The following is a 67,125-nucleotide window of genomic DNA, read 5'->3' as shown; positions in this document are numbered from 1 at the left end:
ATTGAATTCAAACTCTTATCTGAAAAAGCTGCTTGCATACCAAAGACAACCCCCGTTGTTACAGAGAGTGCCTAAACTCTGCCCATACACTTGGGACTCAAATGATTATCACAGGTCTTGTTCAATAGTAGATAGAGTAGTAGTAAATTCTTCTGATAGAACTCTATTTTAGAGGTCTAACCCTAGTCATTAAATACCAAAGGCCAGGGTTCTTCAGGGGATAGAAAGACAGGCTGACCTTTAATTCATTTTATATACTGTGGATATCAATAGTCAAATGTCAACCCATGTTCCTGGATTTATTATGATTTTACACATAACTTTTTATTGTTTTTATATTTATATAATTATAGATTTTGATACATCTTGGGAGGTAACATCCATTCCAGAACAAGTTTAATTCAAGGACCATGACCCTGAATACTGGTGCAATACAACACAATATAAAATGACCTCAAGCATTACTGTTGAAATGTTATTTATTTTAGAACCACAATTTGACAATCAGGACAACCCAAATACATCTCAATGCCTCATCACAATGCTTATTGTATCACAGCGGCCAGATTAGGATGGACTGTAACATAGCTGTTTGAGAGGTAAGTGGAATCTGGGGATCTCGGGATAGCTTCTCAGCCTCAATAGTATGTTTCTTTTTCCACCCAACCTGGAGAAACACAACATCAGAGAGGGTAAGAAAAATATATAATTTAGAAATAATCCAACATGGCCATCCATGTCTTATAATTGCATCAACAGGTTGTTATGTGGTCAAGCTATCAAGTGACTGTTTCGAGCCATCAGTTATCTGGGTAGAGTATTCATCCTGACAGAGCTTGCTGTGCTGGGATCAGTACCACAGCCCTCTCCATAAGTGAATAGTTATGCTCAGAGATCTGTGAAGATTAGTTCAGTCAACTGAAGTAAGATCAGCAGGCAGAACACGGAACAATCTTTCTTCTTTTCTTTTTTACAGAACTCTCTTACACCATCTTGCATTGCAGTCAATATATGGGTTTACATGAAATGTGACATACCTCCTGGGTTGCGTCGCATGACGTATCTCCGGCCTTCATCGTAGAGGAAGATGAGCAGAGAGTAGGGGAAAGCACAGAACCACCAGCAAGGCCTTTGAAGAGAAACCAAGGTAAAACATGTAATTATGTAAGTGTCAAGTTGTATAGGACAATAACAAAGACAGAAAGCTTAAAAGATAAGGAGCCAAATTGAAAAAAAAAGGGTCAGGTTGTCTAATCAGCTTTTGATTGCTGTTAAAGTTCAGGTGACAAATTATTTCTTGGCTCATCAGAACAATCCATAAAATCTACACTGTGATGAAAACCAACCGAAACCACTTTCTAATAAACTGAAGGACCCACATTGGTCCCTACTTACTTGAGTGGGTACATTCGGAGGGCAACATCCATTCCAGGGCAATAAGACAGGAAGGCAGCCAGGGCTGTCTCCTCGAACAGGCCAAAGATCAGGATCTTGTTCCTGAGGTTGGAAAGATGGACCAAATGATTAAATATGTGACAATTTCAAGGCCTATATGGATGGAGTTGAAAAAGAGTCCATGGATATCGGTTCAGCCATGTGCCCTGAGCTAAACAAATTCACCTCTAACTGTATGAAACCATGGTGTACATTTGTACTCACTTCATTCCCTGTTGAAGGATGGAATTCCTCCTGGTCTTGCAAATGATCAGATCGGCCCACTGTACGACCACGATGCTGGCAAAGAAGGCTGTGTGGCAGGTAAACTCCACAATCTTTCTGCCCTCATATGTCTGAATGATGGAAGGATGGTAAAGAAGTAGTTGGAAAATATGCATATCAAATCAGAATAACTGTAACAGATCATATAATATCATAACCCATTTGTATCTACAGTTACTGACATGGACATATTTGACATTAGTCATGTGAACTAATGTGAACGCGTACTAACCCACTGCTGTCCATAACTGTCCTGCATGTCGTTCATGTCTTTGTTATCCCAGTTAACTCTCAGGCCCAGCAGGTCCATGGGAAAGAATCCATTCTCAGCCAGGATGACAAAGTAGGAAAAGAACCCGGCCGTGGCCTGAATCATACCTGAGAGAAAAGAGAGGTCAGATAGCATTTCATGTGATGTCAGCATTAGATTCCATGAATGTAAACATGACAAGAAGATGCAATGGATATTGTAAACCAGTATCGAGAGCAACAACAAAATCTAAAGAACTATTAAGAGACCAGAAATAGTTCCACAACTTAATAACTTGAGCATTTACCAATTTGACCATAGGCTATGCTGATGAGTCTCTCATTGACCAGTTTGTCTGTTTTGGGGTTTCTGGGCTGTCTCTTCATAATGTCACTCTCAGCTTCTTCATAGGCCAGAGAGATAGCAGGAACCTAGAAGATATGGATCACAATCAGTCTTAAACTATGGTCACTTCTTGTATTTGCAATATCCCCTGTACTTCATAGGTGGGTTAGGGGTATAGTTCAAAGGAACCATGTGTTTCATACACAGGATAAACTATATATCAATAGATCTTCACCATGTCAGTTCCCAGGTCGATACAAAGGATGGTGACAGTTCCCAGTGGCAGTGGAATATCAGCAATGATGAAGAGGAGGAAAGGTGATATTTCTGGAATGTTACTGGTCAGGGTGTAGGCAATGGACTTCTTCAAGTTGTCAAAGATCAGACGACCTGAGGTAAGATGGAGATATGAGGGAAGGTATTAGTGGTTACAGATGATTGGATGACCTATCGGAAAAAAAAGATCTTCAGAGCTGCTATTACCTTCCTCAACACCAGTCACAATGGAGGCAAAGTTGTCATCCAGAAGGATCATGTCAGCAGCCTGTTTGGAGACGTCTGATCCAGCAATGCCCATGGCAACACCAATGTCAGCCTTCTTCAGGGCAGGAGAGTCGTTCACACCATCTCCTGTCACAGCTACAATCGCACCCTGTGTATTGGGGACAGTACTAATCTGAGCTCTCATACATTGTTTTTTCATATATTTCAGAAGGATAACTCAATTTGAGTTTGGATTGATGTGTTTGTTCGTTAATTATTGTTACCTGACGCTGGCACCCTTCTACAATGATCAGTTTCTGCTGAGGTGAAGTTCTGGCAAACACGATCTCAGTGTGGTGGGCCAGAATGTTGTCCAACTGCTCTGATGTTAGTTCCTTCAGCTCACCACCATGGACCACACAAGCCTTGGCATCTCTGAAATTTCAACCACCAAAACATATAGGGGGGGTACTGTCCATGTCTAACAAAACTGAAGGCCTTCTTATTCATGTCCAGGAACATACCTTGGGTTAACCTCTGTAACTGGAATGTTCAGTCGAGCGGCGATGTCCTCAACGGTTTCATTTCCCTCCGATATGATACCTACACTCTTGGCAATGGCCTTAGCTGTGATTGGATGATCACCAGTCACCATGATGACCTGAAGGAGGTGAATAATTTTGCAGATAGGATAACATTGATACGATGAAAAACAAATCAGTATCTGACAGATTCCATTTAATTGTAAGGCTGTCATGTGGATGTATTAAGTTTAAGAGAAGTTTCAGAATCAAACCTTAATTCCAGCACTCCTGCACTTGCCCACGGCATCAGGCACAGCAGCACGGGGAGGATCAATCATGGACATGAGGCCAATAAAGCACAGGTTCTCAGTGGGGAAGTTCATCTCCTCTGTATCGAAGTCAAAGCCTTCAGCAAACTGGTCATCAGGAAGAAGAAGTTGGCAGAAACCTGAAACACACATGAACACTTAGTCAATTCTTAAGTCTTCAGTTCAATCAATACAAAATATCGAAAGTCTTTGGCAGCTTTGATGTTTTAAAAGGAATGTGTCAGGCTCTTACCCAGAACTCTCTCTCCAAGTCCCCCAAGTTCAATGTAAGCATTCTGGAAGGCATCTTTCATCTCATCATCCAATGGCAGCTCTTTTCCGTGGAGCAAAATGGTTGAACAGCGGTCCAGGATTCTCTCTGGGGCTCCCTTCATCACTAGCAGGTGCTTGGCCTCTCCTGACTTGGAGTTCTTATGGATGGAAAGCTGAAGAATAGAGGAATAATTATATCTCTAGGGGCATTTAAATCCCAAAGACATATCTTTTTTTGTTGATTATAAAATTATATATATAATTGTTGTATCAATGAAATCATAGACTACATTTACATGTAAAATGTTTAGTCATTCAAAATCAATCCATTCGCAATGGACAATCCGAACCAACTGTTCACATGATTGCCAATTCATGAGCTTTGCTGTTGGGTATTTGTTTCCTGTAGATGTCAAGAAGTTATCATTTTGTTTATTTCGCAAAAGAAATTGTCAACTAGAGAGTGGCAACATGAAGCAATGACTACAAATACAGCAGATCAATGAATCCAGCAATGGCTCCATTTGGGTAAAACTGTTAATTATGAGATGTTTATCTGAGGGGATTTCATGTATAATCAACTTTATTTATTTCATTACCTGGTATTTGTTGGTGGAGTTGAATGGTATTTCAGCTATAGCGGGATTCTTTTCTCTCATTTGTTTGACAGAGCCACAGCACAGCTCAATACACTTCAGCAGGGCAGATTCAGAGGCATCACCAGCTACATCTCTCTGTGAAGTCACAAGGATTTAGAAGAGTTGTATTTAAATGATTGAAAAAGCTATGCATTGTTTGTACCATCAATAGTACATATAATGTCTAAGATTCAGATACAGGTAGAGGTGGATAAAGCTACTAGGAACATCAGTCTGTGAAATTACTTTCAAGATTGGGACATTTGTCTGCTCTGCCAGGAAGACTGCACGGTTGCAAAGGCCAGCAATTCCAGCCAGGGCAGCCCAGGTGGCAGAGCTCTTGTCGAAGGAGGTCCCACTCTGGTTCTCAGTAGTGTCAGCTTCATGAATCTGGTTGTCAAACCACATGTGGGCCACAGTCATCCTGTTCTGGGTCAAGGTGCCAGTCTTGTCGGAGCAGATGGTGGAGGTGGAACCAAGGGTCTCCACAGCTTCAAGGTTCTTCACCAAGCAGTTCTTCTTGGCCATACGCTTGGCAGTCAGAGTCAAACACACCTATAACAAAAAGCAGAGCAATAGAACATCTGATTAATATAAAATACTAGACCAGGATATTTGCAATGTTACTCAACTTTAGATTTTCATCAATACTCACAGTGACTGTAGCCAGAAGACCTTCTGGCACATTGGCAACAATGATTCCAATAAGGAAGATGACAGCCTCCAGCCAGCCATATCCCAGGATGAGGGAGAGGATAAAGAAGGACACACCCAGGAAGACAGCAACACCAGTGATGATGTGGATGAAGTGCTCAATCTCTTTGGCAATGGGTGTTTTACCGCCTTCCAGGCTTGAGGCAAGAGAAGCGATACGACCCATAACTGTGCGATCACCGGTGTTGATGACAATACCTTTGGCAGTGCCTTAAGAAAACCATGAACACAATGGTCTGAATAATGGAAATATCACAGAATACTCTGTCAAAGACTGTTAGATTTGAACAATTTTAAATCAGTATCAGGCTGATTTGGTTTGGCATTCTATAGCTTTTAAGCTGTTCAAGTCATTGAACTGTGTACCTTCAACACAGTTGGTGGAAAAGAAGGCAATGTTTCTGGTCTCCAGTGGGTTCTCATTTGAAAATTCAGGAGTACGTGTTTGGGGCTCCGATTCACCAGTGAGCGAGGAGTTGTCCACCTGAGTGGGATGAGATATTCCCCAGTTAAGTCTATGAATGATCTTAAGTTTGGTAGTATTGTACATTTGATCGAAAGACCCACCTTGCATCCTTGGGCAGAGGTGATACGTAGATCAGCTGGTATCCTGTCTCCTCCTTTTACCTCCACCAGATCTCCAATCACCACCTCCTCAGCATTGATGTTCTTCTTCTCACCATCACGGATAACTAGGGCTTGCTAAAATGCAGGAAAGACATGTTTCCCTTGTGAATTTAGAGGCTCATACAGTCGGTAGGTCATATGCATGTTATTTTCACTTAAAATTTCACATTTGATATGAAGCGGTACCTGTGGGACCAGGTTCTTGAAGGAATCCATGATCTTTGAGCTCTTCGCCTCTTGGTAGTAAGAGAAACATCCAGTGATGATGACCACACCCGTAAGCACCACACCCAGATACAACTGTGACAGAGATTAAGATGTTTAAAAAAACACTGCTCAACAGTAACTTGTAACAGTAACTATGTCTGAGATTTTGTTAAAAAATAAATAATAATAATTAAATCTAGTAAATATTTACATTGTCATTAACTGGCTCATCCTCAGAGGCCGCCTGGATACCGTAAGCCAGTAAACAGAGAATGGCACCAATCCATAGTAGCATGGAAAAACCTCCAAATAGCTGCCTGCAGAACTTGACCCACTCAGGGGTAGTGGGGGGAGGAGTCAAGGCATTGGGACCGTCACGGGCCAGGATCTCCTTTGCACGGGATGAAGAGAGACCCTGGATCCAGGTAAGGACAAGGGGGTGAAGGAGAGAACAGGAAAGGAGAGAGCAGGAAAGAGGAGTAAAAGGGAAGGATTGTACCGCCTGGGTTTTTAGAACTGGATGAACAGGAAAGGCAAGTCATTCCATACTCCTTCCCCTCTCCTCTTTTCTGCTTACTGCCAGTATATAAAGTTCCTTTGTGAATGTAGCCGTTGTTCTTGAAATTCAGCCTAATCGTCAGATCAAATTGCGGACCATTATCTGTCCACCATCTCTTCAGTGGTGTATTATAGTTTGTGATAGTCTACCTCCTTTGTGCCTTACTTATGTGGGAATATAATGTCAATAAATCTAATTTATGTAAAAACTGTTACATCATAAATATGAAAGTACATGTAATGCTTGACTACATGACTGAATTTCCTGCCGGGACATTCAAGGAGGTCGTTGGGAATAAACTCACAAAAATGTCCAAATTTCACTCTCATTAGTTAATAACCTGATCAGAGGACTCAATGAATACTCTTTTATTCAGTTATCTGCAAACGGTGCTAAAAGTCTGGATTATAGCCTCTTACTTACTTTCCTAAACCCCCAAACTCTAATTCCATGTTACCTTAGTTTCTGCTTAGTGTCAGACAGGAGCAGTAAAATGTGTAAAACTAAAACTTTTATTAGAGAAAACTGGCAGAGGCTATATCTGTTATTTCTCTGTTTTGACGTTTGTTATTAAATACATTGTTATGTTTAAGAAAATGTAAAAAAAAAATATATACATATTATGAAAATGCTACTTGTTCTGCACGCAGCCTATGCATTTCCCTTAGAAGCACATTCATAGCATGCTCGAAATATTTGTGGGCCATTGAAATTGTATTGTTTGACCTTGTGCACTAACCTCCATGAGCTTAAAGGATTGCGGTTTACCGGAAACTCTACATCTAGCACACTGACTAATTTTCCACAAAGAATGCATTACACACACACATATATATATATAGACTCACCCTGCTTATGTCTGTGCCATATTTCCTGTGAAGTTCATCCAAGGTCAGTTTATGGTCATCCTACAAATGGAAAGGTTAACAGTTAAATTGTAATGGCGGACATATAACTTTCTGTTTAGAAAGAAAGTCAACCTATAGTTGAAAATTCACAAATATGTTTTTTAATAGCAAATTTCTATTCAAATTATTTAATCCTGCAAATATACCAAATAAAGATCCTGCTCACCAGATCAACCTCCTTCTTCAGTTCATCCAGGTCCTTTTCACTTTTCTTTCCTTTCTTAACTTTTCCGTTGTCATCAGTCGCTGCCAATTTGTAGTCATCTTTCCCCTTCTTAATTAATGAAGAGGAAATAACAGAGGTGAGAGACTGCTCATTTTCGATCTTTTACTAATCTGTCTAGTAGATAGAACAATGCTGTATTGTAGTGAGGTGTCTTGTGTGTGTAAGAGAGCTCAAAGATTGAAAATACCAAACCAAACTTACTCCGTGCCCCATAGCTGCAACTTAGTCCCAAGTAATACGTTTTTTCTCCCGGTAGTGAGAACTCCACCTGCAAGCCGACCACACTTGTCCCTCTTTCCGTTCTTCTTCAGATTTCCCAGAGCTTCGTGGATGGTTGACTAAGCTTTGCCTACCTTTATACCCAACAGGATGCCATGCCCAAAGAGGAGGTGCTCCGGGAAAATGACGAAGGTGAGTGGAGGGGGCTGTTAATTTATTTATTTATGCAACCTTCACCTGTACAGGTAGGTCATTTTGACGACAAGCACTCTGAATGAAAGAATCCTTGTTTAACGTTTACAGTAGAAACAATGTGGTGTGGGTCGGAAAGAGAGAGAATGACAAAGATAGAGAGATTTACAGATTTGATACAGATATATGAAGGGTGAGTGAGGGTATCTTCATTAAGAATTGTAGATAATGATGATACATTACTAAATCTAAACTGCAATAAGTTTTGGGCATAAAAGTGTACGTTTTATTACACTTGGGGCTTTGTACTTATTGACACTTGCTACAAGTTTATGTTTGCTATTCAGACAAAAGCAGTTGGGTAGAAACTTCAAACTTGGAGTGGGCCTCAAGGGCATCTAGTTCCTGTTTTAGGTGTATTTTAATATAACATTTCAAATTGACAGAGACATGTTCACCCGTTGGGGGAAGACATTTTCATAACTCAATTTGGATTCTTCACTTTAATTGTATGCAAAACTACACCTGGATATTCAGTTACAAAGATTAGTAGAAAAGGTGGATGTGCACATTGACATGTTCACTCAGACAGTCTGACCTTTTGGCTTGACAGAACTGAAGGTTGCTGATATTTGGATGTCTGTAGTATTTATTGACCACAAGTCAATAAATGGCTCTTTATGTGTGATGCAGCAGCAGCTTTAATGTGATATATGAAATAAATAAATGTGAAAGTATTTGAACTATCTGCATGTCTGTATTTTCTGAGATAAGTTTTTATTTATGATCGTGAACAATTCATTCATTTTAAGGCCCATTTTCCTGAAGACAGATTCTAATACTTCAAGAGTTACTGTTGAAGTGTTCTTTATTTTAGAATCGCAAAGGCACAATCAGAACACCCCAAATGCATCTCAGTGCCATATTGCAATGCTCACTGTATAACAGCAGTCAGATTTGGATGTACTGTAATGCCTAGTTGTTTGAGGAGTGGAATCTGGGGATCTCGGGGCAGCCTCTCTGCCTCAATAGTATGTTTCTTTTTCCACCCAACCTAGAAAAAGACAATATCAGAGAGATACTATTTAGAATTGTATGATGTTGATCAAAAATCAACCTGAATATCAACAAACGTATAGGGGAGACCAGGGTAAGATGTCACAGTGTTCAGTTATGTCTTTTACTCTAAAACCATAAGGTTGGTTGTCAGAAGTCCAGTTAGATAATTGTTTGCCCTTGTGATAGAGTTGATCTAAGTTAGTGCCAAGTGAGAAAAAAAATACACTGAGAGGGCATTGCAGTCCAATATATGTGGTGGAAGAATGGGGCAGACATACCTCCTGGGTTGCGTCGCATGATGTACCTCCGAGTTTCATCGTAGACAAAGATAAGCAGTGTGTAGGGGAAAGACCAGAACCACCAGGAAGGCCTGAGAAGACAGAAGGGGACAACAAGTCCAAAGTGTTCAATCATAACACTTGTATATGGGCAAAATTCAAAAAGAAAACAGAAAGAGAGAGAGAAAAAATAGACAACATTTATTAGCTGTCTACTTACTTGAGTGGATACATTCTGAGGGCTACATCCATCCCAGGGCAGTAAGACAGGAAGGCAGCAAGGATTGTCTCTTCAAATATGCCAAAGATCAGAACCTTGTTCCTGAGATTTGAAAGATGGACCATAGATATCATCATACTATGGCAGATATTAATGCTATGTGTAAAAAGAGCATATGGACCTTTATCTAGCCAAGAAAGACTGACAGATATAGAAATGTTGCTCCTCGTGAAATAAATGTGTGTGCTTGATTCTTACTTCATTCCCTGTTGAATGAAAGAATTCCTCCTGGTCTTGCAAACAATGAGACAGGCCCACTGGACGAGCACAATGGTGACAAAGAACGATGTGTGGCATGTGAACTCCACAATCTTTCTGCTCTCGTGTGTCTGAGCAATGGAGTTGGAGATGACACATATCAGATGAAGAAATGACGGGTTTCAAATCAAATCAGCAACATCATGCTTTCTGCCATCTGTAAAGCACATACAGGTTCGGCATGACACATGTTAAGGCATACTAACCCACTGCTGTCCATAACTGTCCTCCAAGTCATTCAGGTCTTTGTTTTCCCAGTTAATTCTAATGCCCAGCAGGTCCCAGGGGTAGAATCCATTCTCAGCCAGGATGACAAAATAGACAAAGAACCCGGCTGTGGCCTGAATCACACCTGTGAGAAAACAGGAAGAGGTCCAAAAAAAAGAAGGTTGCATGAGAAGTTAGTTCTCAGACTCCACACAAGTAAACATGATAACAGGAAATCAGTTTGTCAATAAATCGGTGAAAACTGTGAAACAAAATGTATTTGTGAAATCTGAAGACAGTGGATAGAGATCCACAATTCAACAGATATTTACCAATTTGACCGTAAGCCATGCTAATGAGTCTCTCGTTCACCAGCTTGTCTGTCACAGGGTTTCTGGGCTGTCTCTTCATGATGTCACTCTCAGCTTTTTCATAGGCCAAGGAGATTGCAGGAATCTGAAAGGTAAGTATTAGATTGACAGTCAGATTTAAGTCGGATTTAAAATATATCCACTTATTTGAATATGTATCTGGAAATATATCAAGGGTTCTTCACCATGTCCGTTCCCAGGTCAATACAGAGGATGGTGACCGTTCCCAGAGCTAGTGGAATTTCGGCAATGATAAAGAGGAGGAAGGGGGTAATCTCTGGAATATTACTGGTCAGGGTGTAGGCAATGGACTTCTTTAAGTTGTCGAAGATCAGACGACCTGAGGTAAGATGGAGATATGATAGAAGGTATTAGTGGTTACACATGGTTGCCAGGATGATTAGATGACCTATTGAAGTAACAATTATCTTCAGAGCTGCTATTACCTTCTTCTACCCCAGTCACAATGGAGGCAAAGTTGTCATCCAGAAGGATCATGTCAGCAGCCTGCTTAGAGACGTCTGATCCAGCAATGCCCATGGCAACACCAATGTCAGCCTTCTTCAGGGCAGGAGAGTCGTTCACACCATCTCCTGTCACAGCTACAATCGCACCCTGTGTATTGGGGACAGTACTAATCTGAGCTCTCATTCATTGGTTTTTCCATTTATTTATTATGAAACAGATGACTCAGTTTGTGTAAGGATTTATGTGTTTGTGTCTGTGTTTGGTCGTTAATTATAGTTACCTGGCGTTGGAACCCCTCCACGATGATCAGTTTCTGCTGAGGGGAAGTTCTGGCAAACACGATCTCAGTGTGGTGGGCCAGAATGCTGTCCAACTGCTCTGATGTTAGATCCTTCAGATCACCACCATGGACCACACAAGCCTTGGCATCTCTGAAAATTTCAACAATTATACAACAAATTATAACTATACTGTTTACAATATAATAAGAACTATCATGAGTGGGGAATGTCCCTGTACTTACTGTAAGTCGCTCTGGATAAGAACGTCTGCTAAATGACTACATGTCATGAACACATAGTAAGGTGCTTATGTGTGATTAAATAAACATGACCATGAACTATGTCCAAGTACCTTGGGTTAACATCTTTAACTGGAATGTTCAGGCGAGCGGCGATGTCCTCAACGGTCTCATTTCCCTCCGATATGATACCTACACTCTTGGCTATGGCCTTAGCTGTGATTGGATGATCACCAGTCACCATGATGACCTGAAGCGTAATTTATGTTTGCAAATTAATCGGAGCAAGATCTGACTGTCTCTGTCTAATTATAATAGTACATGGGATAAAGAAGAAACAACATATGCGAAGTGAGAGTCAAGTTTCAGAGTCCAACCTTAATTCCAGCACTCTTGCACTTGCCCACAGCATCAGGCACAGCAGCACGGGGAGGATCAATCATGGACATGAGGCCAATAAAGCACAGGTTCTCAGTGGGGAAGTTCATCTCCTCTGTATCGAAGTCAAAGCCCTCAGCAAACTGATCATCAGGAAGAAGAAGATGGCAGAAACCTGAGAAAACAGACAGAGTAAATTCGAAAGTCTTCGGTTTAGTCTGAACAATGATCAACGGCATTGCTGCTTTTTCATGTGAGTGGTACCCAGCCTTTACCTAGAACTCTCTCTCCAAGTCCCCCAAGCGCAATGTAAGCATTCTGGAAGGCGTCTTTCATCTCATCGTCCAATGGCTGCTCTTTGCCCTGGATCAAGATGGTGGAGCAGCGGTCCAGGATCCTCTCAGGAGCTCCCTTCATCACTAGCAGGTGCTTGGTCTCACCTGGCGTTGAGGTTTCATGAACGGAGAGCTGAGAAAAGGAAAAAAAATTGTTTCAAACCATTTTACCTTAAAATAGGTAGCATTTAGTCCTTCCCTGACTCAACTGATTACCTGGTATTTGTTGGTGGAGTTGAATGGTATTTCAGCTATGGTGGGATGCTTTTCTCTCATTTGTTTGACAGAGCCACAGCACAGCTCAATACACTTCAGCAGGGCAGATTCAGAGGCATCACCAGCTACATCTCTCTGTGAAGTCACAAGGATTTAGAAGAGTTGTATTTAAATTATTCAAAGAGCTATACATTGTTTGTACCATCAATAGTACATACAATGCCTAAGATTATACAGGTAGATAGAACTACTAGTAACATCAGTCTGAGAAATTACTTTCAATATTGGGACATTTGTCTGCTCTGCCAGGAAGACAGCACGGTTGCAGAGGCCAGCAATTCTAGCCAGGGCAGCCCAGGTGGCAGAGCTCTTGTCGAAGGAGGTCCCACTCTGGTTCTCAGTAGTGTCAGCTTCATGGATCTGGTTGTCAAACCACATGTGGGCCACAGTCATCCTGTTCTGGGTCAAGGTGCCAGTCTTGTCGGAGCAGATGGTGGAGGTGGAACCAAGGGTCTCCACAGCTTCAAGGTTCTTCACCAAGCAGTTCTTCTTGGCCATACGCTTGGCGGTCAGAGTCAAACACACCTATAACAGAAAGCAGAGCAATAGAACATCCGATTAATATAAAAGTACTAGACCAGGATATTTGCAATGTTACTCAACTTTAGATTTTCATCGATACTCACAGTGACTGTAGCCAGAAGACCTTCTGGCACGTTGGCAACAATGATTCCAATAAGGAAGATGACAGCCTCCAGCCAGCCATATCCCAGGATGAGGGAGAGGATAAAGAAGGACACACCCAGGAAGACAGCAACACCAGTGATGATGTGGATGAAGTGCTCAATCTCTTTGGCAATGGGTGTTTGACCGCCTTCCAGGCTTGAGGCAAGAGAAGCGATACGACCCATAACTGTGCGATCACCGGTGTTGATGACAATACCTTGGGCAGTGCCTTAAGAAACACCAAAAGGAAATTATGGTCTTGACGTGTCTGAAATATCATAGATCAAAGTTTCTTATGTTGAATGTCAAAGATTCGAACCATGTTTTTTCTGCATTTCAATGAATAAACAATTTGCTCTCTGTTGTGGTAATAAGAATGCATTGTACAGTGTAAGAACAATTTTCTTATTCATGTGGCCAATCATTGAGTTGTGTACCTTCAACACAGTTGGTGGAGAAGAAAGCAATGTTCCTGGTCTCCAGGGGGTTGTCATTGGAGAATTCAGAGGTACGTGTTTGGGGCTCAGATTCACCAGTGAGGGAGGAGTTGTCCACCTGAGTGGAAAGAAACAATCCACAGTTAAGTTACTATGTATGATCTTAAAAGTTGGTGGTTTAGGAAATTTGATCGAAAGACCCACCTTGCATCCTTGGGCAGAGGTGACACGTAGATCAGCTGGTATCCTGTCTCCTCCTTTCACCTCCACCAAATCTCCAATCACCACCTCCTCAGCATTGATGTTCTTCTTCTCACCATCACGGATAACTAAGGCTTGCTAAAAGGCAGAAAGGAAGTGAATCTGTCCATCGTTAATCTGAACGTTTACACACTGCCTGTAGGTCACCTATCTTCTTTTTACAACGCACATGAAGCTGTACCTGTGGGACCAGTTTCTTGAAGGAATCCATGATCTTTGAGCTCTTAGCCTCTTGGTAGTAGGAGAAACAGCCAGTGATAATGACGACTGCAGTGAGTACAACACCCAGATACAACTGAAAGGACAGAGAATAAGAACTATATCTGAGATATTGTTTTAGAAGATATAATGTAATTGGTCAATATTGTACATCCATCCTTACATTGTCATGGACTGGTTCACTCTCATAGGCCGCCTGGATACCATAAGCCAGCAAACAGAGTATAGCACCAATCCATAGTAACATACAGAACCCTCCAAACAGCTGCCTGCAAAACTTGACCCATTCAGGCGTGGTGATAGGAGGAGTCAAGGCATTGGGACCATCACGGGCAAGGTACTCCTTGGCACGGGAAGTAGAGAGACCCTGGATCCAGGTTGAGGAGATGGAGATGAAGGAGAATGGGTTGAGTGATGTTGGTAAGGGGTTGGAAAGAGCAAAAATTACCATTTGCACCCCTTTGGTTTCCCCCCTTCAGAAATGGGGAAAACAGGTAAGATAAGCTACTCTTTACATTTAGTCATTTAGCAGACGTTCTTATCCAGAGCGACTTACAGTAAGTAGCGAGACATTCCCCCGAGACAAGTAGGGTGAAGTGCCTTTCCCAAGGACACAACGTCATTTGGCACGACCGGGAATCGAACTGGCAACCTTAAGATTACTAGCCCGATTCCCTAACCGCTCAGCCACCTGACTCCCAATGACTCTTTAACCAAGCCCCACTTCTCTGCATAATACATAATAATAATACAAGTAATTTACACAAGAGTTATGTCTAATAATACACACATACACTGACTCACCCTGTTTGTGTCAGTGCCGTATTTCCTTTGGAGTTCATCAATGGTCAATTTATGATCATCCTAAAAACAAGGAGGTTAGCTGAGAGTGAAATAAGAGTGGTAATGGTAGTAAAAAGTAGCATGGTAACTAAACGATCAACTGTGATCCAAAATTCGCAGTTTTCTGTCTGGGAAATCAACCTAAGCCCCCCCCTCATTTCAAAACCTAGTGTAGCAGTAAAGGTCTCATATTGGTGACCTACGCGGGATGTTCCGTTTAAACAGCCCATGGTCACATATTTATGACAATTATATTTTGTATTCAATCGTAAGGAATCTGTTAATCTATTAAAGTGCTATGGTAAGCTTTGTTAACTAAACTTAACTGAAGTCAACAATGGGTGCATGAGCGACTAACCTACTTTAAAAAAACATTTTGTTAGAGCCTGGCCAGTTTTACGCAGGCTCAGTGTTGTAAGTCGCCATACACTTTCTGCTATGTTTCTATGACAACAGATGGAGGCAGTCGTTCAACTGACCGGCATCTCCAGTTCAGCAAGCTCGGTTAGGATTCAGCCGTGTAGTTTGACATGTTGTCACAAACCATGACCTGGTTTATGCATCTGAGGAGTGAGGTTTGAAGTCCTCATAGAATTCACTCATAATTGAGTTTGATTTATATTAAGTTGCACATGTCTTTTCACAAAACAAAAATAGTGTTGTTGCTCACCAGATCAACCTCCTTCTTCAGTTCATCCAGGTCTTTTTCATTTTTCTTTCCCTTCTTATGCTTCCCATTCTCATGGGTCGCGGACAGTTTGTAGTTAACTTTCCCCTTCTAGATCAAGGCAAAAACACAGATGACATACTTCTCAATATCCATCTGCTACATCTAAAACATAATGAACCTAAACCAATTAACAAAAACATTACTTTCTTTCAATTTAACAATGTTTTTATATTTATTTTTTATCAATATTATGAAAACAAATAATTGTGAGATGATTTGAAGCAGAGGATTAGATCAGATGAAATCCTGATTTTGGAAATGCCAAATCAAATTTAGCCTACTCCATGCCCCATGGTTCTAGCCCAGTTGCCAACGCTACTTTTCGGTCCTTGTTGAGAGTACTCCACCAGAAAATCTTCCCCTGCTTGTCTTGCTCTCACTCTGTCCCCAGACTCTGGAGTTCCATGGATGGATGACTAAGGAGTGCCTACCTTTATACCTTTTAGATTCCCTGCTCAGTTTCCTTGGAGATGTAATCCAAGGAAATTAGGAAGGGGCGTGAATGGGGGCCGCCAATTAGTTTATTTATGCAAACTTTACCTGTGCAGGTAGGTCATTTTGACAACATGCACTCTGGATGAAAGCATATTTGTTTAACGTTTACAGTAAAAATGTGGGGTGGCAAGGTGAGAGGGAGCGATGGAGATAAAGTTATGAAGGGTAACGGACCTCTATTATCTTTTATAAGTGCTAGATAATAATGGTAAATTATGTATCATCTCGATATAAATAGTTATAGTATTTAGCATTATCAGAATCAGAATCAGAATTCGGTTTATTCGCCATGTATGTTATACAAACACGGAATTTACTGTGGCAGGGAGGTGCAAAACACTAAACATATACAGATCTTAAATTAAGTAAAAGTACAAAAGTTTAACTATTTCTAAGAACTAAACAAAGAATACAACAATTTAAATATAAAATAAAATATAAGAATAAGAATAATGAGCAGTGTGAATGGTCAACATAGTGCAATCGGATACTGAGATAAAGTGGCTTATGCACATGCATGTATCTTTTGGAAGGCATCTTTGCCACATGTTCATGTTCTCTTTCCAGACAATAATAGTTATCAAATGTACATCAATCATCTGAAGTTAAAAACTGCATCAAGGACAATCCCAGTTCCTGGTTTGGGTATATTTGAACATGACATTACAAAGGAATGTAGTGACAAATTAATTGATTGGTGGATCAATTGGTACTTCAAATGACTCTCATTAGTTCACTTTCATTGCTTAGCCGTTGCTGGTAGAGTAGACTATCATATTCAGATTAAAAGGTAGTGAGTGAGGGTGGATGTGCATAACCTTGATATACAGTACACAGGAACACAGATTGTTCTAATGATGGACTGGATGTTCCTTGTAGTGTGTTTAGTAAACGTCTACTTGTTGATGTCTACTTAATGACAGGCCATCACATCTCACCATTTTGCTCTGCATTGATTTACAATATCAGTTGTTATGTGTTAACAGATTCTGTCATGGCTCTCATCATTTGTAGGAAGAGTTCCTAAACACCAGTGATCCACATGATTATCACTGAGGTTATGGTTTAAGTGGTCAATAGTTGATGGTATATTCTTCTGATAGCACCTTTTTTAAATAGAAGTCTACCCGTGGGTCATCAAATACCAAAGTCCAAACAGACTCTTCAGGCTGACCTTTGCAGTGTTTTCTACATAACAGTAATGTTTTACTGAATGCTGTTGTAATAATACAAATACATTAATTATAAATCTTCTAACTACATATATTTCATTTGTATTTCCCTTCCTGAACAATGAGTTCACCTTAAGGACCATTTCCCTGAAGACAGATTCTAAAGAGTTACTGTTGAAGTGTTATTTATTTTAGAATCACAATCCTACAGTCGGGACCATGGTCGGGACACCCAAATACATCTCAATGCCTCGTCACAATGCTTATTGTATCAGAGTCAGAGTGGAGTCTGGGGATCTCATCAGGTTTTAGTTAACATTTAATTGTCCATTCACCTTGATGAAAACTAACATAAAGTGCATACCCTTGACACACCAAGTAATAGGTTTTGTCCTTTTAGGCTGTCATGACTAGAGGTTACTGATTGTTGGAAGTCTGTTTGGTAAACATCTGGTTGTTTGTGGTTGCTAGTCTGTAACAAGAGGCAGTTTGTAAGAAAGAGATGGGGGAGGAGATGGAGAAAGACAAGAGAAGAGTGTTTGAGAAGTGCGTATGCAAGTGAATGTGAATGTGTATGCTTCTGTGCCTGTGAAAGAAGAGCTTGTCTTCGCAAAACCAACCAACACATGCTCATTGACTGGACTTGTACATTTAGTCGCAGGTAAATGTTTGGTGTTTTTAATGTTGGGAGAGAGTTTTCTGAGGATGGCTATGAGGAGAGCTGTATGTTTTTGACCAAGGGGAATCATTTAAACTCTTCCTGTCTGTGATATGACATGATATGTTTCATCTAACAGAGCTATATGTTTAAGATGTCCTAATGATGATTGAACTAAGTCCTAACAATACTTGACCCAAGAGGTGAGTGACAAAGTGAGAGTAAGACATAGAAAACAAATACAGAAGAAAGAGAGAGAAAGGGACTACTAAAAGCCATTAAAGGTTGATGAAAATCATGCTTCATCAATCATTCCTATTCTGATTGAACGCAACCCGTAGCTTTATTCTCCATGCTGTTCTGTGCCTGAACAACCTCCTGTGGTCAAAGTGTCACATAAACAAATACACAGATAGACACGCAAACACATATACACACATCTGGCAAATACCAGCCTGGCTTGATCCCTTGATTACAAATGAGGGAGAGAATGTGGCATGAAGAGGGGGTGGGGAAGTGAAGTCAGAATGGAGAGATGGAGGAAGACAGTAGTCTGAGAGGATAGAGAGAAGAGTGGGGGAAGGCTGAACGTCTGAATGGAAACAAAGAAGAGAGAAAGAGAGAGATTTAAATGAAAAGAGAGAGGGAGAAAAGATGAAGATTCTCATTTAATTGTATACACTATGTGTATCTGGCCAGTGTCCCTGTCTCTCAGAGCTGCCATGTGACAGAGCTACTCTTGTCCCTCATGTTTAGCTTACTCCCAGAGGAAAGAAGGAGAGAGTGAGGGAGAAACATGAAGCAGAGGCCTTAGCAATAGACCTGGCACGACAAACAAAGGGCCTCTGTCCAGAAAAGACACACACATACACCCACTCCTACACAGACACACCAACAAACAAGCAAACAAAATCATTTTCCGAGCCGACCGAACTTCACACATTGAAGACAGTCTGAGAGTGGTTCCCTCTGCTGGCCTACTATGAACTATGACATGACCTATTTGGCCGGTATATATCTTCAAGCCCAAACCAAGCCTTTTATTTTGTGCAAGCATTTAGTGTGTGCATGAGTATGTGCAAACAGTCTGAGGAAAGAGTCGGTGACCAATTTCTTGGTATTGAGAGCCATGTCACACTTGAGTTGCTTTACTGCCTGTTTTGTGGATTCGGTGTGGTTTCTGAACTTCCCTTAAAGTAAAGTGGAGTTCCAGGGACTGAGTCAAACAGAAGGATAATCAACCTTAGGCTATTGTACTTTAAATACGTTAACTTTAACAATACCTTAGAGACAAGACATAGCTGACAGATCTGTTTAAGCACAGTGGAGTTGGCACTGGGCTGTTCTTTTAAGGTCAAAAAAGCTGTCTTGTAAAAGTACAAAATTGATATGTGAATTACATGGTCGTGGTTTCAAGCCAATTATGTGTGTGAGAGAGAGAGAGAGAGAGAGAGAGAGAGAGAGAGAGAGAGAGAGAGAGAGAGAGCGAGAGCGAGAGCGAGAGCGAGAGAGAGAGAGAGAGAGAGAGAGAGAGAGAGAGAGAGAGAGAGAGAGAGAGAGAGAGAGAGAGAGAGAGAGAGAGAGAGAGAGAGAGAGAGAGAGAGAGAGGAAGAATCTAAAAAGAGTGAGGCAGAGAGAATGAGAAAGTTACATGACAGTTGTTAAAAAAATAGAAACAGTCTAAGTCTTAAATAGGTATGTGAGGAAAGTTTGAGGAAGTAAAAGGCAGGAAAAAATGCAAGAGAGGGACAAAGGGAGTAGTGGAAAAGTTAGCAAATTCTTGCTGGTCTGAAGTCATGTGATGTGTCTGTCCTTGAAGAGGTCATTGCTGTCCCTTACAAACACTCTCTTTGTCTTTGACTTTGTCTCTACCCCCCTCTACCCCACTGTTTCTTTTCACCACTCTCTCCCTCCGCTCCCCTTTTCTTCTTCATCTCTTGCGTTTCTCTTGCCTTCTCTCTCTGTTTCTTTCTAATCCCTCTTTCCCTCTCCCTTGCTCTCTCTCTCTCTTTTTACTTCTCCCAGGTCACTTCTCCCTCTTCCTCTCTCTCAACTTCCTCTCCTTTGCTGCATATTGGACACCACTGAATGGAGGGACTCCAGTATTTTTCCTCACAAAAGTATTGTGCAAAATGATGCGCATACACACACTGCCTAGGTTTATGTTCCCTCCCCATTGTCCCTTATCGCCCCCTCCCTCCCCTCCTCCAGATTCCAGACCAGAACCCCTCTCTTTATGACTGACCTAGAGGGTCCCCTGAGATTTTAGCATTCCCTCATGGAAAAATACCAGAAACCCATAACTCACACACATTCAAATTCACACAGACTCGCACACACAACATACACACACATGCAGACACACACACATTTGACCTTTGTTGCATAGGACTTCAGAGGGAGACAGAAGAAAGGAAGGAGAAAAGAGAGGTTAGGAATAAATAGAGGGGGAAGTGAGTTCCCTCTCACTGACTCAGAAGGAAACATCTCAAAATAATAAAAATAATTATTTAATGAGACCAGCATAAACCTAACCATGCATGTGTCTAGGCAAGGGGGAGGAATATACTATTACTGTGTGTGTGTGTGTGTGTGTGTGTGTGTGTGTGTGTGTGTGTGTGTGTGTGTGTGTGTGTATGTATGTGTGTGTGTGTGTGTGTGTGTGTGTGTGTGTGTGTGTGTGTGTGTTATTAAGTGAGGCCACACTTTCCTCTCCCATGAGGCCACTTCCCCAGATGGGCAGTGCGTGATCTGAAGAGGTACTCTTCAAATGTCATCTACCTCTTCGTCGAATACTGACACAGAAAATCTGTATGCCTGACCAGTCTTAAAGGCAGTGGTTTCCAAGTGTCAATTGGGCGAGATGTTGCTTAGCAACAATGGATAGTCATGGTTGGAGAAGCTGGGGTCAGTTCTGACTGTAAAGTGGAAGGTTGACAGCTGATGGTTGTGTGGCGTGCTGTGTGTCTGTGTGTCTTCCTGTGCTGTGTCTGTATGTCTGTCTCCCTAAGCTGTGTCTGTCAAAATGCCATGCTACATAAGAGTCAATGTTATTCTAATGCAACACACCGGGCATCAGAGCAGTAACAGGGCTGGAAGAGAGCTGGATTACATTGTCTACCAACATGTCTCAGACAGAGGCTAAATTAAACTTCAGGAGCAAGAGGGAGTAATGACTGGGATCTGATGTGTGTGTTTGTGTTTGTACAATGGCAGCTTCGACTTGTCTTCAATCATACATACACCAAACAGAGGTCTCTGCATTTCACTTCAGCATTTTCTGTCTCTTTCTTTCTCTTTATCTATATATCTATCTATCTATCTCGCCCTCCCTTCCTTCCTCCCTCTCCCTCATTTGTTCTCTCTAAACACACCCTCTGGACCCTTCTCATTTTTAACCCTCAAAGCTCTGTTTCCATAGCAACAGTCTTCACCTCATTTGGCTGGACACATTCCATAGTTGAATCAACCCCCACTCCTGACGCGCACACACACAAACACACAACCTCTGCTCAACAGGACATCTTGTGTGTCTTCAGTATTCAGATCTACTCAACTCTACATCATATGGACCTACTAATCTCATGTTGTACGGATTGTGGTTTTAATCCAAGGTTTGTGGTAGACTTTTGTGTTGGAAGCTATTCATAGCTGCCAGCAGCCAGAATTAAATTGAACTCAAAGGAGCATGTCTCTCATTTTCTGTTGTTTTTGGTTTCCTGTCACTCTCTCTTTCTTTCTCTTTCATGTATACATATGTGTGTGTTTGTGTCTACCCCCCCACCCCACCCCCAAACACACACACACCATGTCAACTGAGTGTGAGAAGTTATTTAAGAGGAAGATGGTTGAGCAGTGAGGCTGACCTTTCATTGTCTGTCAGAACAGCTGGAAATTCTAACAAGGACTGGGGTCACACTTCCTTTCCTCTTCCCTAACCTCCATTTCCTTCCGTTTCCACTGGGCTGGTGTGGTTTCCATGGAGATGGAGGAGGCAAAAAGACAAGTGTTGGGGTACGATTTGATTAACAAGAAAATAATTCTCATCCTGCTTTTCCTCCCTCTCACAGACACACACCCTTAGACTTGACTACCACCCCCCCCCTCACTTAGCCATACATCCCACCACTCTGTCACAGCTGCTCAAGAGATAACCCTTCTTCTAATTAAAGCCTATGGAATGAGCTATCGAGCCTACATTTCGCAGGCTAATGATGGTTTTAAATTATTTTTATATGAATGCTAAAGCTAAGCTCAACCCATGCTAAAACCAAATCTCAACAAGGAACAAAGGGTTTCATCTGACACCTTTATTTATAACACACATCTTCTCTTCTGACATTTACACACCAGCAAAATGTCAGGAATGTTTGTGTTTGGTTAGAGGAGTAGACCCCCCCCCCCCAAAAAAAAAGAGGAAAAGATGAGAAACACCCATCTAGAAAAATGTGGATGATCTAATTATCAATTATATATTTTAGTAATCCAAAAATGTAAAGCAGAAGACAAGCATGCGTACAGTGTCTCCTACAGCTTCAGAGGGCCAGTTTTCCAATAGATTTGTGCTTAGCAGACAATTTGTGATAGATCGCACGAGTAAGAGAGGATTATTTTACCTCATGTGTGCTTTCCACCAGCCCGATGCAGGCTGGAGTATTTCCATGACATTTATGATGCCTTAGCATTAGACGGGGGCAAACAGGGTGGGGGTGGGGGTGGGGGTGGGTCATCCTTATCTTGATCTCTGCCACATGTGTTGGGCTGTTGGAAACAGAACAAGGCCAGCTTAATAAAAATGTCTATGGAAATGTGTGCAAAGTCTGAGAGCGAGAAAGATAGATAAAAGAAAAAAAAAGGAAAACAAACATACAAGCTCACACACAAACAAACAAGAAAACTAAGAGAAGGACATTAAGATAATATTGTACTGGCAACACTGACAATCCCTGTATAATGAGGTCTTATATTTTGGTTAATAATTCCCAAAACTAACCCAGCTCCCGTTCTCTCTATCAGAGAAGTGGTTAGAGGTGGAGAGATTGAGGCTTTTATCTCTGTGTTTTTGTGTGTGTTTTCATTCATGTTTTATTCATGATCATTTTGCTTTTATCTATGTAATTTTTTCTTCAGAGAGATATCACATCTACAAGTGTAGGTCTATCATGACTATTTAGTATATATCTACTATAGGAATCAGCTCTTACTGCCAAATTTAAATTACCATATTTATACACATTGCTATAATGTATTATTTGCTATAATTGCTATAATATATTATGTTTATATATATTTTATTTTATATTTAAATTGTTGTATTCTTAGATTGTTTAGTTCTTAGAAATAGTTAAACTTTTGTACTTTTACTTAATTTAAGATCTGTATATGTTTAGTGTTTTGCACCTCCCTGCCACAATAAATTCCGTGTTTGTATAACATACATGGCGAATAAACCGAATTCTGATTCTGACTCTGATTCTGATAAAGTATACATTATTTAATACAAAGGCAACAATATCAAAATAATTTTACAAATATGATTTATAGAATATGATATTTAATTTATGAAGGTTGTTAATGGAAGAAACACAAAAATGCAGGTTGACACTACAGACCTGCTACTTCAGTATCACTCTTGAAAAATAAATAAACCTTTGTGGCTCTGATCCGCAGAACTGTGAAATAAAGAATAATAAAAACTGATAGGGCAAATAGTTATCATTGCATTTATAATAAAATCTAAATCAGATCAGCTTTACATTAATTGGCAGTAACATCTGGCAGCTATGATCACAACTAATTTCATCCAAGTTTTAGAAGCACTCTCTTCATATTTCAGGTAGATTGTTACTGTGAAAGATGAGAATGTTCAAGTCACTCATGCATACCTCTGCTTACAGAACACTCCACAGTGGAATTCACTTCCGTCCTGCAAGTGAATCACTCACACAGACACAAAAAAGTCACTGAACATTGTATATAGGTACGGGTTTGGCATGTTGAGAGGTAGAATAGATAACAAGTTACTAATTAAAGAGTGAGGTAATTAAGGCCATCCGGCCACCAGGGGTTCAGAGAGAGAGCAGCTGCATGTGTGCTCATGAGTATGTCAGCATGTGACTGCCATGGGGTTGGTAAAGATAAACATACATGAATCTATGATGTCAAATGCATTCGACACAGAGTTTGACTTGCTGGGGGCAAAATGTGTTTGCACACACACACATCTTGGCTTCATTCATAAAAGCGAGTGAGGCTAATGATGTTTGTAATAATACATGTTCTGAGCTTTGTGTGGTTTTAGTGACAGCTGTTAGGCCGGGGGGTAAATTCAGGTTTTTGCCATGAAAAAAGTGTGAGGACATACATCTCTGCACTTCCCTATGTGTGTGTGTGTGTTTGTATGTGTATTTGAGCATGTGTAGATATAGAACAATTTAATATATGTGAGTGCATGTGTATTCATACATCTGTGTTGGCCTGGTTAAGCAGGTAAGCGTGAAGTGGTATAGGACAGGGCCTTATAGGCTGCAGATGCTAGCTTAGGGCATCAGGTGAGGTGATGCTATGGTTCTGTATGTACTTTTTGGAGTGAGTGTGCAAACACCTGCCTCAATATACCAAGTAAATGTGAATGTTCGGAGACTACAGGCTGGTGAAAGCAAGTCACTTTAACAAATGGGACTACCATTTTGTGAAACTAAATGTACCGGTATACTGTCTATGTTTGTGGTGGCAGGAGTTTAAGCAAGTTCAGTGTCTTCTACCTTATGCGTGTGTTTTTGCGGGTCCTCATTCCATCAGATGTGCTTGTGTCCTCTCAAGGGAGGAATACTCTGCTCAGAAAACAAACCCATTCCAATCCTGCTGCCGTCCATACCTCCCCAGGACAAATAACCCGTCTCTCCTTGCCCCAGTCCGAGCACCATGAAGACACAGACACAGATGTTGTTGTTCTTGCAAGGCCCTCCTTCTGCCTTTCCCAGATTCCCCTGTTGTTTCTCTCAGCAGGCTTTGGGGCCTGTTGGCCCATTGGGTGGCAAAGTATGTGGCGAGGCAGGGGGGGACGTGGTCAAAGGCTCAAAGGTCACTGATCCAAAGTGGGGTTTCTCTCCTCTTCTTCTCTACTCATGTACGTATTTACACGTGAGTCATCTTCTCTCTCATCTTATTAAACCAGCTTCCTGTCATTATTCTGCTCTCCTACTCGTTCCCTCCATCCTTTTCCTCTCTTTACCAAAGCTCGGTAAATAAAAGAAAGGAAAGAATGAGGGGATAGACACACATGCATGTACGCACGTACATACACACACACACACACACACACAGCAGCGGTCGGAGACCCCTAGTGCTACCCCTGTTAGTGTGTGTCCTCTTGGGACTGGTGTACGTGTGTGCAAACACTCTCACTTGTTTCCAGCGTTACCAGGGTACACAGAGATACGCACTCACAGACATAGCCTACATGAGAAATGGAGCCCTTTGAGGTCAGCCTAAAGATAGATGCCCTGTCAACACATCAAAACCATAAATGCTGGGAGGTGTTTAGACCTATAGAAATATTCTCTGAACAATTGAAGAAAGCACACAACCATTGAAGAAAGCACAACAGATTCAAGTGCCATTGTCCAGTTTCCCCAATCGTACAGTGTATTCCTGACCTCAAACATATTATTTTCATCCCCTTAAAGACACGGTCCTTTAAAAGTTCAAACTCGTTCCAACAATTTTAAGAACAGAACATTATAACGTCGTAACGAGCAGCAATAAATGCATGGATCATTGGTGCCCTCTACAGGACATCACAGCATAGGCTTTCTGTGATTAATGCTACTCTGTATACAATCTCCCTCATTGTATACTTCTCAGACAAGCTTAGTGTACATATGTAAATAGATGATATTATATCGTTCTGGCCTGATGTTTTACAATTTACGTGGAACATCCTTGGTTTACTATTTTATGCAACGCAGTCCCTTTCACCTAGCTAGCGCTAAAATGTTTCATTCATTCAAGCCTCCGTATCTACATCCGCACTACATCCGGCAATTCTATTCTATGTTGCACATCACTGTTCTTCAGAGAAGAACGTATTTTAATGGTAACCGGGAAAACGTCACGGCCACTTTTTTAACATGTCAGAGAAATCAGAAGTGGATTTAACTGGTGCTAAACAGAATACTGGTGTATGGCTGGTAAAGGTAGGTTTGGTTCCAAAGCTTAAGTTAGCTTGTATATTGCAACAAATAGCTTCTAGCTACGCTACTAAGCTAGCTAGAGATAGCTAACTTTGCTACACAGTTATTATCACTACAGTAGTAGTAGCCTAGTGTAGAGTGTAGGCTACTGAATTACAGTTATTCTACTCATGCTACCCGGTACAAATACAGCATGCATGTAACAACATTTCATTGTGATACCAGCCCAGTAACCGAGCCTTAGTTAACTTATTCAATTCTAGGAGGAGACTAAGCAAAACAAGTTAGCTTAGCGAGCTAGAGTAATAACGTTAACCTTGCATTAGCTCTATGATCGGTGATGATGGTTAGCACAACAGTGGCCTAGCAGAGGTGGAAAAGTACGGCGATAATCATACTTAAGCATTTGCCTATTAAACTAGAGATAACTGGTAATGTATCATGTGAAAGTGATAAACCGCCTATATAATTTTGCATGAGTAAAAGTCTTGAGTATATGACCTAAATGTAGCTAGTTCTAAGCTACTTTAATATTGTAGTAATATAACAAGAAGAGTATAATGATTTAACAACTGGCCAACTTTTTTTTTTTTATCTGAGCTTTAATGTCTGTGGTTTTGCTCTGTTGTCATTATGTTTTCTGGAATATAAAGCTACATTAAACTCACATTATGATAATTGGCACATTAATGCATCCCTGTTAATTAACTTGGACGCGTTCTATCTCCCTGTTGTGGTGTTATTTAGTACTCTAGTTCCCAGCATGCTCAGTGGAGTTAGGCATGCGCTTGCAGATGTTTAACACGACATGTGTAGAGAGCAGTGAAGGTGATTAAGCAGCAGCACAGTGTGGAATAAAAGAACAACTAGTTTTGGAACACGTCTCGTCTGATTGACTAACAGACACAACACCTGTAGTAAATAGACATTACAAATTAACAGTTACATTTATTAAACCACCTACCTTAAATCACAATGTTTGTTTTTACTTACAGGTGCCCAAGTACCTGTCTCAACAGTGGGCGAAAGCGTCAGGCAGGGGCGAGGTTGGCAAGCTCCGAATTGGCAAGTATGTTATCCCGCCTATTTATCGATTTAGTGCTAAAGCATTATGTGAAAGCTGACATATACATGTCTATTAACACATAATAATCTAATCATTTTCTTCTTGTATTTTATCAGGAACCAAGGGAAAGCAGAGGTAAACACATCAAAGCTATGTCAAGTTGCTAGCACGACACAGCATTACTGAATAATGTTCCCATATAGGTGTCTTTCACATTGAACGAAGAGCTAACTGTGATTGATGGTATCGACAAGACGGTGCGGGCACCTCGTGACCACCCCTTCACCATGCAAAGTGTAGGGGGTCAGACGCTCGCCGTTTTCACAGAATCCTCGTCAGGTGAGGAGCATCACCTAGTCACACCGTCACATTCAGCAAATTATGGATTGTGTGTGTCACTAATGTACGGTGGTCATAAAGGATCTATAATAGAGTGTTCCTTGGAGACCCTTGTTTTAAAGTGTCCACACTCAGTCTACGAAGTTGTCATGAATTTCAGGTTGATTATTTCTTGTGCTTTTGTTTTGGTGTAATTGTGTCTTATAGAGCAGCCCAGGGGTAAGTCCTGTGTGTGCTGGTGGAGGTGGCCTCCCCAGTACCACATGTGCTGTGCTGCTTGCCTTGTTTGGCCTCTCCTAAATACTCCCTCATATCTAGCCTCTTCACCTGATCTGACCTGTCTCTCTCCTGCCTCAAGTCTCTAATCTTATTCCTCATCACTCCTTCACTCTCCATCTCTTTATCTTTTTTTCACCCCCCCCCCCCCCCCTTTCCCTCTGATATTTGTTGGATTTGCACCAATCAGAAATCAAGCTTGTGTGAGCTAATTCCATTCAGGTTTGATGCTTGCTGTTGCCAGTGCCACCAGAGGACTCTCCTCAGTGAATCATCTGACCTATTCCTATCTACCAGACCAGTAGAGCTGGCTGTGCTGCTACTTCATGCACAAAAGCAAGCAAACAAACCAACCATTGAATCCTCATGGATCCTATCCTTTCATCTTTATTGATCTGGTGTGGTGGTCTTGATTTTTATGCATGGGCCTGTTACTTTTTGAATGTGCCTACACCCTCTCCTGCAGGCCAGTTCAGCACAGACTGTGAGCTGGTGGGGGCGGAACGCCTTTCTTTCGCGTGTCAAGAGTTCTCTTTGGCATCTGCTGGCATTTGTCTATGTGTGGTTTGGCTAAACGTGTGTGTGAGAGAGCGTGGCCTTCAGACATTTCACGGGTGGAAGATGGATGCTCTGGTATGCATGGGCCACTGTCTCAGCACTGGAGGGGAGCAGTCACTAAATCCTGGTGTGATGGTTCTTACTATCCGACCCCCCCACCCCCCCTCCCTCCCTCTTCCTCCCCTCCCTCCCCCCCCCCACACTCCCTCCTTCCCTGTAGGCCAGTTAGAAGAGAGATCTGATGGCAGCAGCTCAGTTGCAGGGGCGGGGGCAGGTCCAGGTGAGTGTCCAGTCCAACTGTCTCTCTCTACCCCGCCCTCACTGAGCGGCTGGGAGTACCTTGCCGGGTGGGGGGGGCAGGGGTCCTTCCCTGAAGGGCCTCTGACAGCCGCCCCCCACCCCTCAGTTACAGCCCCTGCTCTCACTACAGCTAGGCTGACGGGTTCACAGGAGAACCGTTTGTTGTCTCTGTTCACCGTCCAAGACCACGGGACGCTCTCTTGTTCTGTGGACGTGACTGTCAACACACATCTAGCTGCCAGTGAAAAGGAAGAATTGTGCCCTTATCACACACACACACACACAATGCACACAAGCAGAGAAAAGTCCCTTTTGCCAGACGAGGTAACAATGATGTCACCAGCGTTGACCACGTCTCCTCTCCACAGACAAGATAGCCCTGGAGGGGGTGGTGGTCCAGAGGGCAGAGTGCCGGCCTGCTGTCAGTGAGAACTACATGAGGCTGAAGAGGTGGGTGTACGATGCAGAAACGCACATACAGAGCAAGGGCTTGGTTAGAAGAACTGATTGTGTGTGTGTGTGTCTTTTTCAGAATGCAGATCGAGGAGTCCTCCAAGCCTGTTAGGCTGTCCCAACAGTTGGACAAAGCTGTCACCAACAACTACAAACCGGTGGCCAATCATTCTTACAACGTAAGCGCTCCTATCCACACGTCCACTTTCTTGCTACTTCTGCACCTACCTTCCAGTGAAGTGAGTCAATTGTGTGTGTGTGTTTGTTCACAGCTGGAGTATGACAGGAAGAAGAAGGAGGAGGGCAAGCGAGCACGTGCTGATAAACAGCAGGTGTTGGATATACTGTTCTCCGCTTTTGAGAAGCACCAGTACTACAACATCAAAGACCTGGTGGACATCACCAAACAGCCTGTGGTAAAGCAGCTTTTGGTGCTACAACCTCCATTGCATTATTACATGATAGCCTAGTCCCAAATGAGTTATGACATCATACTGTAAGTCGCTCTGGATAAGAGCGTCTGCGAAATGACAATGTAAATCATAGCTTTGTCCCAAACTTCTCTTCACTACTTATTGTGTGTTATCACATTGCTTTGTCCGGATTTTTAAACCCTTCGCGAGGGTTTGGATGCAACGAGGCATTTTAGTACAATTTCACTTTGCAGAAAATACTTTCAATCACAATCATAAACGTTTGGCCTAGTGATCCCATTCATCCGTTCCCCTTCCAGATTTACCTGAAGGAGATCCTGCGTGACATTGGCATCTACAACGTCAAGGGAACTCACAAGAACACTTGGGAGCTGAGGCCAGAGTACCGCCATTACCAGGGGGAGGAGAAGACGGACGAGTAGGTCACCCTGCCACCTGACCACAAGCTCACCCACCATGGGTGGAACTGGAGCCTGCTTCTGGTTGACCTACTCCAACCACCAGGGGACAACAGCGGATGCCCCTCCACAAGCCTATGAAAAGGGGGACAATGTTTTTAATGTTGAAGGGGTGCTTTTAGCATAGTAAAACGCATGTGTTTTACTGTTTTTATGTAGTGTTGGAAATGTAAACACTTTACCCACTGGGTATATTTTTATTATGTAAAAGCTAACAACCAAGCTACACATACAGAGCTATGTGTTCAGGGTCCATGGACCAGTCAGATCCCAATGCATTCATCGTTGCAAAGTAGGGATTGTATTGCTGACCAGTTGGATTAGGTGTGGATAAAACATTTTTAAAAATGAATCCCAATATTTGAAATAGATTTGGCTACAATACATTTTAGAAGACTAACCTTTTAGAAATTAACAGAAGGGTTTGTTCTGCATACATGACTTTTTTTTACCACACCCTTAAGGGATAATGAAGCTCCTGGATTAAAGTCAACGTTTTATGTAATGACTACTGGAATAAAATCCCAATTTTTTAAGTGGTTTTATCAAGTTTACTTTGTTCAGCAGTGGTGAAATTACCACCTGTCAATTTACTCCTGAAGCAAAACTAGATTTAACAATCCATAATCTGTATTGTGTATCTAATATACATTTCAAAAGGAAAAATTGTTTCTCAAGCTGAAGACATACAACTATAAATATGCAAAACACGACAGCCATTGACTGACCAGTTCAGCATATCAACCTCAAAACTCCAGAGGAAGGGACAGGACATGGGTATGAGCATAGAACAAAATATAAGTATATATGTATTGCTTTTAAACTATTGTATTGGTGTAATCCACAATAATTTATAGTAAAAGCAAGCACAACCAGATGGTGTTTCAGCCTTAGGCCCGTTTATTTAATCCACAACTAGTGTCAATGAGTCCTTTTGCGATGAGGGGTATATGTGACTGTACATCTGACATACACCCCCCCACAAGCTTGCGTGGTTAAGAGTCCATCCAGCAGGGAAGGGTGGGAGGGGTCCCAGTTTACACTGATGCTGCAGCCATCAGTTTACCAACTGGACACAACGTCACGCCAGCCTCCAAGGGCCAAGCCAGGGAGACCGGCAGGGAATTGAGGAGCATGGTGGGGTACCAAAATAAAATCAACAGCTTTTTCCGGGCAGCCTGGGAATGCGGAGTCCAAAGTCCATGATTCGGTTGGCGGTAACAAACAGGTCACATCCGATCAAGGCACTTCCAAAAGGGAGTTTTGATGATTTACTGTGGGTAGACAAAGTCAGAAGGGAGAGCGTCACACACTAGAATTAAGTATGGACTAACCTGCTAAACACAGAATACCTATGCCTTTTTACAATCTTACAGGAATACCATCAAATATATAAGTTCATCAAGAAGACTGGTCCTTGATAAGACAGATGGTGTTCTCCTTTCATCTATCCAGACTGCCACAAGGCAGTCAAGAGAAAGTATAAGGAAGGTTGATTTGGCATCCGAGTGCAAACACAGAAGCTATGGTGATTGCAGCTTCAGGTCTATCAGTGGATGCCGGCCATTATACAACTACCATCTTAATACTATTCAAAATGTGTGTAGTAACTAACTCTAGCTGTAAACATGCATCTTAGAGGACTAATAAACAATGCCCTGAGTAACAAAGCAATACACATGTACCCATCAAATATATCCAGCCAGCCCCTCAGTATAGAATGGCAACACTAACGCCTGATCTACAGGCTGGCGTTAAGCAGCACCACAGGGGAAACTGAATAAGCTAACTTACAACTTTCTCTGCTTCCAGTCCATCCTTGAAGAAGAGCATGTAGGGTGTGACGCCATCCTCACGGTAGTCCAGCAGGCCGATCATACCGTCGGGGTTTTGGCCCTCACCCATGAAGAACTAAAAAAGAGGAAAATGCCAAATAAAGATTACCATGAGGAAATCCCTTACAAGTTATTTTAAAGCATTATTTTAAAGCCCCCCCTTTCAAAAGGAGGCCTGCAGCATAATCCTTTTCATATGGGGGGCCTATAATAAAAAGGTAGGGAAGAACGTACTCAGATTTAACATGTTATTTTCATGGGTCAATACCTCCAAAGGTGTCCTAAGATTGTCATCACTGTACATTCAATTTAAAGTAGTTGGTGCAGAATTACACACCATCGGTGCACAACATCTGGATATGAAAGTCAATGAAGGTGATTCATACCTGGTATTTGTCGATGTTCTCCAGGATCATCTTGACACAAGCTGGGGCCTTAGCCATGAAATCTTTAACTCTGTCTGGGTTGGTCTCCTCCAGCTTGGCCTTGACGCTGTGGATGATATGATACAAATACACTTATTAAGCTGTCGCACATAAGGGAAAAAGATCTGGTTTCCTGGGTCATTTTCTATTTGATTCCTTTTGTAAATCAGCATCTTATGCCACCATTTGCCTTCATCCTAGTATGCCATGCCCTGATCATAGAACAGCCCTGCCCTGTTGAATCATAAACCGGTTTGTTCTGTCGTCCCATATTCAATCCGAGAAGCCATATTTTAAGGCAAGCAGAAAGCGCAGGGACATCAATGTTGCATCACTATCATTAAAACCCAAGGCTCTCCACTGAAGTGGGAGGTTCAGGCTGTCAAGGATGCAGTGGACAGTCACCAATGACCTTAAGTTATAAAGCTTGAAAAATCCTAACAAACATAGTGGATGTGAAACACACTTACTCCTTGAGGTACTTCTTAATGTAGCCGCTGTATGCTTTCTTGTCGTAAGGTGTGGTTTCCTGGAGGTTGCTGTTTAGGACGATGTCAACACCACTGACTGTGCTGCCAGCGCAGCCTTCGTCGCCCCCCTCTGCTGACGCATTGCCCCCGATCAAAGAATCGTCAATGTTGTCTGTTCTACTGGTTAGCTGATAAGTCACAGAAAACAAGGCAAGTCATTAAAATACGGCAATAACTCATCAACTGATGTTCAGCCTAGGGATACAAATATACATTTTAAAATAAGACTAAAATAACTGTCACGGGTCAGCCCTTTACTTGGTGAGGCTTGGGCTGGAAAATACTTGACTGAGTAGATGATCTGAAAGCACGCAAATTGTCAACTCACCTTTCCTGTGACTTCATACATCATACCATCGGGTGTTTCTTTGACTTTGAGCGAGTCTGAAAACATCTCGTCTCCTGTTGAAGATTTTATTTTTTTTACTGGTGAGTCATACATATCCATTGAAAGCATTGAAGTGTTAGGACTCGGCACAAGTAAAACTGCATCTGACTTGCTAACTAGTGAACCAGCCTTAAAGCATAATCTCGTAATTTCAGCACAGCCATTCGTGAGACGTGGTCGTTGGCTGGTTAGCTGGTAACCTAAATCGCGTGTAGCAAGAGAAACTCCAGCCGTAGCATACTTTTATTCATGGTTTGTTACTCGATCTGAGCCGGTCTAGGCCATGCCTATCCTATGCTTCGTCATGATAAGCCTGCAGTTTTTGCCGCTAGTTCTGACGACCAGTCCATATACCGGTTAGCGGTAGTTAGCAACTGTACAAAGATTTCAAAATGTTCACCAAACCATTAAAATCATCAACTGAATGTTAACTTGTAAAAAAAAGACCCCCAAATACTGTTTTTTGGGACTTTTGTTAACAAACATAACTCTTCTCGCCCCACAAAGGCACTTCCGGTACCGGTAGGCCTCAAATACAACGCTTATTTATAAACACCTTGTATCGATGGAATGGCTACAAAAAGCACACCAATATGTACAAGTATAATTACCGGTGATGATGCACTTGTAGATGATCATTTTGCTGGAAAACTGGCGTGACGTTTAAGGGAAGATGTTTCAAGCTCCCTACTCGTCGAAGGACTCAGTGAAAAAGACCGATCACAGAGAATTTGCCAACTTAAAGACCACGGGGTAGTTGACGTCATCCTTAGTACACACCGTCGCCGCCTAGCGGAAAGTGTCAACATTTTTTCCTAACTTGTTTGAATGGATTATATTCAGAAGGAAACCACTTTATCTGAACAAGCACACACATTTCCCCACTCTTTAATACATCTGAAATGACAACAAACTAAGACAACTGTTCCAGTTATGCTCAAAAAGGTCAGTATGGACATGAGATTGATTAATACTCGATTCTGATTGGCTTGCACTCTTTTCATTCAAGCTGCTCGTGCTTTACGTCGCAAACGACGAATCAGACTCCGTAACACACGGAGCTTCTCTAGCTCTTCCTGGTTGGTAGGAAACCAGGAAGTAAATAACAACTCAGTTCTCCGACATATTTTCGTGGCACTAGTTATCAGCTTTTACTGTGAAGCGCATTGACACGTCGTACATCTACACAAAAAGAAATAGTCGCCAAGCAGTAATAATGGCTTTTTTTAAGAAAAAAACTGTTGATGGTAAGTGAGCCCAAGTCTATGGAAATTAAAATGGTAGCTAATGTTAGCTAGCTAAAGGCTATAGCAAGTAGGCTACGAGTACTCTGCAATCATTCAAGCTTTCGTCTGTTAGACAGCGAACTGAAGTTAATTTAAAAGCTAGTACTAGTATTAATAGTTAACTATTACAACTTGAATGGGAGGAGGGATGTCAACATATTAAATCCACCTATACTTGAGCTAGTTAACTGTGGAAAGTAGTCTGCATAGTATATAGTTCTGTGTTTGTGTGATACTGAAAATGGCAGATTATGGCTTAACATCATGGAATCTATATCATAGACGTCATCAAAGAACAGACCAAAGAGCTGAAAGGAACTCAAAGACAGATCACCAGAGACAGATCTGCCCTGGAGAAACAAGAAAAACAACTGGTGAGTCAGTGCAAATCAGTTATTAGTCATTCCAAATTCTAGAATGTAGTACATCTGTGGGTTGTCAAATAAATGTTGAGTAAGAATGCTGAATGAGTATTTGGTTCCTCTTGTTATGCCGGCACAGGAGATGGAGATCAAGAAGATGGCTCGAACAGGAAACAAGGAAGCATGCACCATCCTGGCCAAGCAGCTGATCCAGCTGAGGAAGCAGAAGAACAGGACGTACGCTGTCAGTTCAAAGGTCACTTCCATGTCCACTCAGACCAAGTTGATGCACTCCCAGATGAAAATGGCAGGAGCCATGGCTACCACCACCAAAGTAAGACCATGTGTGTATGCATGCCTCAATTGATTATTGACTAAAGTCAATGACTTTGACTAAAGTTGACTTGGTTAAAGTCAACTTTAAATATCACCAACCATTATTATGGATTTTCTATCTGTCTAAAAGAGTGTAACTAGCTGGCATGGTGTGTATGAGAAGTGGTGAGCATTTGTTGTCTGTAGGTCAGAGGGTGTGTGTGCTTTAATAGGCTTTCCCTCCTTTTCAGACTATGCAGGCAGTGAATAAGAAGATGGACCCTCAGAAGACACTACAGACGATGCAGAACTTCCAGAAGGAAAACATGAAGATGGAGATGACAGAGGAAATGAGTAAGATATTACATTTGACATTTTTTTATTTAGCTTTCATCCAGAGTCACGTAACAATATAGTGCAAATACGCAGACCTCACATTACCATACACAAATTACATTGCTTTTTTCCTAGACTTCAGGCTGGGTTTAAAGTTCTGCTAGAAGCAATGTTGCTTTCTTACAAAATACACTTTTCAACACTGTTCAATAGTATGTTGTGCATGTTTTGCATTCTAGTGAACGACACTTTGGACGATCTATTTGACGAGTCTGGGGATGAGGAGGAGTCTGAGGGAATAGTCAGTCAGGTCCTGGATGAGATTGGCATTGAAATTTCAGGAAAGGTGAGAACCATGTGAACGTTGAGGACAGTGTGGTCTTCACCACACTGTCCTCAACATAAACAGTTGTCACTCTGCTGTAAAACATCTCCACTGACAGTCACTGCGGTTAAACAGGAAATATTCCAGTCCTGTTCTAGTTGTACATGCTTTGTGAACCTAATGGTTTGTTAACTTTCCTAGATGGTGAGCGCACCCTCGGCCAGCAGAAATCTCCCAAATGCTTCTACCTCAAAATCAGACGGCATCTCTGATGAAGAGATTGAAAGGCAGCTCAAAGCGCTTGGAGTGGACTAAAAAACACACGCTTAGTTACACACACACACACACACATACAGTCACAGACACATACCTTCATGCTATACATACACACACTCAGTGCCTGGATACATGCACTACACAAACAGCAAGTCTCATGTTCAGCATGTAACCACCAACACTTCAAGCACACACACAATGTTCCCCTTGTTGACTTTCTCACTCTGAATTGCCTTCTCTGGGATAACAGTAGTGCCAATAAAGGCACGTACCATTTCATTTTGTTTTAATCTTCATGCTATGGAAGAGAGAACCGGTTTATTCATTAGTTTTTTTTGTTTAAAGTAAAGCTAATATCAGGTTCAGTGAAAATACTTCACTAAAAAGGCTTTTAAATCCAGTGCAAATGTAATCACTGTTAAGAAAACAGGTCCAGCATGAACCTTTTCATTTAGGTAGGGGTGGGGTCTTTTTTCGGCTATTTATCACAACGCTACCTTCACAAGTAAGACTCCTGTCCTTCACATTGGACACTTGAGGAATAATATGTGGGCTGGATGCATTGGAGTGGTTCAGGTGGAATTTTGGAAATGGTGGGGTTAGTCCAAAGTAGGAATGCAATTAGGTGGTATAGGCCTACTGGTGTTGGTGTATACTCTTGTGTAGAGATGCGTAATTTTCTGCCACGTTGGTGTTGCGATTTTAAAGGAAGAATTTTGCATGTGTGTGCAACACACTGGTTGTTGAACCTCATAGAGTTGCTGCTCTGTGTTCTGAAGCCCTGTATAACGTTCAGCTGGCACATGTACCCAGTAAATCAAACCCATCCCTGTCCCAGGCTAACCCCTGTGGAAATATGAGAAGGTACGCTGTAAGCAATATGGTGTCTGTTATACAAGCTGCCATTTTGCGGTCAATACTCCAATACAATCAATACTTTGGCATGATAAACTTCACTTGACCGAAAAGCAAGTTACAGGCCTAATTATTTAACATTCATTCTAACACACGTCATTATATGTTCTAACACACTAGTATCTAGGGATAAGGGGTTAGGGGTTGATTTGGGAATTGGTAGAAGATTGCCTCCAAGGACAATTATGCCCAGTCAGCTTAGTCTGTATTCTGCACTGTCAACACCTAAGAGGAGTGTGCAACACGCTCATGAAATATAGCAAGTAGTTATGTGCGGGGGGTGCACGCAATACGTGAGAAAATGAGAAACATGCTTGTTTTGCCTAATGTGTATATAGTTAAAATGCAGATTGAAATATGCAGACACTTTATAGCTAACTACCATATCCTTGGTTTTTTGTTTTGAGGAAATAATATAAATCACTTCAGTTTGTCATCTGTATATTGTTGCAGCCAGAATCTCAAGTCATTCCAAAATTCCTGGAATACATGTCCTCAAACTAAAAACTCACTGGAGAAGTTACAAGGTCCAAGAAGTTAGAGAGACAGCATGTAATGGAAGGAAGACTTAAGATTGCTAACAACCTATTGAGAATCATAAGTACTGTTTATCTGATATATTAAGTATGTTTTATGTAACAACAGGTTGACAGAAATATGTGTAACATAGGCAAAGACTTTTAAAAAGCACTTATTTTCATGTTTTATTTAATTGAATGACAAATCTACATTTTTTTCCTTCAAAGTTTTCCTTTCATATTTGTTTCGTTTTGTAAAAATTGCTGGTGTGAATAAGGAAAACATAGCGGTAGGCAATGGGATTCTATATCATGACTTTTATAATCTACCAAAAATAAAGATTTTATTTGTTTCTTTGTGTGACTTATACTCCCTAACAGTAAATGAAGTGACCTTGCGGGATGATAAGATATCCATCTTTTCATGTCGACTTGACTTTTCATTTTCAACTGCTGGCCTTAGACCGGACGTCTCTCCTCAGACCCCAGGCTGTGATTGTATGACTGATCTGCATGTATCAATGTATGACTGACTGCCTGCAGCTACACCTGCATGAGAGGGGCCTGAGAGAGAGGTCTACAATTGGAGCCATCTCGGAGAAGTGAGATGGTTCGATTGCATTCAGGCTCGATTGCCTTACCCAAAGATAATGCTCATGATAACACGTGTACTACACGCAAGGTGATTGAATCGATATTGAATACAGACTGTTCTCGGGGGTTAACGTTAGTTTGGAATGAAAACAAGTTATCCTTTCAGGCGCAGGTAAGGAACGAAATTTGGCAAGGAAGGTGTTCGAAATCCTTGTTGCAAAAAGGGCTGCAAATATGTGTATGTTTTGAAATAAAATCTTCCCAAATATATAAGCAACCTAAATATCAAATAAATGCAAATCTTCAAGTGCGCATGTGCGCATCCCATCGGAATGTTGAGTGTCCTGGGGAGAGGTGGAGGGGGGTGGACCGAGCATCTTGAGCCAGTTTGTCGTCACACACAGCGCTTGACGTCAATAAATATTCGATCTGATCAAGTATCTCTGTAGAGCACACTAACGCAATATCCAGCGACCAAGAAAGAAGAAGATTCTTTGGTAAGTTCCTCAATCTACTTATTGTGAAAGAATAATATAATAATAACATAGGCTGACCAGACATTAACTTTCTGCTGCATTCTGCATATTTTTCTTTTTTTGTGTGTGAGAGTAATTGGGATGTTGGAGGTGTTCGCACTTCTAATAACAATGAAGACAGTAGCCCATTTCTTATGCACTTCAATAGAACGGCATGGTGTGGGAAAAGACGTTACAACTTCCACAAGTGGTTTATGCTATCACACAACTAATAGATGTATCATCGTGCTATGTTCGAACTCAATGCTTTAATTGGACAAAATCTATAGACCGAATAATAAAATCGTCGGGGACTTTATTCTTTACTAGAATAATCTAGAATAATCTGTGTTACATTGACAATACCGCACGTCCTGTTTTAGTCCTTGTGAGACCGTTTGTCTATACTCATATGTTTTAATGACAGACCTTAAGCAGATCAAATGCACTTCAAGCAGTTGTATAGTTTTATCTTGATCTTTAGCAAATTGTAGGATAAATCGGTTTCAGTAGAGTGATAGATTTATTAAATTAACTGCACATTTGGAAGAGTATAACTATGCTAATTCCTTATTTGGTAATCAACTGCTATTTCACTCCCCACAGACTCTGGCTTTTGAGGTCTGAGTGATAGAGAAATGTCTTCCATGTGGCAAGAGGGCATTACAGATGACATCTCTCATCCTCCTTAATTTCCTCTTACCGCCCCCTCTTTAAGAGTATGTTTTGCAAGCTACAGCAACTAGTTCCATTGTAAAGTATGCATCATGATCATCTTAAACTGTCTTTGCAAGGAGCATCCATAATTTCATGTGGGAGCAGCTAACGTCCCTTAACAGGAATCCCATGTGAGCTCATATCATGCTACGCAGCGCAGCTCGCAACAGACTGCCACAGGATCTTGAGCTCATCAGTGGGTTTTTGATGAGGATCCAATGGTGATTAAAGGTCTCTTATGGTACCATGATGGGATCTGCTTCACACTACATTAAGCTAACAGAAGGGGTGAGAGAGAAAGAGAGAGAAAAAGAAAACTAATGCAAGTGATACATAAAAGGGACTTTCCTTATTTTCCATATCTACCTGGGTGAATGTCACTCTCGATACGGAAGCTAATCTACCCTATAAGCCACTACGATAAGCATACTTTGAGCCAACCTTTACATTTGTGGGGAGGTGTGCCGCATCACCCATCTAGCCCAAGACCACATCCGCCCCCTAAAATTGTTTAGATTTGAATTTAAGAATGCATAAGAAGAGCCTCAGTACTTCACTTCATAGCTAACTGTTAAAACAATTGAGGTCTTTTATGCATATTACCCTCTGACACCCTTCTCCTATAACCTTAGTGGTGAGACCAGACTGCCACTGTTTATCAAACCCAGCTCCAATTCATACTTGTTTAACACTTAGGGAAAATGTATGAGTCAGACGGACACAGTGTGTTCTCTTCACCCCTGGGGTGTTGCAGCCACAGATGATCTTACCACTTAGCATGTGTGGCCTGCATCTAGTTAAGTTTGAATGTTTAGTCTCGAATCGAGACCATTATACTGTATCCATGTGCACAAGATGTTTGGAAAAATCTTCATCTTGTCTATCTGAAAGCTCAAAATTGTACTGGACCAACTCTCGCAGGTCCATGGGTAGTGACTCGCTAGGTTTTCTCTGAGGGGAGTAGATGGAGCTCTGAAGTTGTTCTTTTATGCCATTCACCCTTTGTGGCCTCTAAAGAGAGGACTTGATGGACTGCCGGTTCACTCATAATGGGGTCAGACACACACATGCACTTTTAGATACATAAGGTTGTGTCTCTTGTCGGGATTTGTCCCATCAATAAAGTTACTTTAAATAACACATCTGTGTCATCGTGTCACAGGAGAATCTGCAGTACATCATTCCCTTTTTGAGTCTACATACATACGTACTGGGTTAACTGAGTGACTGAGACTTGCTGAAATGTACTCACCCTCATAAATTGTAAATGTGTATAGGTTATGGACAGATTGAACAAGACATATTTGACCACATTGTGATGAAAGGCAGAATTCCCTAAGGAGATCAGGCCTAAAGAGATGGCAAAAAACTGTAAAACATACAGCTACAGTGAGAGTCTACTATTATTGGGTTTTGACTGCTCAGAAATTGCAGCAAACCAGACACAGTGGTGCAATTAAAGTGAAATATTGGTGTGAAATGTTTCACCTTCATACTAAATGTACATGTACTTGTACTATATATTTTATATTTTATATAACTACTCTTGTAGGTTAGTACAATAATAAAGTGTATAGCTGTTATGGTGTAATTAGTTCAAATTCTATTCCTGGGTCTCAATAAATAACAATGATAGTCAGAGTACTTTCTAAATCAAACATCACCTAAACAACCCTTCCTGATTCAATTTTGAGGTCTTTGGGAGGTTTTCTGTACCAAACATCTACCTTGGTTACATAATCAGAGGTCAGAAAGCATAATCATGCACACACATTAATTAGACAAACATGGGGTTTAGACATTTCTCTCCTTGTCTTGATGTGCACGATTGACACCCATCAGTAAAACCTGTGAGAGCAGTGACGGTGGCAAGCCATCTGGTTGTACCAGGCTGGTTTATATGCCTGCAGGCCTTGCCCTATGATTGCCACAAGGCCACCTGCTTCTGTGATGGAAGGTGTCAATTACACCAGGGAAACTAGCTAACATGTCACACTAGATGACACCATAAACTCTCCTGCAAGGCCACTAAGTGAAGAGAATACTGACAAACCAGAGAATTCCATTGATGGGTGTCCACATGAACTACAGAAAGTTTCCAGAACATTTCGTTCACCGGCCATTTTAGTGTATTTCTGTGTATATTTCAAAACCAACAGGCCGATATCCACAGAGAATCCCCTGCAATTAGATTCTGGCTTCAGGTAGCTGCCAGTGTTATTTTCGGCTGGCATGTTGAAATCCTACCCTTTGCATAAACAGAGATTTGCGCAGGCAGTGAGGGTGAGTCAGGGGGATCTACTGCTCACCAGACACACCTTGGCTTCGATGGCACAGGTGTCAAACTTGTGCAGACACCTGTGACTGATGCAAGTGTACTCTGCTGCCGTCACACCTGCCACCTGCCTCATTATCCAGGGATAGCTAGTCTGTTCAGCTGGTTCTGATATCCATACTGATATCTATGTTGACAGCAGATCATTCAAGATGTGGTAGAGAGTGTTCTTATGGAACAATATGATGTGGACCGTCACTACATGTTCCACTATTCTACATGCAACAATGGAACATTTCACTCAAAAGAACATTTTATACTGACTTTCTGTTTAATGTTCCTTTGTTAGATCTCACATGTGGAAGCCCCTTTCCATGTTCAGACTCAACATGGACCTTTCCAACTTCTCCAGCCTATCCCTACCTTATGCTGAGCCCCAGGCTTCCAGAAGCAACCTGTGGAAGATCCTGCTCACCCTTGCCCTTTCACTACTAGCGGTGGCCACTACCTGCATCAACTCTTTGGTCATTACAGCCATTGCTGTGACCCGCAAACTCCACCAGCCAGCCAACTACCTCATCTGCTCCTTGGCTGTGACTGACCTACTGGTGGCTGTTTTGGTCATGCCTGTTAGTATCGTCTACTTTGTGGAGGAGACCTGGGTCCTTGGTCCAGCCGTGTGTCACCTGTGGCTGGGCATAGACGTCACCTGCTGCACTTGCTCAATCCTCCACCTAGCAGCCATTGCTCTTGACCGCTACCGGGCCATCACCGATGCAGTGGAGTACGCCCGCAAACGCACCAGTCACAGGGCTCTGGTTACCATTGCTGCAGTATGGGTCATCTCTGTGTTCGTGTCACTGCCCCATCTGGTGTGGAGGAAGAGGGGCACTGACTGGCCTGAGTTGATAGAGCAGGTGGGAAATGGACAAGAGGTAGAGGATGGAGGGATGATGGTGGACGACTCATGCCTCATTGAGCATGATCACGTGGTCTTTACTCTCTACTCTACCTTCGGGGCGTTCTACGTCCCACTGGTTCTCATCTTGATTCTCTACTACAAGATCTATCGTGCCGCCACAACACTAAGCCACCGCCGCAAAGCTGGCCGCACCCCCTGCCAGCACACAGTCACCAGTCACATCCTTCCTGCGGAAAATTCAGACCGAGAGCTGCCCCTTAGTCCTGACACCCTCAGTCCCACTGAGAAGTCCTTCTCCGAGCCGTCTGTAGAGGGGGACCATGCCCGTATCACCACCAACGCCTTTCATCCACTAAAGGCCAGGCGAAGGAGGGCTCAGCCTGGGGGAAGGGAGCATAGAGCAGCCACCACCCTCGGCCTCATCCTGGGGGCCTTTGTTGTGTGCTGGCTGCCTTTCTTTCTCAAAGAGGTGGTAGTTAACACCTGCGAGTCTTGTAGCACCTCTGCTGGGGTGGCAGACTTCCTCACCTGGCTGGGCTACCTAAACTCTTTCGTCAACCCCCTTATATACACAATTTTTAACCAGGACTTCAAAAGGGCTTTCCAGAAACTTCTGCGATGTATTCACTATTGAGACCAATTCGCCCTGATATAATCTTATGTATCTTGCATTGAAACAAAAGTTCAGATTTATTCAATGTTGTTGTAATGAAAGTACTATAACTGAGCTATTCAGCTTACATTTTAATTATGCATGTGGGTTCAATAAATCTTTTATACAATTGTATGTAGAATTAGACATGCAATTGTTGAGATGTCATGAAAAAAAAAATCGTGATTTTGCACTTGACCTTCTCAAAATGCTATACAAATCGACAGTGCCCCTTAGAGGCTAAACTAGCAACTGCTACTGATAGCCCTCAGGTCAAAATCTGCAGTCAACTCGATTATACATACAAAATCATTCCAAGAGCCTGCATCATGTAAATACGTTTATTGTTTATACAAATAAGTGGCACAAATGTAAATAGTAAAACTTGTCTTTTTTTTTAAACCAGGGCTGCAGCTTAATAGCTCAAAGATATGACGTTCCGTCCTTTCTGTGATCAGGAGCGATTTTGTATCTGGTGGTTTTTTCAGCTTTGTTTTGTTGACAGGAGCTACAAAGGAGCCCCCCTCCAATCACCATGAACACAGCTGAAGCCCAGCCAATGAAGACTCCTGCCCCCAACTCCCTCTTCATGGCTTCGTGTACAAAAGGGTTGTAGAAATCGGTAATGACTTGATGGGCGGTCCAGCTAGGTGGAATCAACCCCAGAACACCTGCAGTGAGGAATAGAACCCCTGCTGTGATAGCAACTCTGGCCTTGCCCGTACCTTCCTCCAGGCAGTTGGTGCACTTCCCCCCAGCGATGCCTGCCAGACCGGCAACTATAGCGACCAATAAAGAAATAACCAGAATGGTCCTGGATGCCTTAAGGTCCACAGACAAGGCCAGCATGGAATCATACACCTTAGAATCAAAAAGAACAAACAAATGTTATTCATGTACATAATTTATGGAAGCATTTTGTGATGGATATTTAAATTACTGTAGTTTGATGGGAATTGCAAAATTGTCCTGCAGGTGACCAATAAAGTGACACTACATATCATTGGACATTACACTTTAAGACTGGTAAAACATTTTTTATCTAGTTCAACAGCATTACAGTAGTCACAGTCATGTAACAATGCTATTCCAACACCTGATCTGTAAGATGCAACACAAGGACACCAAAACATCAATAGCAAGTCTTTCAAATGAGGACAACCCCACCTTGCACTGCATCTGTCCCGTGCTCTGAACCACACAGGTCATCCACAGGCCTTCCCAGTAGATCTGGGCTGTAACAATGTTGTTGCCAATAAAGGCTGTGACTTTCCACTGTGGCAAGGCACAGGCCACAATTGATCCCAGCCAACCCAGGATCCCCAGGGCCAAGCCCAAAACCTGGATCCCGAAAGACATGCTCAAAGTCCGGAAGTGTGGGTGATGGAGAATCAAACCTGGATTTGGAAATGCAGAGACTACGATTTTTAAGTGGCCTAGAAGGTGACTCATACGTAAGCACAGTAGTTAACATTCACATGTTAAGTGCAGCATCGTCATTTTGGATCCCTTGTTTCAAAAATGTTAATTTAAATGGCTTTGTTACCTTTTCAAATTGGCTGATTTACACGTGCCTCCGCAGCCAGTGGTCTCTGATCAGAACTCGAGCTGCACGATTTACGTGTGTACTAAAACACCAGCGGAATTTTTATTCCACAGTGATCACAGTTTATATTATCCCGTAGCCAGCACCTGAGTAAACCCTACGTTTTCAAACGTGTGTTTTCCTGACAAGAACGTATACAATATGTTCATGTTGGCTGATGTTATATTGGTTGGAATTTTAGGAAAGCAGCAAATGAACAATCTACAACAGGTGTTACCAATTTGGTAATCAGCGATCAATTAGAATGACCAATCGTTCAAAGGCAACGCACACGTTGGCATTGGAGTTTAAATATTGAAACTAGAATTACACTCTTCACAACTATAGTCAGTAGTAATATATAGTAGTCATATATATCTATATATATTTATATATATAATATATATATTGGCGATATGCATTATTTAACCCACATTGTTATTAATATATTTAAAATGAACAAAGTCTACAGTAAATGGACGACTAATAATACAATTATCATTCCATTAGAATATGCAGGTGTATGCATCTTTAATAAGAGACTGCCTGGCCATTCTATTAATTGGTCATTTGATTGTGACAATGTGGCCATGAACGGATGAGAACGTTTAGGTAATGCAATGTAGCACTGTAAACAGAAGCTCTCATCAGTTTAGGGAGGGTACGAAGCTTTTGCAGTGGCAATGACCAATCACAAGTCAACTCTTTTGCCTATTATAAATATCGACGTACATATCATCCAATCACATTTTTCAACGCAACACGCTTTTTTCATTGTCGCCTGCCGTCGAGTTGTAGTTGCTGTTGTACGCGCTAGGCTGGACAAGCAGTATGGCGGAAGAAGACAGTGAATTTGAGTTAGAGGGATTTAAAAAACAATTGAGGAGTTTGTTTGACAGTTTTTTACGAGAGGAACTCGGACCCGAAAGCGACATATACTGTGCAAGGTTTTGCGAGGTAAGACTTGAGAGGTATTTGGATGAGAATATAGGAACTGAAATTAAGCCCACTTCGTTGGCTAGCTAACGTTAGTTGTCGGAGCTTGCCAACCAAATTCCCCTCCCCCAGAATTGCCTGGATGGATTTAGCTTGGAAGCTAACAACCAGTTGTCTCTTGCTGAACACACAATTGCAACTATAACCAGTTATGCTATAGCAATGTATGTTTTTCTATAGATGCCAGTACAGCTGCTGGCAGGCAGTCCTCAACGTATTGTCAGCGAAATGTAGTTTTAGCCATTTGCAGATCTAGACAAGCTGCTAACTGGCTAGCATGTTGAGTTTTACTAGCTTGGTTCGAGAGCCAGCAAAAGTGTAAGATGTATTACTAGCCAGATAATTTCGTCAAATTCATTTCAAAGCTCATGGACCAGTCAGCTTTTGAAGAACTAACCACACTAAGTCAACCACTGGTAACCAAATGTAACTCTCCCTACTGAAAAGTTACCCAGTCTCAGATATAAACTGTTGTGTGCCTTCCACACCACTCAGCTCCTTCCACTTTTTCATTGACCCTCCTGATCTCCCCCCACTCCTTATCTATTTCCAACGCCTTCCTCTTTCGTCCTCTTTATTTCAGCTGGTGGAGGAGTGTACTGGTCGGTGGCAGGAGCCGCTGCCTCAGCTCAGGTTCCTTCAGAGTGCGCTCTGCTCGCTTGTCCAAGCCTCCGTCTGCTTCCCCTCAGATTGTGAGCATGTGCAATGCACCCTGAGTAGCCTGGCACTGTAAGTATTAATGCTGAAAGGCTTTAGGTTTGCATTTGTATAGTTGGTGTTTGTAAATGGCAAGTAGGTTATGTTGCATTGCACTGCAGTTCCGTCAATGCATAGTTTCAACTGCCAGTCACGTTCTTTTGCAGGAGTGCCTTTGAGCTGTTGCTGTTTTTTGGTCAGAGTGACTTCCTGAGGAATCCATTGAAAGACATTCTGGACTCTCTTCAGGTAAGTTCTTGTTTATTTGCTGACCACTGATAAACACTGTACTTGATATGAGAAGAGGATTTTGATGATCCAAGTTGTAGAGCCCCTCTTACGCATACACTGTAGCTCTGAAATCAGAAAAAAGCCTTGTAGACATGGATGCACGCCTGTTACAACATGACTAACATGATAATAACATGGCACCACTTGATGCTAGCAATGGAACTGAGGGACTTCTCTCCACTTTGCTTTCAGGAATGCTGTTCATCGTTTGTAAGGCACCAGAATGTCCACCTTCTGCAGGTGATGCGGGTCATCAGAGAGGGTGGATCCTGGGCAAGCCCCACCCTTCACGCCATCCTGACTGAAAAAGAACTGCCTCGGGATGAAGGTGGGTAAAGTTCCGTTGCATGTACTTTGTTACTGAATTGTATGGATTTAGTAGAGTCCATTGTGATTGGGAAGATTCATGGGAAATGTGAGCTTGTTTTTAGATTTGTTTTTGTTGTGAGTTAAGTCTATGGACAACAAGGGTTTAGACCTCAGGGTCTAAATTCATGTATGTTTTAGACTCAGCATTGCCCCTCCTTTTCTCACCACAGTGGACAGATACCTTGGCTCTGAGATGCCAGTATTTCTGGAATTGAGGATACGGTACCTGATGGCCAATCAGAAAGTCTGTGAGGCCACGTCGCTGGCTAAGACTTGTGCTCAACACTCCAGTCTGGGGCGACACCTGTTTTTCCTTCAGGTCTACCTCACCTTCCTATGGAAGGCTTCTCACCACGACCACCTACACAAAGTGGTAAGTGGACTGTGTAAGCTATTTTTTTGAAAATGTTGCCTCTAGCTGTAAACATCCTAGTAGGATCTTATGGGGCTTCTCATTAATGACGCAACGCTTTTTGAGTGTACACTGACCGCTCTTGTTTCCCCTCAGATAGCTGAAGCTGATGCGAAGGATGCTGTGGATATCATCTGTTATATGGAAACTGAGCATGATGATGATGAACTGGTGCTGTCCCTCTGCAGAGCCTTCCTCTCCCAACAGCTACGGAGAGGAGACATGTACTACATGTGGTACGTAAAGTGTCCATGCTCACACGCAGTACTAGGTTACCCCAGAGTTCATCATACTTGAACAATGAATAGAACATTTTACTATACTGATGGACATCCTAAGGAATAATAGATTTACCACCCTAACTCCTTTCAAAACAGTTGATTTGTAATGAACACTCTTCCTAATCTCCTCCCCACAGGCAACTTGTGTTCATATGGAGTAAGCTTCAACTGCGTGTTAACCCGTCCAAACAAGCACTCCTGGACCAAAGCCGTCAGCTGATGCTGTCGTCCACCAATGTCAAATCAATTTTCCCTTTCATGGGTGTGATCGTCGCTGAGGTGAGGGCAGATCCTAACTTGTTGTATTGACTCACTGGATGTTTAATTTTGAGACGACTGTTGTAATTTTTTGTGTTTCTTTCCCAGATGGGCAAGGAGGCCCTGCAGTTCTGTGTGGAGCTCTGCACCCATGCCCTCCAGTCTGAACTCCCCTTTGACGCTTCCACAAAGTCTCTGATTTACAAGACCATCGCCTACCTTCTACCCTCCGACTTGGAGGTGTGCCGGGCATGTGCCCTACTGGTCTTCTTTCTGGAGCGCAGCCTGGATGCCTACAAGACTGTCTTCCTGCTCTACACACACCCAGACCAGGAGTACCATGCAGAGGCCGGCCCAGTGGGCAACCATGTGCGCTTTGAGATCCTGCAGGTCATTATACATGTATACAATGGAAATCCAGTGGAAATATGGCGCCTGCTATAGTAGTTGCTTCTAAAATATAACTTTGGTTTTTAATGCTGTTATTATCGTAACACATGGCTATTCGTTGTAGAAATATTGCACAAGTAGACTTGCTTTTTTAGCTCATTTATTTTTCCTGTTTGGTTTCTGACATCCCCTTTTCTTTTTCTTTACTTCTGTCCTCAGGTCTTGAAAAGGGGTCTGTACTTTGACCCGGAGTTCTGGAACCTCATGGCCCTGCGGACCAACTGCCTGAAGCTGATGAGTGAGAAAGTGGGGAATGCTGCCCTGGTGGAGATAATGGAGGAAGAGAAGTGGTTGCCCAGCTACTGCACCAAAGAGTCTGTCTGCTGCGGGGTCAGTTCCTCCACCTCCAACCAGCTGCCTACCAAGCCACCGACAAATCACCAGACGACGTCCAAGAAACGGCTTCACAAAGGAGACAAGAATCATGTGAACAAACGGGTAAAAACGCGTCATGAAAAGAAAGAAGACACAGAGTTGTCGGTAAACCACGCTGTGAAAAGGAGGGGAAAGAAGCCTGGTTTGCCGCCTGTCAGGGACGTAACCTGCGTCTCCTCCCTGAGACGATCGTTCAGACAACTGGACTCCTCACCAGAGAACCTTGCACGGCCATTTGTTGCCCGACAGCATCAACACATGACCCGCCTCTCAGAAAAGAAACCCCCCAAACGTAAGATCAGAAGACCTCGCTGGCTCCTGGAGGGGGAGTCCACTCAGGCTGAGAACAGTGCCCCACGGAAGGGCAAGAAACCAGGGAGGAAGCCTCAGCAGCAGAAGCAGCTCCGCACCGCAGGGGTGACCAGGAAGTCCATGCCTGGGCTGGTCAGGAACAATACCAAACAAAAGACTGCAGAGATGCCTTCATGTTTAGCAGAAAAAGAGCACCAGAAGGAGTTTACCATGGAAAAAAGTTTGACCTCATCTCCAGACCAATCTTTGGAGGTCTCCCAGCCTGATAATGACCTTTCAGCCTCTTTTATTGAAGATGTGGACAATACGCAGAAGTCACCAGAACCACCTTGTGAAAAGCTTCCCGTCAGTGCCATGCAGACAAAGGATCTACCCAACAATGAGGTGATCATAAGAGCCCACGATGCATGTACCTTTATACAGAAGATGCACAGCTATGCACGACGCTCCAAGGTGAAATGTGGTTCACCAGTAAAGGATAACCCGGCCTCAGACTTAGCAACAACTGTAACTTGCACTTCAGATCACAGAAGACCACTGGCATCTGTGGTTCCGAAGGACAAACCCTTACTCGTGGCCTCACAAACCCAAATCTCAGCTGAGGTTGAGGTTCCCTCCAAACTGCATGAGGGTACTGTTGTTCCTGTATGTGTTCCCTGGACTGATGAAACTTCCACAAACAGAAATGATCAATCAAATGACACGGCAAGCTTTTCTCCCCCTCAAAATGTAATTGTTCATAATGAGTATAAATACACTGTGGAGCTGTTGACTAGGGACATAACCAGTGTTCCAAATGTGACCAATCTTACTGACACATTAGCTGTTCTTAAAGGACCACCGGTTAGGGAAAGTACTGATGAAGTTGTTCTAGAGACAATACCAACTAATGTAACAGTTGTAGAGGAACAAGCCATAGATGTGAATACAGTTGTTTCTCACCAGACACTTCCTTTCGGGAACACCACTACTCTAAAAGAGTCAACAGACTCAGAGGAGCAGGCTTTTAACAAGTCAGTGACTGCTGAAGACACACATGATCAGGCATCAGTCCTTCTCACAGAGGAAGCTCAAATTGTTCCAGTAGAGCCAATTGATACAGACTGTGATGCTCGCAAACAACCCACAACAGGAGATGTGGATACAGGCAGAATCCCTGACCACACAACCTTTGTGCCTCACTGTGCAATGTCCAGCAACTCCAATGACCAGATTGTGGAACCGAATAGTTCTCTGGTCTCTAAGAACAAGCCACAGCAAGAGCCAGAACCAACCACAGGAAGTGGACCACAGGACACCCAGGAGGTGGAAACCCTGGGAAACCCTTCTAATGGCCCCACACAGGACCCTGAGGACTCCCACCTCATGCACCACTGCAATCTATGCAACAAGGTGATCAAAGGGAAGCGTGTGGTGGTGGCCCACTCCATGTACCACTACAGCCAGGACCAGTGCATGTTCTGTGGCATGTTGTTTAAAAATAACATCCTGGCCATGATGCATTTGTCTGAGCACATAGAGAAACTGAAGGGCAAAGTGCCATTGGAAGGTGACCTCCAGGAGAACATTTCCCGTAAGAAGGTTGATTCTGAACACCCTACACAGTCTAGCCCAAGGAGAGGCAATCATAAGAGGTCTACTAGGAATGTTGCCGAGCTAACCTGTTCTGACAGTAGGAGTTTAAGGTCAAGCCATAAGCAGACAGACACAAAATTATTAGATCGAAATAGAAAGCCTCGTAAGCAAGCAGTTCAGAGGGTAAATGGACATTTGAGGGGAAAAGTGGAGAAGATTAGGGCTGTTTCGCCACCAAAGGAAAGGGAGTGGAAAACTAGTAGTGGACGAAATAACCATTATTCTGATTCAAGGGACGAGGCAGAAGAGCTATCAACTTCAGTGAGGGTAACCAGAGAACTACGGCGAGATTCTACTCTTAAACAGACTGTTGACAAGGAAACAGCCAGCTCATCTTCCTTAGCAGTGGACAGTGGAGTAGAGGCAAAGACGAGGCGTCTTTCTACCTCGAAGAGCATTGATAAAGAAAGGGAGCCAGCTGCTATAGTCGACACAGCAGGTGCTCAGAAAAACGTATGTTGCCCTGTGGAGGGTTGTCTTTGGCCATCAAACCAGCCTAAAAACCGCCAATCTCTCCTCAACCATGCTCTGGAGGCTCACTATGGGTACACCAAACCTCTGGAGTTAGCCTTTAGCCTGGGAAACAGGTGCTGCAGTACCTGCTTAAGGGTCTGCTGGAGCTTTCAGCATTATCAAGACCACATTGAGAGGCACAGAGCTACCCCCAGGCACCCCTGTCTGCACCAAGGCTGTGGGGCCAGGTTTAAAACCGGAAGAGAAATGAGACGCCATACAAGAAGGCATAGCCCCCTTCGGGCAGGCTGCTGTTTTTCAGGATGTACCAAACTGTTTGCTTGCCTCTGGGCGCTCAACCTGCATGAACGAGAGCATTACGGAAATACCTCTCCCACCTCGACAGTGGAAAAGACCAAGCGGTTGGAAATAAAACAGACACGGAAGAACACTAAAGATGTTAAGAAACGATCTGGTTGTAAACCAAAGGATTCCCTCACAGATGTGTTGCCCACTTCAAAGGTCAATAATAAGTTGAAAAGGGCAAAAGCTAACTCTAAACTGAAAGGTCCTCACAAAACCACAGCTAAATCGACTCGGAGGCATAAGATTAGAAACAACTTCAAGAAAACAAAGGCTATAAAGAAGAGTGTTCAGGCAGATGAGAAGGATTCTTCGGTTTCTTTACCCACCTCATCTACCACAGGTGTAGCGGCAAACAGACTGCAGGATATGCAGGCTCTTTCAGTGAAGGATGGAAATACTATCTTAACTACCACCACCAAACTGTCTACAACTAATAGAGTATTAACTAAAGGATTAAAGAGAACTTCTGCTAAGAAAAAGAAACAGATGAAAAATCGAAGTAGTCAGATTACTACTGTGATCTCTCGTGAAGACTGTGATGAATTGAAGACAAAGGAAATTGTAAATCCACAGTCTACTAATCTGGAAACCTCAACCACTACTGACCCCACTCCCGCCAGTGCAGAAGAAACGAACAAATTAAATATGAGTGCTACACTGAAATCAGATATTTTAGATGGGCTGTTACATGATACTAAAGATGCCTCAACTGTTTGTCCCAGTAAGACAGTGGAGGTGACTGATGAAGTGATCAAGCTGCAGACTGACCCACTGTTTGCCACTCTGGACAAAGCTACTCCATCTGCTTCTTCTAGCACAACCACACATTTGATAAAGTTAAAGGTGAATGATCCATTGAATAAAAAAGAAATCATCAAGAAACTTGTCAAAGACTCAAGGGAGCCTGCTACAAAAGACCTCTTGAATATCTTGGTTCAGCCTAATGATGGGGACCCTTCTGATGCCTCAAAGCCTGAAAAGGTGAAGACTCCAGTATCAGATGAGCAGCCTGACAAGGTTGTAATGGATGTTGCAAGCTCAAGTACAGGGAGTAAACCAGTGGTTAAAGCTTTAGATTCTACAGTGACAAGTCGGGGTTACCATGTAGTTAATGGATACTCGGCGAAAGGTGACACATCAAGCACAGAGGCAGAGCAACACAAGCCACAGCCTGAGGTCGATTCTGAAGCCATGAAAAGGAAGATTGCAGGTCCCTATGTAGGGAAGAAGCCATACATCAGGCCAGCACCGACATCCTATTTAGACGAAAAGTACACCTCCATGACCAAACGCAGGAAGAAGATGTCCTGGTCATTGCCTTTCTCCCCAGAGTGTAGTGCTTTGCAGGAGGCTGTCGCTGTAGCCACACCAGCCCAAAGACAACGCTGTGCCAAGTGTTTCTCCTCTTTCAACAGACCAGAGGAATTACAGGCTCACTTGGAGCTAAAGAAGTGCACATCCCTCTTCGGTTTTGACTCGGATGAAGAGGGTGAGTATAAAACCGGGGAAGTAGTTTAAAGATGTATGCAAATGGAAGACCTTGATTTTGCTTTAACTACATGTTGGATGAATGCAGTATATTTTTACTACTGGGATTTCTTGAAGTAGATTCAAACATTTCCTTTAACTGTAATTGAAGATATTGTGAAATTTTTTTGTTTAATATGAATGTTCTACATGGTATCCCTTTTTTTGCCTACTATAGTCATGTCCTAATTGGTATTTCAGGTAACGGGTAATAAAGGTGACTGGAAAGGTGGATGGATCTCTTAAGATGTAGGAAGAAGATCTGCATCTATAGACTTGCTGCTAGGGGGTTCCTTGTGGACTCCTCAACTTAACCACCCCCCACACACATACACACACACATTCCTATGGAGGAGGCCATGGATGATCAGGCAAGTCTGGGCCCTGGTGCAACGATAGAACATAGAACCAGAGTTTACAAATGCCCGGGGCATGTCTATTAGCCAGGTCTGATAACTATTAGGCAGCCATGAGGACAGTTGATGTGGATTATATGTTCGGAAGAAGTGCCTGGAGTAAACCTGCAGGGTTTGGCCTGCTACTTCCATTGTTTGTGGTCCAGAGTTCCTAGAGGGGTTGTGACTTGCTTTGAGCTGATTTCAAGTGACAGTTTTGATACTGCAGGGAGGCACCTGTAGGGGAAAAAAAAGAAAGAAAAATAAATCGTATTAATCTTTTTATTTTTTTCTTCAAAATAGACAATACTTTTTGGATGGTTTGTTTGCTTTTTGCACTCTGTTGTATTTCCATCACAGTTTATAACCACTTGCACTTCAGTAATTTTCTTTAATCATGATATATACATATAGATTTTTACTATGGTATTACACACTGAGAAGGTGACAGTTGAAGGCCATATTGTTCAGTGTTTTGCTGACTTTGCAGAGAGCCTTTTCTGTTGACACTTTTCTTGACGCTAATGTCAGTACTCAATGACATGGTGAGATTTAAGTTAAAGACCCAAATGTTAAATGGCTGTGATATTTCTGAGAAATCAGCTGTCTACTTCTGTTTTTAAATCATAATGTTCCTAGGTTTTGTGAACCTAAAATGGTTTGCTGTGAACTTTGTATTTTTCATTCCATTTATTATCGATAAACATTGTGAACATTACTTCTCCAACCAACTACAATTAGTTGCCATTGCGTTGTCAGTGCTTTTAGCACACAGGAATTTAATGTGATATGCTCTGTCGGCCTAATGGCTTAATGTAAAGAAAAAAATGTACAAAATATTTTGAGGTTGCTGGAGAAAAGCAAGTTTATCTTGGTGTCACAAAGTGCACAATAAACTGTGAACTATTTCGTCAATGAACAGGGGCAAGGATTAATTTATTATAGCTTTTGTTTTATATTTAGCTCATGTAAATATTTGAACAGTTTGAATGCATCATTATTCATATTATATTTGGGTGTTGGAAACGGGTTTATATAACAGGCGTATATTGGGGGGGGGGGAGAAGTAAGCAAATAAAACATTCGAAATCGGAATGTGTCGCTTTCTGGTCTGAGTTCAAATACAATGTTTTTTTTATGAAGAAATACGGAAATTGCGTTCATCACACTTGCTCGGTCATACCACTGAAGGAAACATCGGAAATGACGAAGGCAAGTCTGCAGCCATAGCAGCAAAATCGATAGCATAAACAAAGCTAGCAAAATGTTTAGTGTGAGTGCTAGCTTGCTGCATTTCTCTACGAATTTGGATGGTTTAATTGGACGGATCTTTTGATTGGCAATTATTTGACACTTCTGATTTGAATCTGGTTCCAGCGTAGTGTGGGTAGTCTATATATGTGTAAAGCCGACAAGCTTTGATCCAGATAAAGAGCTGCTGTACTAGTATACAGTAGTGTAGCTTGCTAGAGCTAGTTAATGCACACGCAACGCAGATAAGCTATTGCTCCGTTACTGTATCTGAGCTAGCTAACACTAGCTTTAAGTTCCATACTAGCGAGCGAGCTACGTTGCTAACTCGCTTTATCTGACGTTGCCGTTACTGTAGCTACCATACTATAGTTGTAACAGTACTGTACTAGCTAGCTATAGGCTTAACATGAACCCATTATTTGCAGAAAATACCAAAATGGGGCGATGATTATGGCTAGGTTTAACACAGCCACGTAGATAGTTAATCTACTGCAGTTTACCAATATTACAAACGAAGGTTTTGGTTACATATTTTGGCATTCGTGTTTTTAACTAACTAGAGCTAGGTACAGTAGTGTATTAGCTAGGTGAAATACAGATGGCGTTTCATTGTAAATCAACATAGGGAAGAAAGCCATATGATCCGTTTCCTCAAATTATTTGGATTTTGACTGCAATGTTCAGTCTGATGGCGAATTGTTGCAATTGGATGAAACGCTGGCGTGAGCCTGCAAGGTGAGTTGTAAACATTTTGTCTATAATTTGAATTGAATATAGCTACTAATGATGAGCGTAGATACATTTGTATTGAATCAACTAGTGTCACCTATTAATGTGTCTAATGCAATGACCTGTCCTTACAAGCGGCCCAGATGGTGACAGTTATTTATTTTTTACTGACTTTCAGATATACACCATTATGCTAAAAGAGTGGAACTCGTTATATGGTTATTTATTTATAGTAGCCTATCTGCAATGTTTGGCTGAGACTGGGGCCGTGAGGTGAGAGAGGGGCTTTTCCTGGCTCTTTTGCTGTGGGGTTTCCCCAATCAGGGACTAACCAGCCTACTGTTTGCTTAATCACATCACTCATGGTGCATGTCACTTGGGGCCAAAGAAATTGTTATTGCATCACTCTTCCCCCACTTAGACCTTGATAGCCAGGCCACAGGGTGATCCATTGAGACAGTATGATACTAAGAGCCAGTATCTGGAAGCTGGTGGTACCACATGGTTCACTTCAGGAACCATATGCTCAGGGAGTAATCCTCTGCTAATCCAAGACCTGGCCTAAGAGGCGTGGGGGAGGTTGTGTTTGACTGTCTCTGCCTGTATGTATGTGGGTCGTGCGGGTCGTGGTGTGCCCAGGGGTGGGTGCCGGACTCTAGGGGACAGACAGGGATACTCAAAGGCCCGTCCACTGCAGGTCTGGTCGACAGGCTTCCCAATGAAGGCCACTTGGCTTCAGAGGACCGTCCACTGGATAGTGCGCTTGATGTCCCTGCGGCGCAAGTGCCGTAGTTAAGTACTTGAAGATGGAGGTTGATTACAGGCTATGTGTGTTCGTTTCCAATGATTGTATGTCCCCTCTTGCCATATATTCTGTGCATTTGTCTGCATACTATTTGTGTGTGTGCCTATTTTACTTGACATGAGTCACTTTTTCAATATTTAGCAATGTAAAGATTAGCCTTGTTTTGTTCTGTGAGTTGATTTGTGAAAGACGCTGTATGCATTTAAGTGCATGCTCATTGTTAAAGATGGGCTTCAGCGATTGAGGCTCCATTGGCCTTCTATCAGACACATTGAATAGGACATTGGAATTGCCAACAAACTAGCCCAACATTTTTAAAGCGTCTGCTTTGCGTTGCAAATAGTTTTTTTTTTTTTTTACCTGTCAGGTTTGAAACTACACAGCGAGTTGGAATGGAATGGAAAAATATGTTAAAGCCTTCCCAGTGACTGCCTCAACTAAGCTGTGTGGCGTCAATGGGGGAGGTGATATGTTCTGTTGTCAACGCTGCATGACTGCATTACACTATGAGTGTGTGTGTGTTTGTGGCTAGGTTACGTAGATGGACAGATTTAAAGAGCTTAATGCTGACTCACTCAACTTGTGGATATTCTTCTCTACTCTGCAATCCTGCAATCCTACAACATGGCATATTCTGCAATCAGTATATCATGTATTTAGGCCTAGACCAGTCACTGACAATATCCCGACTAACGCATCAACAAGTTCATGTCTGGCGACAGACTGCAAGCCAGGCATCCCCATATAATTAACATGGATGATTTCAACACAACATAAACACTGAGTCGATTGAGACCAGCTTTACCAATTCAAGACTTCTGTTGAATTTCCATCACTCTTTGAATTCACAGGAAAGTGACGCTGGTCATGGTGGGGCTCGACAATGCAGGGAAAACCGCCACCGTCCGAGGGATCCAAGGAGGTAAGACCTCTCCTGGACAGGGACTTTCCCAGATTGCTTAGTCATAGAATTCTGTAATGTTGTCATTGAGTCCCACTTTTTACTTATTAGACCGAAATGTCAATTCACCATTTACCAGTCTGTACCTCCATTGACAACAGGCATGCTGTGCTAAACAAAGAACCGTGTATGTGTGTGTGCTCTCTATTTCAGAGAGTCCAGAGGACGTAGCTCCCACTGTGGGCTTCTCAAAGGTGGACCTGAAGCAGGGCAAGTTCGAAGTGACCATCTTTGATCTGGGCGGAGGCAAGAGGATCCGGGGCATTTGGAAGAACTACTACTCTGAGTCGTATGGCGTGGTGTTTGTGGTGGACTCGAGCGACGTGCAGAGGATACAGGAGACCAGGGACACCATGGCTGAGGTCCTCAGACACCCGCGCATCGCTGGCAAACCTGTCCTGGTGTAAGTCTTTTTTCTAGAATCCAAAGTGCAGCACTAACTACTACAACGGCAGCATTTGGTGATTACTCAAGTGTCCTCTGTAAACAACACATGTTGTTGTCAGTTCACCCGGTTTCCACACAGTCACTTCTGACATCTCTCCATTCCCTCTATCTATTGGCTCCCAGGCTGGCCAACAAGCAGGATCGGGAAGGGGCATTGGCCGAGGCGGACATTATTGAGAACCTGTCACTGGAGAAGCTTGTGAACGAGAACAAGTGTCTCTGTCAGATTGTGAGTGTCCTGTGTGTTTTGAAAGAATTCTTGGAAACTGTTCATTCCATAAATCATTCTTGTCTTACGTTATTGGCAAGGCAAGTTATGTTAAGGTTAAGGGCTACATGCTTTGTGTTCATGCTGTAGTCAAAACCAATCTCGTGAAAACAAAGTTAGAACCCATGTGAATTTTGATTATAGACCACAGCTTTACACTTCAATGTTGTCAATGATGCATTTTAGCTGGGTTTGCAAGAAAATTACATTTAAAAAATCTGTTTTCCTTAACAGGAACTCTTATTGAAATCTGATAGCCTTTGTGTATTTGTTTTTGGTTTCAGGAGCCTTGCTCGGCCGTATTAGGCTATGGCAAAAAGGTGGACAAGTCCATCAAGAATGGCCTAAATTGGCTGCTCAACAATATCGCCAAGGACTACGAGGCCATCACTGAGCGTGTGCAGAAGGACACTGCAGAGCAGAGAGCCATGGAGGAACAGGAGAAAAAAGAGAGGGCAGAGAGAGTACGGCGTATAAGAGAGGAGAGGTGAGGAGGAGAATGTGACGGAGGAAGGGAATGAAGAAAGGGACCTTAGAAGAAAGAGAGCTATAGAAAGTATAGTAGACCTGAGAACAAAAAGAGAGGATGAGACTGAGCGTGCCTGTTCCGTTCCTCTGCAAACAAGGCATCCTGTTTTCTCTTCCCAGGGATAGGCTAGAAAAGGAGGAGGCGGAGCAAGAGGGCAGGCCCATCCAGGTGGAGGAGCCTAATGATGGCAACATGCCCAGCCCATTTCAGCCAATCATCAGCGTGATCTCTGAGGTGTGTATGGGCTGTTTGATTCTGCTAAGTTATCAAAGTACAATGAAATACATGTTAATCAGTGACCTGTCTGTTTCATTTACTGTAAAGTGTCAGGTATTAGAAAACATATGTCAGATGAATCTGCACACATAGGTACTGTGTTATGTCAGCCAGTCGAGGATATAGACCTGTGTATTCTGCCATGTTGTGTAGAATGAAGACAAACAGAAGATGGAGAAGAAGAGGTTGCATGAGACACAGGAGGGTGGTGTCAACCGGCCAAGGGGCGAGGAGGAGGAGGAGGAGGAGGAGGAAGACGAGGAGGAGGAGCCTGACAGTGAGAGACAAACGCCAGAGAGCATTGGTACAGGTGTGTTCTGTGTGTGTGTGTGTGTGTGTGTGTGTGTGTGTGTGTGTGTGTGTGTGTGTGTGTGTGTGTGTGTGTGTGTGTGTGTGTGTGTGTGTGTGTGTGTGTGTGTGTGTGTGTGTGTGTGTGTGTGTGTGTGTGTGTGTGTGTGTGTGTGTGTGTGTGTGTGTGTGTGTGTGTGTGTGTGTGTGTGTGTGTGTGTGTGTGTGTGTGTGTGGTTGTTCGAAAAAAGAGGGTGGCGAGCAAAGAAGCCACAATCTGATTCGTTTGAGATCCCACTTCAATCCCTCTCCTCCACCTCCTCCCTGTGCAGCTTCAGGCGACCAGACCAAGAAGAAGACCAGGAAGCTCCGTCTGAAGAGGAAGCACAGGGTGGACCCCCTGAGGACAGATGAGGGGGCTCCCGAAAGCCCCACCCCTCCACCCCCACCTCCAGGTATGGGCCCGGGAGCTTCACTCTTCATGGGGATGGGAGAGGAAATGAAGTTAGCAAGGAGAAGATTGGGTGGAGGAGAGAATGCTGAGAGTTACAATACTGTCAATAAAAAGGCATCTTTGTCCTTCAATCCCTTGGCAACTAGGCTCGATATGGCAGACTATCTTTGGTGCCATGATCATGCCTTTTGACTTATTTATTATGCAACATCTTACACCTTTTTACTGTCACTGTTTTCTCTCTTAGTCGGCTGGGCTACTCCCAAAGTTTCTAGGCTGCCTAAACTGGAGCCACTGATGGACACAAGACGTTCTGGTAAATGAATGTGTTCTCACACTGCGGTCCTGATGGTCTCCCCTGCATGTCCATACAGTATCTTGGCAGTGTGTGAACTCACTCACTCACTTCAACTACCTCCCCACCCACCCACTAAACTACCTACCTTCCTAGCCACTCACCCACCCATTCAACTACCTAACTTGGCTGTCTGTGGATCATGTTCATCCACTTGTTCTGTTCATCCACTCATCTAACCCCCTCTACCTCCCTCACTGATCCAGGCTGCTTGTGGGCTGACTTCCTCATCATTCAGCACTGTCTGCATCCATGACTGTGCCCTTGTCTCTTTCACTAACATCCGCTGTTTGCCTCTTGTAACACCTTCTCCATTCTGCTTCCTCCAGGCCATGGTTGGTTTGTGTGTGTGTGTGTGTGGCACAGTTGACACAGTGGACATCATCCACATACACGTTCATGTTTTTTGAACTGGACGTCTGCTCAAATTGTTCTTACATAACATTGGGTTTCGTATCTTATTTTCAGTTCTCTTTGTTGAGAATTGACGACACAACATCTGTTTGTATTACAGAAGACAGGTTTCCCTGGGCTTTTCTAGTGTAGTCACAGCCTTTCCTCCTCTCTTTCCCTTCCGCAGACTTCTATGGAAAGCCCCTCCCCCCTGTCGCGATCAGGCAGCGTCCGAACAGTGACACTCATGATGTCATATCCTAACCCTGCACCCCCTCCATACCTGACAGTTCACTGACCCTACCCATATCCCCCGAATCACAGCTCTCTTCTTTGGTTTCTGTTCAAAGTGCGTGCTGTATAGAAAAAGGCTCGCCAACCGAAGAAGGCTTGAGATGCGACGGCCAATCAACGTGGAGCTGATGGTTCAGTTGAGAAGCAAAGGATGTGAACCGAACAACATAATTTCCCAGACTGATAAATGCAGTTCAGAACATGGACTTCAATGCTGAAATTGCTCAAATATTTTTTACTGTTTATATCAGTATTATTGTACACTAAACTCTAACCCATCTCTTTATAACATATGTTTACACCAAGACACAGAATGTTAATGTCAATTATAAATGTACATTTATTTGTTTTGTTTGTGTACATCAGATGTTGAATGGTATGTTGTTGCATAAATGTGTATACTGTCGAAATCATCCATTTACTATTAAGCTAACAATATATGCTTTTGAATGATACTTTAAATATATTTTGTATTGTGCTTTTTTTTGCACACAATTTTTGCAGAAGCTGGATATTGCTGGCATATAAGACATTTTCTATAATAAATATTAGATACATGTAAAACAATATATATTATCAAGAGGATCATACGAAAGCTACGGAGTTATGCTGAGTGTGAGGGCCTTTCTTACTAAACTCTTGTTTGCTTGTTACTGTGCTTTCTACTGTGGTTTCATAGCCCCCAATGTTCAGACTGTCTTACTTCACCTAAGTGAGTATTGAATTACCAGCTTTATCTTATAGCAGTTCATAAGCTGTGCAGCAAATATTATTTGCAGACACTAAGGGCTACAACCACCCATTTTCTTTGAGGAATATTACATTTAAAGAGACACCGTCTTGTATGCTGAAAGGGATAGGATCATGCATAAACTCTAACATTTACTCCTTAATGCTGCAGAACAATGTAAATGGTAAATCTGAGGTGTAAAAAATATGGAATATTTTAAAAAGAAAAATACTTTTTGAATAATATTTTTATGCTTATTACTAAACCAGCAAACCCATCACAGTTGACTGTTTCTTATTATTTTGCTGTAGAATATTTAAATTTTATTTTACTGTATTACTATCAGTAAATACATTCAATGTCAAATATTGTATCGGTTTTTACATAAATTCCAAGTTCTTGAGACTACAAATACATGTACTCTACCAATATCTCATTTTACTGTCTAGCCTTACTTCGCTTCATAGTTACTTACAGCAGGCCGTCTCTGATTAAATAGCAAGTTTTCTTGCTTTTGTATGGTTATATTTTATACCTTGTTTGAATTTTGTTACAAGAATAAAAGAAAACGTCGAGACGTGTGTCAATAATTTGTCCAGCACGTGTACTGTATAATGTTACGTATTTTGGGGCAGCCCTTGCTTAAAACATATAATTCATATCGTGCCTATTCCAAAAGACTGACATAGAAACAAATATTTGTTGTGATGCTTTAACATAAAAAAACGAATCCTAACAGCATTTGAAGAAACATCGGAACCAGGAACTGAGTTTAAGCGGTAAAAGAAAATTGGAGCATATTTAAAGGACGGACCAGAAGATGTTTCATTGAATGTAGAATGCAAAGATTTTTTATTTCAAGAGAATTCTATGTTCGTAAGGGGGTCTTCAAAGTATTTCCTGTTCGAACAACTGCATATCTACAAATATTATTATCTTGCAAATTTATCATCGGTTCGAAGGCGAGACTGTCAAAAAAGCAGGCAACGGTCCCAGTCCAACCGGTAAGAAATTAACTGCGTGTTGTTAACTGAGGATACCCACGTTCCATACAGCGTTTTTAATTAAAAAATGTGATTTGATTAAAGGTTATTACAAAATCTGCAAAAAGGAGACAGGTGTGCCAGCTCATATTGGACCAGTTTGAGCAACAGTACAGCAAGGAACTGGGCCCATTATGGCTCTCTGCAAGGTAAAGTATTTGTCTTGAATTGTCATCATTAGCTTGAAGATTTGGTGTATGGTGTACGGCCTATGCAGTCATGGTACCTTGGCAAGTCCTGTTTCATGTATTACTCTCTCTATAGGGTTGTGTTGCTGAACCCACAGTGCTGGCAGTATGGCGTCATGCTCAACCGATTTACTTCAGTGGCAGACATCACACAGATCCTCAAGTTGCAAGGCTTCACCAGCATACTACCCAGCTCAGTTATCTACACCCTGGACCCTGTTGATACCCACAAACCACAACTAGACACCAACCCTCCATCCATACTCTCAACCAATCAGTCTCTTCCCTTTCAGAATTTGCCTGTCCCCATTCCAAAACATGACTCAGAGCCCAGCTCTCACCACAATCCTCCCCCTATGCCTTCTGCGGACCCAGGCCCTTTTCCTCGTCCCTCTCCATCTCCCCATCCCCCTCCTGTCCCCTCCCTGCAGTGCCTGATCCACACCTCCCCAGTACGGTTCCCCTCCCAGAGTCACAGGCCGGGCCAGTTGAAGCAGTACTACCTTCTAAATGCAGCCTCCCTCCTCCCAGTGCTGGCTCTGGGGGTGAGAGATGGGGACAGAGTCCTGGATCTTTGCTCAGCCCCTGGAGGAAAAGCACTGGCCATCCTGCAGACTGCTCACCCAGGTTTTTTTTTACTTTTTATTTGACTTACAATACCTATAAAAAAATAGGTTTACACATTTGACCTTTTCTTTTTCTTTCGCCTAAATGTCTTTTTAAGGCCTGTTTAAGTCGACAAGGCTCTAGACTTGATTTAATTATACCCATCATAGTAGCAGTACAATACAGCCTAATACAACACAGTGATAAGGCAACAATTAAATGCTACTTTGCTCTTGCTTTAGTTTTTGCCTTGTACTAATCTGCTGAGACTAAATACTGTTTCCCTGTGTTGTTTCAGCTCTTTTATGTTGTAATGAGGTGGATCCTAACAGGAGGGATTGGCTTGTTAAAACCCTGGAGTCCTTTCTTCCTCACTCGCTAAGCGACACAGTCACTGTCTGCAACCTAGATGGTCGCACATTTGGGGAAAGTCAGCCTGGAATGTATGACAAGGTGATGAACACAAACATACAAATCTAATCAAACCAGTATTTCCTATCTTTTTGCTACTTAAAAAAATAATGTACGTCCTTTGCTAGATTCCACAACACAAACCCCACATTTAATCCAAAATCCTAATCTGTAGTTCATTCAGATGACCAGACGGGGGTGATGTTGATCCTTAATCAAGGTAAAGACGTGGGATTTTAAACAGTGCATGAAGACATAAAGTCATGTTTGACCTTGACATGCACTCTTTCATATTGGTTTTGTCCAACCTTGTAGTCTACTTTGACTTTAAGAAAAGGCTACCCTAAGGCCAGCCAATAGTATGGTTACTGACCCAGCCCATGTTCTACATGCTGAGCATGAGCCACTGCCCTCCGGGAGGAGATTCAGTGTCCTCTGTTGCAGATAAAACAGATTTAAAAACGTATTTGTCCCTGTGTCAATAAAGCAGTTATATATCTGTAGATAAGAAAAGGAGGAGGACAGGATGGAAACAGGAGGATCTTTGTTTTTGTTAAAGGGGGGGTCAGATGGCTGAGCAGTTAGGGAGTTGGGCTATTAATCAGAAGGTTGTTGGTTCGATTCCCGGCCGTGCAAAATGACGTTGTGTCCTTGGGCAAGGCACTTTACCCGTACTTGCCTCGGGGAGAATGTCCCTGTACTTAACCTGTAAGGTGCACTGTATAAGAGCGTCTGCTAAATGTAAAGGGATTGGTGCAGATCTCTGCTCTTGGTGACGTGTTTGTAAAAATGTTCTTTTAGGAACCTTGCTGTATGTTTTTATTCACGTTTGTATGTGGAAAGGTTGTCTTTTACAGCTGCAGCATGTGGTAAAAGTCCAAGCCACTTGTGGGACGACAAAGTCAACCTTGAATCAATTTGTAGCAAACCCACACTCGGTTTGCTTTCCTGCACCAAAATTAATCAAGCCATTAACCTAAGATTATTTTACTTAATTAACCACTTTTGCTCAGTTTACACAGAAGCCAGGAAACTTCCCCCCCAAATGATTTTTTTCCAATAAGCAGGTGTGCCTTACATTTATTAATTTAACAGACGCTTTTATCAGATGCATTAAATGCTAAAAGCTAACTGCCATTAGTTACAGCAGTCAGGGCTGTGGTGCTAAGTGAGATAACTGCTGAGCAGTTGGGGGCTGTGTGTATCTGAGGAAACTAGCAAACTGCTAAGAGGCTGTTAGTAAGTGAGCCAATGGATAATGAGACTAGCAGAAAATCAGGAATAACCCCAACGAATCTCTTTCTAAGAGAAGATTAGAGAGAGAGAGGAAAATGGTAGCTAGAGTGAGATAAAGGAATCAAGATGGGGAGGACAAAGAAAGGTGTAGGATTACTTTTTGTTGCCAGATTTCTCACCATTTCATCTCTCCAAGGGGGTCTGTGTCTCCCCCAAACCTCCACCATCACACGCTGCTCTCTCGCTTTGTTCCTCCCTCGGTCTTGGTTAACACCCCTATAATGATTCTATACTATCTTTCTATCGTCATCCCTCCCTCTGTCTTTCCCTCCCCTCTCCCCAGGTGTTGGTGGATGCTCCATGTTCTAATGACCGTAGCTGGCTGTTTTCCACCCTGAGCCAGCAGGGGGCGCCCAGGCTGAGAGAGAGGAGGAACCTACCCAGCCTTCAAACTGCTCTGCTCAGGTAGACATCCAAATCAGATACCTTTGGATTTTACCAAACCCTCTCCTTTGCCATTGTTCTGAAAGGACTGGATTTTCTGTAGCTAGGGGAGAACATGCTTTCCCTTGTTTCCTCTTGATGGTTTACAGCAGAGGCGCAGCAGAAAAACAGCCCCATTGACTTCACTTCCTGCCCCTACCACTTTAGGTCAGCTCTTCAAGCAGTGCGTCCAGGGGGTGTGGTTGTGTACTCCACCTGTACTCTGTCCCGTGCTGAGAATCAGGAAGTGGTGGAGGCCGTCCTATCGTCGGTTCCGGGGGCGGAGCTTGATGATCTGGAGGAGGAGCTGGTACTCCCACTCTCAGACCACTTCACCTTTGCTCCGCCTGGCCACGCCCCCAGTGGGATTCTAGTGGTCCCTCATCCAGGCAAGACCTGGGGGCCCATGTTTGTGTCACGCATCAAGAGGACACACTGAACCTAGGTAGAAAATTGTGTCAGCCAGCCAACACATAATACATATTTATTCATGATGTACAACGATTGTAATTGTTCTATGCATCTGTGAAAGCATTTATTTTAAAGGTTAAGACAATCTTCAAGGTTATTTGGGGGAAATATGTGTGTATTAAAGAGTTGTGGAAAGCAACCATGATACAATTTGAGGGGTTCGGGATGTCTAGAAAAGTCTGTGCCAGCACATCACACCCGAGTAAAGTAAAGCAGATTTACCTGACCTCACCAAACTAAGCTAAAGCACTAAGCAGGCAGACCGGTTCATATTAAACTATACATGAGTATACCAGACGAGACTAAACAAAACTAAAGCAGGCAGACCAGTCTAGACCAGGCCATAAACACTGTAAAGGAAAATGAAGGGATGTTGAATTGTCAAGTCATGCACGACACCCTTTTTAATCACTGCCCAGTTCATTCACCCAGGAAATGAATAGTCATATTCAGACCCCTTGCAGGATGACTCTTTCACCATTGTGAATCAAATGTGAAAACAGGTTTCTTCAAGTGATTGCTGCACGAGTTAGATGACTGCTGGACTGGGAAATGGCCTTGGCAGCTTCGGCGCCCACATCACAGTTGACATTTAGAACCTCCCTCTCATCTCTGCCGCTTAATAATGTCAAAGCCTGTTACCAGCGATGCCTTCTGGGGGAGAGAGAGCTTTTTCTAGTCCTTGGGCAGTTTGTGGGCATTATACAATATGTCTACTGTGTCATGACCTCAGAAAGGCTAATTGTCGTTGGTTAAGAACACCTCCACTGAACTACAGGCTATGCTTCTATTTATTATTGAGTGAAAAGTTGAAACTTACATGAAAAAAATCTACATGAATTTAAGAATATTTTACATGACTATTTGGTAGGTCCCCCATCATTCTATCCCAGAATGATGTTCCAATGAGCTTCTTGTGACATCACAGAAGGCTTGGCTTTCTCAATCTTCAGTTCTCCCATTAAATGATCAAGGAGGTCTCAGACTTTTGGACCTTAGTGAGTGCCATCCTCTCAGGCTAGCCCTCCATATGATAGTCCTACTGAGTCTGTGTTCTAGTTTTGCTGGTGCAAGTGATTGGCAACCACTCCAGCTTGCCCCCACATTAGCCAAATAGCACTGTAGTCAGATTTAC

General features: G+C 42.5%; 10 protein-coding genes and 2 non-coding genes across 18 annotated transcripts; 6 read left to right on the top strand and 6 right to left on the bottom strand.

The window, feature by feature from the left end:
* Window positions 1-465: 465 nt before the first annotated feature.
* Window positions 466-8,108, bottom strand: LOC136966040 (sodium/potassium-transporting ATPase subunit alpha-1-like). The gene is made up of 22 exons (XM_067260393.1): window positions 7,983-8,108; window positions 7,722-7,829; window positions 7,496-7,555; window positions 6,300-6,503; window positions 6,068-6,181; window positions 5,822-5,956; window positions 5,621-5,738; window positions 5,196-5,464; window positions 4,787-5,095; window positions 4,502-4,636; window positions 3,883-4,075; window positions 3,594-3,769; window positions 3,322-3,458; window positions 3,082-3,232; window positions 2,798-2,966; window positions 2,550-2,704; window positions 2,277-2,400; window positions 1,952-2,097; window positions 1,660-1,790; window positions 1,396-1,497; window positions 1,038-1,129; window positions 466-667 (listed from the first exon to the last, which is right to left on the bottom strand). The coding sequence occupies exons 1-22, from the start codon at window positions 7,992-7,994 to the stop codon at window positions 639-641; spliced, it is 3,069 nt and encodes a 1,022-aa protein (XP_067116494.1). The 5' UTR covers window positions 7,995-8,108; the 3' UTR covers window positions 466-638.
* A 967-nt stretch (window positions 8,109-9,075) lies between these two features.
* On the bottom strand, window positions 9,076-14,471 carry LOC136966041 (sodium/potassium-transporting ATPase subunit alpha-1-like). The gene is made up of 19 exons (XM_067260394.1): window positions 14,369-14,471; window positions 14,168-14,281; window positions 13,930-14,064; window positions 13,726-13,843; window positions 13,249-13,517; window positions 12,839-13,147; window positions 12,563-12,697; window positions 12,287-12,479; window positions 12,011-12,186; window positions 11,747-11,883; window positions 11,394-11,544; window positions 11,092-11,260; window positions 10,831-10,985; window positions 10,607-10,730; window positions 10,274-10,419; window positions 10,008-10,138; window positions 9,750-9,851; window positions 9,530-9,621; window positions 9,076-9,246 (listed from the first exon to the last, which is right to left on the bottom strand). Exons 1-19 carry the CDS (start codon window positions 14,450-14,452, stop codon window positions 9,218-9,220), a joined length of 2,769 nt encoding a protein of 922 aa, XP_067116495.1. The 5' UTR covers window positions 14,453-14,471; the 3' UTR covers window positions 9,076-9,217.
* An 11,676-nt stretch (window positions 14,472-26,147) lies between these two features.
* gtf2f2a (general transcription factor IIF, polypeptide 2a) lies at window positions 26,148-30,215 on the top strand. Of its 3 annotated transcripts, XM_067260047.1 has the most exons (10): window positions 26,148-26,301; window positions 27,294-27,367; window positions 27,481-27,499; window positions 27,568-27,703; window positions 27,911-27,922; window positions 28,758-28,817; window positions 29,206-29,287; window positions 29,370-29,469; window positions 29,563-29,706; window positions 30,024-30,215. In XM_067260047.1, exons 1-10 carry the CDS (start codon window positions 26,236-26,238, stop codon window positions 30,144-30,146), a joined length of 816 nt encoding a protein of 271 aa, XP_067116148.1. In that variant the 5' UTR covers window positions 26,148-26,235; the 3' UTR covers window positions 30,147-30,215. The 3 variants fall into 3 exon arrangements, with proteins under 3 accessions (XP_067116148.1, XP_067116149.1, XP_067116150.1); XM_067260048.1 differs by lacking the exon at window positions 27,911-27,922 and having other exon boundaries at window positions 26,164-26,301; XM_067260049.1 differs by lacking the exons at window positions 27,911-27,922; window positions 28,758-28,817 and having other exon boundaries at window positions 26,164-26,301.
* Window positions 30,216-31,059: 844 nt separating this feature from the next.
* On the bottom strand, window positions 31,060-34,109 carry LOC136965801 (translationally-controlled tumor protein homolog). The gene is made up of 6 exons (XM_067260050.1): window positions 33,972-34,109; window positions 33,301-33,374; window positions 32,913-33,100; window positions 32,404-32,509; window positions 31,977-32,093; window positions 31,060-31,456 (listed from the first exon to the last, which is right to left on the bottom strand). The coding sequence occupies exons 1-6, from the start codon at window positions 33,997-33,999 to the stop codon at window positions 31,454-31,456; spliced, it is 516 nt and encodes a 171-aa protein (XP_067116151.1). The 5' UTR covers window positions 34,000-34,109; the 3' UTR covers window positions 31,060-31,453.
* Window positions 31,613-31,744, bottom strand: LOC136966711 (small nucleolar RNA SNORA31). The gene has a single exon (XR_010879457.1). It is a non-coding gene; the product is annotated as a small nucleolar RNA SNORA31 (small nucleolar RNA).
* Window positions 32,247-32,319, bottom strand: LOC136966710 (small nucleolar RNA SNORD58). Its single transcript, XR_010879456.1, has one exon. It is a non-coding gene; the product is annotated as a small nucleolar RNA SNORD58 (small nucleolar RNA).
* Window positions 34,110-34,452: 343 nt separating the features above from the next.
* On the top strand, window positions 34,453-38,046 carry chmp2bb (charged multivesicular body protein 2Bb). The gene is made up of 6 exons (XM_067260282.1): window positions 34,453-34,607; window positions 34,929-35,020; window positions 35,148-35,342; window positions 35,575-35,677; window positions 35,899-36,005; window positions 36,186-38,046. Exons 1-6 carry the CDS (start codon window positions 34,577-34,579, stop codon window positions 36,297-36,299), a joined length of 642 nt encoding a protein of 213 aa, XP_067116383.1. The 5' UTR covers window positions 34,453-34,576; the 3' UTR covers window positions 36,300-38,046.
* Window positions 38,047-42,183: 4,137 nt separating this feature from the next.
* Window positions 42,184-43,350, top strand: htr1fb (5-hydroxytryptamine (serotonin) receptor 1Fb). Its single transcript, XM_067260091.1, has one exon. The coding sequence runs from the start codon at window positions 42,184-42,186 to the stop codon at window positions 43,348-43,350; it is 1,167 nt and encodes a 388-aa protein (XP_067116192.1).
* Window positions 43,351-43,724: 374 nt separating this feature from the next.
* On the bottom strand, window positions 43,725-45,082 carry cldng (claudin g). The gene is made up of 3 exons (XM_067260092.1): window positions 44,915-45,082; window positions 44,536-44,765; window positions 43,725-44,229 (listed from the first exon to the last, which is right to left on the bottom strand). Exons 2-3 carry the CDS (start codon window positions 44,725-44,727, stop codon window positions 43,792-43,794), a joined length of 630 nt encoding a protein of 209 aa, XP_067116193.1. The 5' UTR covers window positions 44,728-44,765; window positions 44,915-45,082; the 3' UTR covers window positions 43,725-43,791.
* Window positions 45,083-47,526: 2,444 nt separating this feature from the next.
* LOC136966322 (uncharacterized) lies at window positions 47,527-54,835 on the top strand. Its single transcript, XM_067260800.1, has 6 exons — window positions 47,527-47,678; window positions 47,814-47,953; window positions 48,136-48,277; window positions 48,365-48,646; window positions 48,866-53,336; window positions 53,576-54,835. Exons 1-6 carry the CDS (start codon window positions 47,535-47,537, stop codon window positions 53,584-53,586), a joined length of 5,190 nt encoding a protein of 1,729 aa, XP_067116901.1. The 5' UTR covers window positions 47,527-47,534; the 3' UTR covers window positions 53,587-54,835.
* Window positions 54,836-55,024: 189 nt separating this feature from the next.
* On the top strand, window positions 55,025-62,120 carry arl13b (ADP-ribosylation factor-like 13b). Of its 5 annotated transcripts, none has more exons than XM_067260319.1 (10): window positions 55,025-55,758; window positions 57,409-57,479; window positions 57,672-57,921; window positions 58,089-58,194; window positions 58,518-58,720; window positions 58,882-58,996; window positions 59,192-59,348; window positions 59,659-59,781; window positions 60,028-60,096; window positions 60,879-62,120. In XM_067260319.1, the coding sequence occupies exons 1-10, from the start codon at window positions 55,700-55,702 to the stop codon at window positions 60,890-60,892; spliced, it is 1,167 nt and encodes a 388-aa protein (XP_067116420.1). In that variant the 5' UTR covers window positions 55,025-55,699; the 3' UTR covers window positions 60,893-62,120. The 5 variants fall into 5 exon arrangements, with proteins under 5 accessions (XP_067116420.1, XP_067116419.1, XP_067116423.1 ...); XM_067260318.1 differs by having other exon boundaries at window positions 60,716-62,120; XM_067260321.1 differs by lacking the exon at window positions 55,025-55,758 and adding an exon at window positions 56,957-57,021 and having other exon boundaries at window positions 60,716-62,120.
* Window positions 62,121-62,654: 534 nt separating this feature from the next.
* nsun3 (NOP2/Sun RNA methyltransferase 3) lies at window positions 62,655-66,115 on the top strand. Its single transcript, XM_067260746.1, has 5 exons — window positions 62,655-62,744; window positions 62,860-63,410; window positions 63,688-63,842; window positions 65,380-65,501; window positions 65,688-66,115. The coding sequence occupies exons 2-5, from the start codon at window positions 62,900-62,902 to the stop codon at window positions 65,956-65,958; spliced, it is 1,059 nt and encodes a 352-aa protein (XP_067116847.1). The 5' UTR covers window positions 62,655-62,744; window positions 62,860-62,899; the 3' UTR covers window positions 65,959-66,115.
* Window positions 66,116-67,125: the final 1,010 nt, after the last annotated feature.

Source organism: Osmerus mordax, chromosome 22, assembly GCF_038355195.1.
Source record: "Osmerus mordax isolate fOsmMor3 chromosome 22, fOsmMor3.pri, whole genome shotgun sequence".
Classification (NCBI taxonomy): Eukaryota; Metazoa; Chordata; class Actinopteri; order Osmeriformes; family Osmeridae; genus Osmerus; species Osmerus mordax.
The sequence above is the reverse complement of the archived record's forward strand: the minus strand, read 5'-3'. Positions and strand labels throughout refer to the sequence as shown.

Coding starts and splice junctions, on each gene's coding strand:
- LOC136966040 (XM_067260393.1), bottom strand. Junction 5,739..5,821: donor CCTCTGCCCAAGGATGCAAG/GTGGGTCTTTCG, acceptor CATCCCACTCAG/GTGGACAACTCCTCGCTCAC. Junction 1,130..1,395: donor CTCCGAATGTACCCACTCAA/GTAAGTAGGGAC, acceptor TTCTCTTCAAAG/GCCTTGCTGGTGGTTCTGTG.
- chmp2bb (XM_067260282.1), top strand. CDS start 34,577: ATGGCTTTTTTTAAGAAAAAAACTGTTGATG. Junction 35,343..35,574: donor CCATGGCTACCACCACCAAA/GTAAGACCATGT, acceptor CCTCCTTTTCAG/ACTATGCAGGCAGTGAATAA. Junction 36,006..36,185: donor GCATTGAAATTTCAGGAAAG/GTGAGAACCATG, acceptor TAACTTTCCTAG/ATGGTGAGCGCACCCTCGGC.
- LOC136965801 (XM_067260050.1), bottom strand. CDS start 33,999: ATGATCATCTACAAGTGCATCATCACCG. Junction 33,375..33,971: donor CTACAAGTGCATCATCACCG/GTAATTATACTT, acceptor AATCTTCAACAG/GAGACGAGATGTTTTCAGAC. Junction 32,510..32,912: donor ATTAAGAAGTACCTCAAGGA/GTAAGTGTGTTT, acceptor TATCATCCACAG/CGTCAAGGCCAAGCTGGAGG.
- arl13b (XM_067260318.1), top strand. CDS start 55,700: ATGTTCAGTCTGATGGCGAATTGTTGCAATTGGATGAAACGCTGGCGT. Junction 55,759..57,408: donor CGCTGGCGTGAGCCTGCAAG/GTGAGTTGTAAA, acceptor TTGAATTCACAG/GAAAGTGACGCTGGTCATGG. Junction 58,195..58,517: donor ACAAGTGTCTCTGTCAGATT/GTGAGTGTCCTG, acceptor TTTTGGTTTCAG/GAGCCTTGCTCGGCCGTATT.
- gtf2f2a (XM_067260047.1), top strand. CDS start 26,236: ATGTCAGAGAAATCAGAAGTGGATTTAACTGGTGCTAAACAGAATACT. Junction 28,818..29,205: donor AGGGGCGGGGGCAGGTCCAG/GTGAGTGTCCAG, acceptor TCCTCTCCACAG/ACAAGATAGCCCTGGAGGGG. Junction 29,470..29,562: donor TGGCCAATCATTCTTACAAC/GTAAGCGCTCCT, acceptor GTTTGTTCACAG/CTGGAGTATGACAGGAAGAA.
- LOC136966041 (XM_067260394.1), bottom strand. CDS start 14,452: ATGTTACTATGGATTGGTGCTATACTCTGTTTGCTGGCTTATGGTATC. Junction 14,282..14,368: donor GTGAACCAGTCCATGACAAT/GTAAGGATGGAT, acceptor CTGTCCTTTCAG/TTGTATCTGGGTGTTGTACT. Junction 13,518..13,725: donor CTCCACCAACTGTGTTGAAG/GTACACAACTCA, acceptor GTGTTTCTTAAG/GCACTGCCCAAGGTATTGTC.
- cldng (XM_067260092.1), bottom strand. CDS start 44,727: ATGTCTTTCGGGATCCAGGTTTTGGGCTTGGCCCTGGGGATCCTGGGT. Junction 44,230..44,535: donor CGGGACAGATGCAGTGCAAG/GTGGGGTTGTCC, acceptor TTTGATTCTAAG/GTGTATGATTCCATGCTGGC.
- LOC136966322 (XM_067260800.1), top strand. CDS start 47,535: ATGGCCAATCAGAAAGTCTGTGAGGCCACGTCGCTGGCTAAGACTTGT. Junction 47,954..48,135: donor GGAGACATGTACTACATGTG/GTACGTAAAGTG, acceptor TCCTCCCCACAG/GCAACTTGTGTTCATATGGA. Junction 48,278..48,364: donor TGGGTGTGATCGTCGCTGAG/GTGAGGGCAGAT, acceptor TTTCTTTCCCAG/ATGGGCAAGGAGGCCCTGCA.
- htr1fb (XM_067260091.1), top strand. CDS start 42,184: ATGGACCTTTCCAACTTCTCCAGCCTATCCCTACCTTATGCTGAGCCC.
- nsun3 (XM_067260746.1), top strand. CDS start 62,900: ATGCTCAACCGATTTACTTCAGTGGCAGACATCACACAGATCCTCAAG. Junction 63,843..65,379: donor AGCCTGGAATGTATGACAAG/GTGATGAACACA, acceptor CCCTCTCCCCAG/GTGTTGGTGGATGCTCCATG. Junction 65,502..65,687: donor CTTCAAACTGCTCTGCTCAG/GTAGACATCCAA, acceptor CTACCACTTTAG/GTCAGCTCTTCAAGCAGTGC.